The 71584-nt window shown below is 45.6% G+C and overlaps 2 protein-coding genes across 6 annotated transcripts; both read right to left on the bottom strand.

The window, feature by feature from the left end:
* Positions 1-34422: 34422 nt before the first annotated feature.
* PRELID2 (PRELI domain containing 2) lies at positions 34423-62893 on the bottom strand. Of its 5 annotated transcripts, XR_012675970.1 has the most exons (9): positions 62769-62893; positions 54749-54806; positions 52612-52685; positions 50908-51068; positions 46149-46254; positions 40538-40603; positions 39864-40089; positions 36428-36553; positions 34423-34677 (listed from the first exon to the last, which is right to left on the bottom strand). XR_012675970.1 is itself a non-coding variant. In XM_075164449.1 (7 exons), the coding sequence occupies exons 1-6, from the start codon at positions 62841-62843 to the stop codon at positions 40559-40561; spliced, it is 519 nt and encodes a 172-aa protein (XP_075020550.1). In that variant the 5' UTR covers positions 62844-62893; the 3' UTR covers positions 38713-40089; positions 40538-40558. The 5 variants fall into 5 exon arrangements, 4 of the variants coding, with proteins under 4 accessions (XP_075020550.1, XP_075020551.1, XP_075020552.1 ...); XM_075164449.1 differs by lacking the exons at positions 34423-34677; positions 36428-36553 and having other exon boundaries at positions 38713-40089; XM_075164450.1 differs by lacking the exons at positions 34423-34677; positions 36428-36553; positions 39864-40089; positions 40538-40603 and adding exons at positions 43857-44219; positions 55349-55642 and having other exon boundaries at positions 62769-62856.
* Positions 62894-65439: 2546 nt separating this feature from the next.
* Positions 65440-70658, bottom strand: GRXCR2 (glutaredoxin and cysteine rich domain containing 2). Its single transcript, XM_075163913.1, has 3 exons — positions 70322-70658; positions 67455-67672; positions 65440-65619 (listed from the first exon to the last, which is right to left on the bottom strand). Exons 1-3 carry the CDS (start codon positions 70656-70658, stop codon positions 65440-65442), a joined length of 735 nt encoding a protein of 244 aa, XP_075020014.1.
* Between the last annotated feature and the right edge of the window lie 926 nt (positions 70659-71584).

Genomic DNA, 71584 nt, shown 5'->3' with positions numbered 1-71584 from the left:
CAGTTGAAAAAAAACTTTACATTGATCTTAAGCTGCTTTTTGCCATGCTTTAAGCTATCTAATATACTAGACCTTATACATTTCTGCCCATTTTTAATAAGAAGAGCTCAGCACAAACTGTAGTACCTGGAGCAGGTAGAATATATTTACCATATGTAAATACATTTGTATGGGCTTTTAATAAAATTCACTGCCATGCTATTCTGACTCTTTTTCTACTACAAAAAAGCCTTTGGCTTTAGCCTCAGAAAAGATGAAAAAGCACCTCTCTCCTTACCAAGTAGAGAGAGTACTGCATAATGACCTGAGAAGAAAAAGTATTAGGATTAATCTATTTTTTAACCTCTCAGAATAATAAAGTTGAAGATCTGACTTGCAACCTCAACTAAAAAGCTTCTTTGAAGCTCTCGATAAAGAAAACATTTCATAAAGGCCATTTCTTCCTCAAGATGGCTCAGCATCACTTAAGCAACCTAAGGCACAATTCAGGTTGTGCCAGAACATCACTGAACATTATCCTGGACCACTCAACTTGAGCGGAGGCTAGGTATTTTAATCTACGCACAGACGCCTGTACTGCTGCATTATCGCATAGAAAAGGGAGCAGAGAAAAAAGAAATCAAGAGGCAGGTATCCAGTGAAAGAAATGCAATAAAGCAATTAGGCTGTCTGAAGTTAAAAGCTATAGAAATATTGTTATGGCAAACGCTGATAAACCATAAAACAAGATCAAAGGATGTGCCCATCATGTTGAAAGCAGTCAAAAGGAAGAATAAAAACTGCTGTAAGAGCAGGTGCCTTCGTGCTGCTTTTGGAGTACATCACTGACGACTAACCAACTTGTTCTAGGACATGTTGTTGAATCCTGGTTTAAAAGGACCTGGCCTTGCCTAGCCATTGCTTTTTGAAACACAACTCATGTAGCTGAAGGCAGTTATTTTCCTAGAAGTTTTCATTGAGAGAAATCTTGCCAAGAGGTCTTACTTGGATATCAACAGGTCCCCACGCTGCTTGGAGGCAGCTCCGCCACGGGCAGGCACCAAAGTCCATAGCGGGGATTTCGGCAGCCGGGAAACGGGCCCCTGAGAACCAGGGGGGGACCTTGGGCATCTTCCAGCTGTATCCGCTCAGAGGTACCTCAGCAGCTAATTAAGCTATCAACTTTTCAGCATTTGAGTGAGCTCATACATCTCTGTACCACATCACCATATGTTGTTTAGACAGACCATTACTGTTACTTCATTCAGGGCCAAAAAGCTGAAATTAAAAGATATCCCTCTGGAAACACTAAGCAATTTGGTTCCCTTGAAAATGTGGGCAGGTTGTCTCAAGGCCATCAAGCTTCAGGAACTTTCCATTCCCCCTGAAAAGCAACTCTCCCCTTGGCTGCCTCCTGCCGTTCTCAGTGCTGTGCCCATCCCTGCTTCCCAAGCGAGCGGTGCTCAGCACCCAGCCAGAAAACAGCCAACGTTTGACCCTGCACGGCTCGGACCACTGCAGCGGACATTGGTCCCACCCTCATGATGAATCTGAAGAATGTCAGACAACTTCCAAAACACCTGTTAACTGAGGTTTTCCTTCCTCCACCCTGACGCCAGCACAGGTGCTCCCAAATCACTATTCGTCAAACATCTTATTCCTGCCTTGTCCTTTCCCTAACTTTGTGTGATCACCTCATATCTGCATTCCAAACCAAGGAATCCTTTATCCTCCACACATCCGTGTTTACCAAAGATCACTTCAAAGTCTTATTCATTTAGTTCAAATTTTATATTCCCTCATTGCCCTTTCCCGATTCAGACCACAACAGCGTTGCAAAACCTCCTAAAGCCTAAAAGGGTGTCCATGTTCAACTGACACCCAAAGCTCATGGAAACTTCTGCTGGTGGCAGCCCAGTGGTGACAATGAGGAGGGGCATGCTCAGCCCTGCCTGGGAGAAGGGACCGGCTCTGTTCCCTCGCCCGACAGCTGCCAAAGGTCCCTTCAGAGGAGTGCAGTGATTTACCGAATAACCCCTTTCCCGTGATGGATGTTGACAGAGCAAACAGCCACGGACCATGGAAAGGGGCAGAAAGCGCACCCGCCATCGGCTGCCTGAGGCTCTCCTGCCGTGTCCCGGCTCACCTGGCCAGCTCATGAGAGGTGGAGAAAATCTATCCTGGAATTGGATGAAAACAAAAACCTATTCTTTTCTCTCCAGCAGCACCTTTTTGCTGCAGTTTCTCCTTCAAAGCATTAAGTGCACTTTCCATATCAAAGGCAAGAGGCTGATGTGGCTGCATTTGACACACGAAAGGCTTTTTTCTTTTAACAGGCGGTGCGAGAGGGTTCAGAGGAGAGTGTAATCAAGGAAACACCAACACAACACCCCTCGGTGAAAGCCGCCTGTGTGTAGTGATACTTCGTGGTGTCTACAAAGTAATAAGCAATGGAAAAAATTGTTCAAGCTAAGAGAAATGTAAATTGCTGAATTTGGAATTATTGTGCAATAAAGAAACCTCAGCACAGTAGACAAGCAGGGAAGAAAAAGCCATATCAAAAGTTACAAGACACGCAAGAGTAAGCCGTGCTATTTCTTGCTCCTGAAGGCTGACACGTTTACCAGCCAGCAGTAGCTTTTCGCTCTATGCTTAGATATGAATGCGTGCAATATTTTTCTGTCACTTGAGCACCTTAAAACACCTCTTGGCAATTATAAGCAAGAAAAAGTCTCATGCAAGGAAAACATCCAGCTTTTCTAGAGGATTCCAACACTCCCTTTGCGCAAACACGGTCCGAGCAGCCTTTCAAAGCCTCGGGTACTGGCACCAGGGTGAAAGAGAAACCTGCGCCAGTGATGGGACAGCACCTCTGCCTGCGCTCAGCAGTGCCCTGCTCCAACCTCGTACCTCTGCAGCATGCAGTAATCTCAGTCCTGTAAGCACTAAGATCGTTCCCATTCTCCTTCCCAAGCCCTGGCCACAAGCAGTCCCGCAGGGATATAACCCCTGTGGGCACGACATGAGCCAGTGCCCGGTGACCTGGGTTAAGCCCTCGGCTGGGAAGGCGACAACAAGAGGGTGGAGGTGACACAGGGTGAGAGAAGCGGGAGCATGCGGAAGAGCAGTTCCTTCTCCAGATTCACTTTGTCAAGATGAATTAGACAAAACACATCAATACACATCAAAAGAAACAAACCGTTTCACGGGTGTTTGGTAATCCTATTTACACGGCTCGCTAACTGAAGACAATGTGAATTAAGAGGGCCATGCAGAGGGCAGGGGAACGTGCCCCACCCCTGGTTCCATGTCATTGCATCACGTTGGATTGTTCATTCAAATTCCCCTCTCAAAAAAACCATATTCATAAGGCCCTTTAAACAGTAACTTCCAAAAACCTGGGCTTCACAGCCACTCTCCCAAACAACTGCAGTGTGATGCAAAAAACAGCTAAGATTTTACCTGCCAGTGATGTTAAAGATGAATTATGAGATTCACGTCAGTTAGGAGTTGTTTGGTTTGGAAGCAAAAAGCTAAGGAAATAACAGCAGAAAAAAATCTAGTGACTTTTAGCTACCCTAAAACTACCCGTATAATTCAGCTAATGCTCTGAGGAAGCCAATACCAAGTGTGCCACCAAAAAGGTTAGACAGGGGCACCGAGGTTGAAAGGAAAGGAACCAGAGCTTGGTTTTCTGGCTGGGAAAAGGGAAACATTTAAGGAATAACTATCAGAACCATTAAAGAGTTACAAGAAAAAACAATTTTTAGAAGGTGTCAGTGTAATAACTCCCTAGCACAACTCAAGTGGCACCAGGGCTTCTCACAAGGCGACATTTAGGGGAAAAAAAGGAAAGGGTTAGTGCTAAGGATGGGAGCCAGAATTCTGCAAAACAGACAAAACAATCTCTTGGGAAGTGCTGCCATCCCTTGAGGAACTGAATTCCTCCCAATTTTCATAATGCAGATGCAAAGTAAAAACAATGAAATGTGGGTAAAGAGTATGATTTATCAAGGGTCTAAGAAGCGGGGAATAACAGTGAATCAGAGACATCATAAATCAGCTGTCACAAACCTGGCTTAAACCATCTATGAGAAATTCCAGTTTGCTGATACCATTATTAAGTAGTTTGGCAACACGATGTTACAGGGATCGAAAACGCGTTGTGTAATTGATGATTTTACACCAACAATACATCAAAGCAGCAGGGACGGGGAATGCTTCGCAGCAGGGTTTGCCCCTTCACTTTGCAAACACGCAGGGATCCACGCCAGCAATGAGTGCCAATGATAGCACTGGAAAGCATCTTCTTAAAACTGTTTGATCAAAAGGAAGCAGTACGACTTTTATACAAATACAATTGCAGTAGTAAGAAACCAAAAGCACATCCACCAACCTGATGGCTTCATTAAAGGTTGTGTATCTATTCCCTATTGATACAGCTGTGCATAAGAAAGTCTTAAATTTTACTGGTGTTTCATTGCATACATCCCATTACAGGTTATATTTTGCATTTATTCAATTACACATCTAGCTGAAAGGAGAAGGTTTAGGATTTTCTAATTTTATTTTGGGAAAGGATCCAGCTATAGTGCTTTGTTTCTCCATTTTGTGCTCATTCCGTCACACACATGAATCATTTCCCAGGAATGCCGTCACTTTCAGCAAAATCCATGGACAAAGCCACATCGAGATAACAATCTGGGATAGCAAATGCTTTTTGAGTGCTCCAGTGATTGGGACGTGTTTTGTTTGAGCCACACAGGCTTCGTTATTCCAGCATAACCAGCAGGGTGGATGATATCATTTCGATATCAAACAGTCTGTCAGCAAGGAAAGAAAGGTTGTTGGGTCTCCATGAAAAATGCCTTGTACTCTCAGCATCTCTAAACCTGGCATAAGTAAAAGCTGTCCTGTACCACGGGTGGGGACTAGGATATTTTTCCATTCTCTTCAAAATTTTTCCTGCCTGTGTAGCAAGATTAGGACAGATCACATGTTTAGAAGGATTTTTCACATGTGGGCAGAGAGGGTCAGTTATTCCTTGAGGTGGCCCCATGCCTTGGACACACTTCTCAACCAGGTTCATCAAGCCAAGTACCAGTGATGAAACAGAACTGGTTTTCAATGCAACGAGGAAAGTTTTATTAATTACTGATGAAGGCACGGTTTGAATTGCTCACACAGGACTTTCCCACTGCGCTACCAGCACCTGCCCTCGCTGCACTGACCCCAGGGCTCTCTGCCCACCACAGGACAATGAAAGTCTGCTCCTGGGAAAGCCCCGTTCCCTTTGAGTGTCACAGGGGACAAACTGGAGCAGCTCTACTCATCAACTGGTGCCATTTACCCTGGGCTTTCTGCAACAGGAAATTTCCAGTTTAAGAGATTAAGAAGAATTGGGCTGTGAGGAGATCTGCCTAAAAGGCTTTTTTCTGTGACTCACTCATTCCATTTCCTGACAAGATCACTAAAGGCTGGGAGATGTCAAGAATTCAAAACAATATTGAAAATGGCTCAAAATTGGGGGTAGCGAAAGCAAGAGTATGGGCAGGAATTCTGCAATTTCAGCATGTTGGTATTTAACTAAAATTATTCACAGGTAATTTTAGAAGCCAAAAATATTATCCTGGCACTGCAGTTCCACATTTTCGTTCTCTCCCAAAGACACAGAGAGAAAGAGAAAACGCACATCACGGAGGAAAGTTTTGCAGCACAAACCACCCACTGGTGCTTTAGACAGTCCATTAAAGGCAAGCCTTGCTGAACGGTGTCAGCAGTTCATACATAATGTTAATAGCTATATGAAAAAACGTGCTGTCAGTTGTATGTTCTACACTCAAACGGTTGGCCCATATTAAGAGTTTTGGAATCTGATTAAATGTCCATACATAGAAAATGAATACATGATTTCATGTCACACTGTAAAGTCACTTGCAATGTTTTCTGTTAAAAAAGTGTGTGCTTTCAAAATCCTTATCTAGACTGTTTTCAAGTTTTAGTATATACTACGTTCAAGAGACTTCTGTCATACAATTAATTGCAACTAATTTGATTTAATTTTCTGTATGCTGCAGTCCTTAAGAGGTGCAACATCTTTGGTTTAAAAAAATCATTAAATGCTATTGTGTATGATTATAGGCTAACAAACATGGTGACCAGTTGCCTATCAATATCCTGCAGTTATATATAATATGTAAACAGGAATATGCTCAAGTTAAACTCAAAATTATTATTACATTATTATGGCATAGAAATAATGCAGATGATATCATGCTGCATTAAGCAGTTAAGGTCATACTAATGGCAACAGTTTCTTTCATAGGAGCCATGGAATACTTGACACGAAACAGAATGATTCAGTGAGAGAAGAAATTGTGCCTTATGGATGTGGGAAATTGCATGCTCCATCTATTTTTTTTTTTTATTATTTGTTCTCTTTTATGGGAGGATTTTGTAGACTACTGTTCACTTGACTGACAAGTATATATGCACAGTTAACCTTCTTATTAGTTAAACACCTCCTTGGGGAAGTCTAAAATCCTTCAGTAATGACCAGTATGTATACTTTCTAATGCAGTTGATGGGTTTTGCCTTAAGAAAGGTTCAGGGCTAAGATGAGCTCAAGTAGTATATTACTTCGAAATCCTCCTTTGTTTTACAAGCACAGGCTTAAAAAAAGGTTTTAGTGAGCTCAGACTTAACCATCTTATTGCTAACAATGGGCACATTCACTGCGACGTCCTCAATGGCAAACAGGTGAATGTTGCATATTAAAAATACCAATATAGCTATTTATGTAGGTGTCTAAATTTGTACTCTGAGCTAATTTGGCTTCCTAAGCCACAAATGTACCATTAAGTGAAAGCTGTTTGATAACATATGTTTCAACATTCAGGATACAGTTTCCAGATCTCCTTTTTCAAACAAATGAAGAAAACACGAGGCAATGAAGTTTGAAGACTTCACGCACCTTGAATTGCTATGGGAAATAAGGCCGTTCTTTCAGAGAGCTGCAAGAAGACTCTTGGGAAAACTTCAAAATAGAGTTTATTTAGAAAATAGACTCTAGCATACATCTTTTGTATTTGGTTTTCATTGCTTTTCATTATAATTATTACTTTGACTGAAAACAGAGGATCAGACCAGCCTTCAGATTCAGCATCAAGAAATAGGTGTATGATGTGTGTATATTTAAGTATCTGTGAGAACCAAGTGAAGACAAAATATGAAAGATATAGAAACTGGTCCTGGTTTAGATCCTAACTGGAAGGTTGTTATATGAGAGGTGAAGGTAGGTTTTAGGTTTTAATTTTGTTTTCTGGGAAATCCATTCATACTATTTCAGACAAAAAAGGATGAAATTTTTATATGTGAAGAAGTGAGAATCCCTCTAGTTAGTGACTGTGGAAAGCAAAGAGATACCACAAGCAAAGGTCCTGTTTCAGATAAGGAACCAGCACAAGATGAAGATTTCAGGAAGAAAAAAAAAATTATCAGTGATTTATCAAATGTAGACAAGGTCAAGACTTTATAGCACTTGCCCTCAATATAAACAGGGAGTTGTTTTCTCTGCTTGACACATGCAGCGATTCCCTCACTTGATCTTAATTTGTACATACTCAAATTTAAGAGTTCTGTTTAATCTAAGGATTGTTTACGTGCATCACATATGAAAGAATAAAAGCTAGTTATATCAAGAAAGGAACAGGAAGATGACAGATGGTTCAGGTGATTTCCAACTTTGCCATATAGCATTGGGAATAGAAGATAGACGAATTACTGACAGGTCTGTACACCATGGGAACAAAGGGTTTCTTCCAGTCTGACTACCTAAGAAACATTGGGGTTTTGTGCATGTTGCAGAATATACAACAGAGGGGAAAAAAGTGGAGGTTACACAATTAGGGTCAAGCACACAAAAAACTATTTTAATTTTGGTATCTCTTATGTAGATCAATTCAAGGTCCAAGATATGGTAGGAAGATGACACTAGCAAATACAGTGCCCCATATAATCAAAAGAACCCACTCTTCATCCTTTTAAGAGGCCATAAGAATTCGTTTTCTTCACAATTAATTGCACTGGTCTGTGCTTATATTTACAACCCAGTTGGGAGGAAAAATGTTGTGAAGAATGAAGGTGTCTTTGACCTTCATCTTCTCAGAAGGATGGAGATGGCTCAGCTGTCTATTTCCTGTTCCATCCTAATTTCCATGGCATTGCACTGCTCATTTGGGAAACATGAAAAATACGATTGAGTCAATCCCTTTGAGTTATTCTGGAGGAGTCAGGCTCTTGGTAAGATGGAAGGTGATTGAAATTCTATGGCTCCACTGTTTAACTTATTGAAAACAGAAAACTGTCAGCTGCATAGTACTGAAAACAGTACAGTATCTTGGCAGAATATATTAGACCCCATTATTTTGCTGATATTATTTATTACACATTTTTAACCCTTCATATTCACGCAGGAGATGGTTCCACAGTCAGAGCTCATGTGAGCGCACATGCACAAAGCCATCCCTCCCCTCCAACGGCACCGACCTCACTGCATTTCACTTCACCTTGGTGTTTCTCAAAATCAAAACTACAGAGGGGAAACTATGAAAGTTTGGGGCATTCAGGCCCTACAGATGCTATCATATTTGCCAAGCTGCCTGGCTTCACAGCCTGAGATGATTTCAGGTTATTTCATATCCTACACAGCTCATATCTAGGGGGAAAAGCCAGCAAGGGGAAGGGTTCAGTACTCCATGTTTGGAAAAAGGTTTCAAAACACACATATCCTGGAGGGTGGTAACAAGACAGCAGCGCAGGCTGAGATCAGAGGCCTGGGACAGGTCTACCATGCAGGGTCGTCTCTGGATGATGTTATTACACCTGAATGTCACCTTGCCCAAGGACACTCAGGTTCCTGGTTTCACACTCCCAGTCCAGCTCACCATCCCCACACAGGATGATGCATTTGGTGCCTCAGCTTGTTCAAGCCTACCTTGGATTGAATCTTTTGGCCATAAAACATACCAAAGGAAGCCTCCCCCAGCTCCAGCGAAACCGAGCTCAGACCCATGTTGCACGTGCGCACATATCCAGCCCCATGGAGAGAGCACCAGCGCCCAGTCTCCCTGCATTACTGAGCGATTGCACCACGTCTGGTGCAGTGCCTCATCCTCTTAAGTATTCATTCACTTTCAGGAATCAAAATACCACCCTGATTATTTCCAGAGCTCTGAGTCATCTGGGGTTGGCTTACTCTTTATACACGAGGGCTATAAAATCCTGACAGGCATTGTCATCCATCTCTACTCACTGCCCCTCTTGTTACCCTCAAAGCTCCATCCCCTGCCCGCTCCAAGCCATACATCATTAGTAACTAAGAGCCAACACTTTAAAACTTCAGTTAAAAGATTTTGTTTTCCTATGAAGTTTTTCTGTTCTTACAGCCAGGATTGCAAACTTCAATATGTAGTTTTGCGTGTAGTTGAAGATGCCTCATTGCTTATTAACTTCATTTTAATATACTTTCAATACAAACCTTGCCTTGTTCCTGAGGACTAACCAGAGAACCCGAGATGCTATAGCTGAAAGTATGTAAATAAAAGTACTTCAGATTTCAGCTGCAGCATGGATTTGTGTTCCTCCAACTAACTTCAATTAGGAAATCAGTAGTCATGATGTAGTGAAAAAAAAAACCCAATATTTTATAACAAAGTCCAAAAGAGATTATGTTCAGGCATCAACCTAGGATCTGGGAAAGCTGTGGTCAAGTTTTCACTCTCCCACAGTCTTTCATAAGCCTGTGCAAGTCACTTTGCCTCTCCATGCCTCAGTTTTCCATCCGTAAGATGGAGATAACAGATCCACCCTCCTTGGGCATGTTGTGGGAGCCTCCAGGAAGGCCAAAGCAAGGAGCTACAGAAACAGCAAATTAAGTACAGAAAGCTAGAGCTTTCATTTGCTATGTTATTTAGATTAAAAGTGGTTTACAAGTTTTCATCTGAGAGATGAAAAGAAGTCAATCAGCAGCAATTTGACTACTTTATTAAATTTCATCTCATGTTCCATTTCTGTGGCTCTTTTTCCTCTCCCTCCAAGACTGGCAGTACACTCAAAATATTAATCCATACTATATGAAGTATTTACAGCTATCCAGTCAACTATAACAGAATAAAATTATCTGTCAGGAAGTAGAGGTGGCAGCAATATATTTTGTCAAGTTTCCAAGCTATTTGAAGTTCACAGAGATTTAAAACATATGGTATTTGTTCTCCTTAAATGAACGTGAACATGGAGACCTGATCCTGCCTCTGATCGCGACTCTCACATTGAGTCATTTCAGGACTAGGGCCCTGCTGCTCCTGAAGGCAAAGAGCAGCTCTGGTGACGGGGACCTCACTTTGTAAGGGAAGATGTTTTGCAAGCTCCCTATCCAGAGAAAGCAAGATTTCACTATTGGAAATAACTCACATTCCATCTATCACACTCTTCCTTTAGGGCTGACAGGTGGGAGACAGACTCATCGTCGTCTTCCCTCAAGCTAGGCAGTCAATCAACTTCCAGCGAGCTGGCCAAGTAGCCGTACAGCTGGAAAAATAAAGTGATGTTGTCAGATATATGAACTCTCATACACCTTTTAAATACCCACTGCCAATTATAACTAATACGAAAAGCTCTTCCCCCGCGCCTGGGAAAGCCTCGATGTGCCGCGGTCTGAGAGCTCTGCAGGACGACATCTCCCCCAGTGTTCACCACCAAGACCCCTCTGGTGCAGGAGGCGGCCAGGAGAACCAAAGGTCCTGCTACAGCTGTATTTACCAGCACGTTTTGAAATGATTACCTATTTTTAGGGGTACATTCACTTACATTTGCAGTCTGGGTTGAGCCCGGTCTACAGCCCCGCTTGCCCAAGCCAGCTTTCCACCCTGTCCCAATTTATGACCCAGCACCAAAACTGCCCATTTTGTGCTTCCCATCTCTTAAGTCTGGTACAGTATCCTGTGCTGTGATGGTTGGAAACCACCTCAAAAGTGTTCCGAGTAACCTGGCCTTCTCTGACTTTGACTAGTTTTGGGAAGACCCTGTGCAGGAGGTAAAGGGACAGGGCCACTAAGTCCTGAATGAGAAACACGGGGGATGGTGTTGGAGCTCTGGTGTCCAAAGCCTTCAGTGCCACAGCAACTTTCAAACATTGCAGGAATTAGCTGGAAAACAGGGACAGATTTGATCCATCCTGAAGTTCAGCAAAGTGTCAGGCAGAACTCATGGAAGATGACTGATAAATTCAAACCACCCCAGTTTTATAATTAAATGTTGTCAAGGCAAATAACCCACAACACAGGTTTCATTCATTTCCCTGTATTTAAAGGAAAGTGATTGTCCTGTCCATGACACCAGTGAGCAGATAAAACAGTGAAAGACGCATTTACATAAAAAAAGCACTCTGACCAAAAGAGACAAATCAATTAAATACATCTCGGAATTAAGACAAACTTTTTAGCATTTTTTTCGTGAGCAAAAAACCCAGCTCTGAAGTAATCCTCGCAAAACACGCAAGGCATACAACTACTGCAACCCATTTTAGCAACCAGCTTTTTGAGATATTCACATTATCCCATGCACACATTCTCTGCCTGTAGCTCTCCTATTCCCCAAGCAGGCACTTACTGTTTGTTCAAGTAAAACCTGAATCTGACCTTGAAAACTGCAGGCAAAAGTGAAACGTTATGTAACTAGTGACAGCTAAAATTAAACAAATATTACAGAAGTAGAAGTAAGACATGCATCACAGAAAGAAAGAAAAGGTCTTCCACTAAACACGAATTTGAAGCAGCAGCACTCCCCAGGTACGGTCTGCTGTTGACTGTACATATTTGCAATTACAAATACCAATGATATTAACAGTGACAGAATTAAAAAAACTAAATTAAAAAAACTATTTACTCCATTATTGGGCTACCCAAACCTCATTCAAACAAACACAAGTTAATGTTAAAATACCAGGAACCAAACTTAGGCAGACAGGATAATTAAAATTGCTAGATTGTGATGAGTACAATTGTTTGAATCTGATTTTGCAAGGGCTGAACTATGCCATGATTTATCATCTGTAACCATATAAAGACAACAATGTGAAAATAAACATATTAGCGATGCTCTTTTGGGGAGGCGGAGGTGTTGCATTTTGTAAGTCAGCAGTTTTCACAGAGACTGTAAGATCCTGTTTACTACCACTCTGCTTCGACAGCACTTGCCTCACTGGTCTGACTCATAAATAATTATGAAGCCTTGGAAATACCAACTTTTGTTGCAGCCAGCTGGTTTTATTTATGAGCAATTCAGGCACCAGCCACTGTGTGCACACTGAAACGAGCTTATCGCTACCAGGAGGCACCAGGGTCCCTGGGAAAGCAGAGGGGCAATGTCTTATACCACCCAGGTTCTTACCAGCTCACCTGGCACATGTTTTACCCTCACTGCCAGAAAGACACACGGCATTTTGCGTCCCCGTGGCATGTTGCGATGACATCTTTCAGTACTTCTGTTTGCAGACACGCACGCGCCCCGGCGATGACGGGGGAGGGAGGAAGCTCTCTCCGGGGATGGCAAGCTGCACTGCTGGGCTGGCATCAAACAGCGTCGCTCCCTGTCATGTCCCATGCCGTGAATCACAGCACGGATGAATAAGAGGGGGAGAGGAGGGGAAAGCAACAGCAAAAAAAGCAGCTGCCGATGAGGAGTAGCAGCCCCTATTCAAAGCATTGTGCTGCAAACAAGGCAGGCTTTCTGAAGTGGCCATAAGACAGGTTCGTAGATGAAGCAGAGTTTGTTAATAAAAGAAATTACTTTTTATCTTTTGGAAACACTCTTGTGCAGTTTGGGTTTGATTTTTTGTTTATTGGTTGATTTTTAAATACTTAAGGTTTCTGCTCTATGAGGAGAAGCAGGCCTGGGTTGCACAGCCTCGCCCACCCACGTCCAAACGCCTTCAGACCAGGGCTGCGATCCAGTTCACGTACCTGCACACGCCTGTGTTAAGTCCTGAAAATGAAACTCCTGTGGGAGTTTAAGCAACCCACACGTCATATCCTGGGACTCATCTCCTGACAAAGCATTCACAAGGTAGGAGAAAAAGCCACCCAGAGTAACCAGCAGTTTGTTTCCAGGCCTGGAGCAGTCCATGGGCTGAGATCTCAAGACCATGACCAGGCACAGTGACTGGGTGGTGCCATCCAAGAGGGATCGGGAACCATGGGCTGGGCAACTGGGGCACGGGGAAGTTCTCAAACTGACACTGCTCCAGCATCGCAGGAGCTCGGCAATGGAGAAATCCCTCCTGCCTCAGTTCACCTCTAAAACTCTCAGCTATGGTAGCAACCATCCGAAGAATTACAGCCATACGAATAAAAGATGCACACAATCTTTAATCAATCTTCTGTCTTTTATAAGCTTGTAACTCTCCTGAACCGATGCCTGCAAACCAGCCCGCTCACCCAGAAGAGGAACGCGCAGACGCTCGCACGGTTAAAAGTAAGGTGCCAAAACCTGAACATTACAGCCAAAGTGGCTTGTTTTTCTGTTACAAGGTCTCACATTTGTCTGGGTTTTACCATCCCTCTAATAACCAACATTTGATATTCACAGAGCTTTTGCTAGGTCTCTGAAGTGTGATTATATATGACAAAGTGCATTGAGATTCTTGTTTAACTTGGTTAATTCGCCATTTCAGACCTTACAGGGGAGGCTGCACGGAGGCAGACAGTGAATAGCCAGCGATAAGGAACTAATTACACCAGAAAGAAAAACTGTACCCTAGGGAAGCTCTACCGACCATTAGGGGAAATACCCATGCAGCTGAATGGGCTTCCTTTTCTCTTTTTTAAACCTGGAAGAGAGATGCATACATCACACTAACATGTTTTCCACCTTCGCACACCCATATCTCTAGAAATATGGACAGGTCCAAGGAAGGGCTTCCATTTTAATAGCTATATCAAGTTTTCCTTCTTTCAGAAGGCTGTATATAAAGAGAGATCATTGTACACTGAAGTACAAAATGAAGAGCCTGCTGCTGCAACAGAAAGGCCAGATTCATTTGTTCGCTCGCTGCCAAGCATGCAGAAGTGCGTAAGGGCACTGCAGTACTTGCAAAGCCTTGGCAGCACACAAACTGCGTAAAGTTTTACAACTCTTTCCATTACCCAAATGGAAATACTCCACAAGCAGCACAGGTGCAGAAGACGTTTGGGGTTTGTGCGGTTTTTTGACAAGCCAATACCATCATTGCAGTCCCTTGGGTGAGCATATCCCTTTCCGACATTACTGGCTGATAAGGGTTGCTAGCTTCCCATTAACGTTGTTCCTAGAATCCTTCAAAACCTACACGCTATAGGGAGCTGTAGTACCTTAGGACTGATTGCCTTCACTTCCAAATGACTGGTTTGGGGTCTCTAGCAGTATTCATTAATGAGTTTAGGAGCTTTCAGTCTTCTGAGCACACAGTTTGATTCCCTTTAAAATCTTAGTCTTCAGTGGCTTCCAGTTTACAATTCCGTTCGTGTCCAAGGGAAGAAACCTTCCAGCTTGTCCATACACAGCCTGATAGTCCACTCCCAACACGTGCTTAGCATTTTCGGCACTGAAGGGATGCTAACCATCTCCACGAGTAGAGGATGGAGCACTCACAGCAAGGGCTGGGTCCTGCGGTCCTGTACAGGGTGGTGCATCAAGTGGTGGACTACCTGGATTTCACCATGTGCATCTCACGCTTGTAGCTTACCTGTGTGACCGGGTCTACATTGCCACTTTCCAAAAAAAAAAAAAAAAAACCTGAAAGCTGTAAGGAACTGTGTAAGAATAGCAGCCTTATTCCAGAGCCTGCAAACTCTGAGGTCCACACCACAGGTTTTTTTTCCTCTGGAAGTCACTACATTGCCCATCGCTATATAGCCACAGCACAATGTTCTGCCTAGGAAAGTTACAATATCTTCAGCAAAACTTTGGGTAGTTCCCTGTCTCACAGCCTTTGCACTGTTATCTCTAGAGTGGCTCTTTTCCCTCCTCGTGACATTGCATGGCTTTCTGCTGCATGCATCCCAGCCATAGTTGTCACCTCGTTCAGTTCTGACCTGCTTTGTGGACAAAGCTAGATGGGAATCAATCTTCCTGTCCTACCACCTGAGGGCTTCAACCTGCATTCACAATATCCCAGCTGATTCTCATTAATGCCATGCTATTTACTCCCAGAGTTTCCAGGCTGCTTTTTGCATCTGTTCTCTTGCTGAGACCAGTAAGCAGCCTACATTACATTGCTGCAGAAAAGCTAGTACTGAAGGGCGATCGTACTGAAAAGCACAAAACATGCTCTTAAACTGAAAGATTGATCATAACTTTATTCAGCTGCTTTGTTTGAAGGCAGAGTGTTATCCTGATATTTCAAAATGACTGAAAAAAAATGTCCAGACATATTCACAAACCCAGACAAATTCATCCAAAATGAAAGAACAGAAACTGCAGCTCTTCAAGTCAAAGCAGTCTTTTTCGTAATACTCTGAATAGTGGCATACGTGTATGGTAGATGAAATAACAGACTCCAGCAGAAGTTGTTTTATACCTCTGGTTTGTGGATGATGGCATAAATATTCATGAAGCATTCAATGAACTGTACAATGTACCATGAACATCAGCAGAACTAATTGTGTCAGTAATTAAAGGTGTGTTTTATTGCACCTACATCAGAGACTGCTGCTGATCATGCTGTGATAGGACACCGCTGCCCACAGAAGATGCAGCAACCCCACTGCAGCAAGAAACATCACAGATTTTTATATTCATCATCATTGCTGCACATTAAAGCTGTCAGGCCCAATACTTTTAAAATTAGTAAAGCTCTAAAAGATACTCTTGAAATGTCCATGCTGCCACATCATTTGAAAATCACCTACATTGGATGTTGCATTTCAGAACATAAAATAGACCTGAAATCCTTCAAGTACGTTACCAGGTATTCAGGTCCCCTCTCCAGCAAGAAAGGCCATCCATAGGGAAGCATTATTTTACACCTACTCAGACGTGTAATTTACTTCAAGCCAGGCAGCCGGATGATAGGTAAGCCTTATACCAGGAGCTGCCTTAATAATATTAGTGTTCAAATTCCCAAGGAAGAGAAATACTTCCAAGAAAAATGCTGATAGGAACTTGTGACCCACCAGCTACTCAAAAATTAAAGAGATTTTGTAAATGCAGCTACTTGAAAAATAATTTTTAGAAAGAATCAGTTCTCTTAAGTCCTTTGCATTCTTTCACTCAAGAAAAAAACCAAAACTGTCCCTGGGTCATGACACTTGCAGAAGAACGCCAAACAGAGCAAAACCACAAGTTTAAGCCTTATTTCAAGCGTGCAGTTCTGATTTTAGATGCGACTGACTGATTGCAAAGCAAACCAGCAGCCTGCAGAAAGACCAGGGAAGTCAGTTCAGAAATACCCGGGGTCACTCAACCAAACTCAACAGCCCTTTCTGGAATGGAGTAGCTGATCAAATTGGCCACCAGTAGCTCAAGAGTGCAGTGGCAGGGCTCTATCACGTTAAAAGAGTTCAGTCCACAATAAAGTAATCAACTGATAGCCACAAAGCATAACCAGCTTTATACATAAGAAAAAAAAGTACGTATGTAGCAGAAGCAATTTAAAGAAACTCAGATAAGTAATAGTTTTGGGGGCCTTTCCTAAAGGCTAAGATAATCTTTCAGTGCCTGTTTAAATATTGTGAGTACTTTTGTACCATAACTGCACTGGTTCATGTTTAGCAATAACTGGTTCATTCTCAAACGCAGCATTTACTCAATGAATGCAGTCCCCACGACTTTCAGTTTTCTGCGCCCAGGAGATCTGAGGAAATCCGTATCTGTACCAGGTTCTGAAGACATGAATAAATGCACATCTAAACCAGTAAACAATAACAAAAGGAACCAAGATTGGCTTCCGAGGAGGAAACGAGCCCGATTTCTACTGGGAAAATGTTAATGTGCAGGCTGCTTAATTGAAATGAAGAGATAGCTTCCTGATTTTCTCCATCTAAATAACTGGCATTTTGCCTCAAAAGCACACATTCTGGAAAGCTGCTGACATACTCTTAGAGGCGTATCAATTTTTGCGGTGCGGATGGCATTCAGAGACAAGCAACATACCAAAGACCCCAACAGAGCGAAGCTCACATGAAACCTATTTGGAGAACATGGTTTGTACTACACACGGCAAAGAGAACGATGATAACGCCAAAGTCTGTGGCGGTGGTGTACACCGTATACACAAAGGCTGTGTTGTATACCATATAGGAAAATATAAGCTCTGGTTTCTTGATTTAAGTGAAAAGAAAAATACCACCCACACAGATATGGCATGTTTCCACATTATAATTCAAGAGACATTTTTTACTTCTCTACACCAGGTCCCATCATTTGAAAAACGGGAGCAAGAATAAAGCAGAGCGCAGGAAGGTGGGAGCAGAGCCAGCATTGGAGCCGGTCCCGTTGGCCAGCCTCGTGCTCCAGGAGGCTCCGCTGCCGCTCCTGCCTCTTCGCCAGCACGTCATGTGCTCGTAAAGGCCGAGTTAAGCTAAACCCACTATCATGTGCTGTTGATTTTAAAAGACACACACAAACCTGGAAGTACGCTGCCGAGAGACCAGACTATGGGCTCCGAGGCAGGATAAAAGTCTCACCCTGCAAAGAGTTCTGTTTCTAAATCTACATTATACAGAAGCTCCTTTAAAAAAAAAAATCCCAGAACGTAAGAGGCCAAAAGTAGCATCTTGACCACCTGCAGCTCTCCAGCGATTATGACAATTTGCAAACAAAGATACCTCCTCTCTCGCCATATGGATCCCAGGCACGGCTCCTTCCCCCGCACTCCCCAAGCCCCAGCCCCACGCCTTGGCAGGAGACGCGATGCAATTAGAGAGCCGCTGCACCCAGCAGCTGCTGTTGTGTACGCTGCCCAGCACCCTGCCCATCACGAACGGGCAGGAGATTAGAGCTCGAGAAACACTAACTTGTCAGTGGGATGAAGCTTGGATTAAGCTGTCCAACAAGAAAGCGCCTGGCTTGCTTGAGCAATCTTCCCTCCCCGCTCAGTGTAACTACGTACCACTGCACACCAGGGGATTATGAACTCAGCTAAAGCCTGTGCATGCCGTAATCTGTACATAAATCAAAATCATGCAACTACCATTTGCATACTACGGGATAAAATAACCAGCCCATGCCCCACTTCTAAAGTGTCAGGTATGGACCACAGAGAAAAATAAATAAAATAAAAAATAAAAATAAAATAAAAGAAACCCACACCGCAACAACCATGTTCCTGTATGTGTTCCTGTGTGAATGCTAGTACTTAAGGGGAAGAAAAAAAAAAAAAAGATTAATTCATCCTGTTAACAGCTGGGCTTGGTGGTTTGGGTTTTTTTGGCTGCTGTTTCTGAATAAAGTTCTAGTGGGATCTGAAGAGATGCAGACAGGGATGACAAGCATGAGCACAGCAGCAGCAGAGCACCAGCGAGAGCTTAATGAAGCCCAGAATCCCCTGGCTTACAGGGAACTGCAGGACAGATATGATGCAGCTACATCAAATCACAAGCGTCAGAGGAAGTAAATAGGGAATTCATCGATTGTTGTTTCTTATAATACAATAAGGAGGCATGAAATGAAGTGACAAGTAGGAAGTTAAACTAACAGATGGAGATCCTTTTAAGACTGCACATAGATAAACTGCACAGAAGGGATAAAATAAATTTATGGAAACAATGGCCATCAAAGGCTAATCAACACAAAAACTCAGAGAGGAGTTCCAGCTCAGGAGCTCCTGAAACCACAGATTTCCCATGCCAGAAGGCGATACCGAAAGCATCACTCTGCCCTCGCCTTGCCCAGCCGTCCCCGAGACGTCCCCTGCGGCACGGCAGGGCGCAGCTCCAGCACCATTGACCAGCAGGTGAGAGCACCTCCACTGCGGGTGCAGAAACCCCGGCTTGTGCCTCATCTGCTCGGTCCTGGTCCACCCCGAGGGCCAGGAGAGAGACTTTATGTCAGCAGTGTGGCATTTAGAGATATGCCACAAATATTAGGATCCGAGCAGAAAACCAAGATTTTAAAAATGGAATTATTCTTCTATTCCTTACTCTTGCATTATAAGGAAGAGCAATCAATGAACTCCCTATTTGCTGACCCTGTGGCAGGAGATGTGGATGGAGGTTTATTTGTTTCTAGAAGAACAGGAGACAGTCTGGAGATGGGACTGAAGTGGGAAGAAGCTGCCCAGGGACACGAGAGCTCCTCAGAAATAGGGGCAGGAGGAGCAAAGGGACAGACCAGATCACAGAAGCAGACAGCCAAAGATTTCATTTGTATAGATATATTCTAATTAGTACTTTGCATTCCCTTACTGGGCATAAAAGAAGGCACCGACCGGTTTTGTTTCATCTCCATAGGAAACAAATGTTCCCTCTTTGCTCAGGCAGGGCCGATGCAGACACGGCTGCGGGGACCCACAGCATCCCCCGCGCCCGCGCAGGAAAAGACGCTCCCTGCCCGTGTGCCAGCCTGGCTAAGGGAAAACCTTTACAGAAAGTTTACACCAAACCTATTTTCCCAATGGAAAATGTTACTGCATTAAAACCGCTTTTGAATAACCAATTGACAACATTTCATTAAACACTGTCAAAAGTGTCAAAACAAGGCATTTTAGTATTAGTTTTCAATTTCCGCATTTGTTGTTATTTTTAATACATGACAGATTAAGCACAGAAAGAAAACATTTTGGTTGATCTTAGATTTTCAAAATTTCACTTAAATTCAGCACTTAAATTTAATGCCAAAATATCAAGTTTCTGACCCTGTTTGAGACCCTTTCTGGAAGCACACATGAGCTAGAAGTAACCAGAAACAGGACTTTTAAGAACACCCTCCCCACTTCCCTGCTCAGTACCACCTGTCCTTGCCACGACCTGCCCCACGCAGCAAATCCTTGCCTTGTGCAGAGTCCAGACTGCCTTTAGACTGTTCTACAGCAGCTGAGACATGAAGGTAGGGATTATTCCCATTTTTAAAACAAACCTGGACCTGTAAGGTTAGATTTTGAACAACCATAAAACCAAGAACGAAAAAGAAAAAAAACCACTATACTGCCAACAGCTATCCTGATCCTGCTCACAGAGAGCCCATGCAGATTTAATTCAAGCTTATTCTGTAATGAAGATTAATGGCTTCTTTAGTTATAGCTCGGCATTTAAAAAAAAAAAAAAAAATTCAAAGTCTTACTTTGAGAATGACCTCAAGAATTGTGCTCTTCCAGCCTGCCCTAAATTAAAGGGTCTTTTCCAAGAGACTACTTGCACGAATTAAAAGATCATTTGAAATATAAACCTTTCTTCCACATCACAAAAGCAAGGCAAAAAGAAATCATATTCTGTTCTTTCCCGGTAATTGCACAAGGGCTCAATATTAACCTGGTCAATGAAATTCAATCAGCTGATCATCACAGGTAACGCTGAACAGACCAGGTCGTTCTTTCTTGGGGACATTCTCCTGCAAGTGAAACAAAGGAGCATTTATCCCATGTACATTCCCTGCTCACACACTTGGAGCTCTCTCCGAGATTGCATGTTTAATGGGATTTTGAACGATCACCTGCTACTGCTGGAAATAACCCCCAGCTCACAGCCTTGCTTTTACAAAGCCTCTTCTTATAGGGTAAGTTGTGATCACTGGTCATTAACAAAGGATTTTATGGAAGGAAAATGGAAAACTGAAGATAGAAGAATTGCTATTTAATTCATGATCTTCTGGGCCCTCAGTTACAGTGATATTAAAAAGCAGAATAAGCTTCCAATAAAGAAAAAAACGTCGTCATTTCAGTGATGGGAATTCTTCCTAAAAGAACAAAATAAGGAGTTCATTACAGTCTAAAGCAGCTACAAGTGCAGAAGAATCATAAGATGAAATAGCAAAAAAAAAAAAAAGTCCTACTCAGAATGGCAGAATTTTCTCCTGCCTCCGGAGGTAAAAGTTCATGAATTTCAGAGGACACCCCCGCTGCGTGGCCAGCACAGCATCCTCCCAGCAGAGCAGGCATCACCTGGAACCGGCTCCTCTCGAAGTGAGAGAGCAAACAGGAGTAACGCCGTGGTGCAAAGGTGCTTCTCCAAGCAAGAGCGCAGGATGACCGCCCTGGGAGAAATCCTCTTGTTGTCAATCTGCCTTCAGCCGTATTATCCTGTTCTCTGTCTCTGCCACCTCTGTTTGTCACCTGTTAACTGTTATCCTCTATTTGTCTCTGCCTGCATCCAAGAGAAAAGGAGAAGGACCTGTTCTCGGTGACAATGTCTGTTTAAGCGGAGGTCTGCCGCCTTCTCAATACAGCTCACTGCAGGCAGCACCGTACCAACAGCTACCAACAAAGTAGACAATCCCCACTGCAGGGACCAAAAATAACTATTCAAGTTATTTGCACTCCTTAAGCACAAAGGAGCTGGTTTTCACTGGGGTCTCAATTTATCTTTCATCATTCACATACACAAAGAGCAGAAAAGCTGCTCTGGTCTGCAAATCCTGCACCCTGGCTCGGCGACACGTTCGGATGTTCTACACGAAGCTGGAGGCCAGAGGATGGAGGGGGCTGGGGGGAGAACCCAAAAAAAGAAGTCCACATGAAGCTCATGGACCCAGGCCATGCAGCAATAGGACTAGAAGCGAAAACAGGATTCAGAAGCTATAATTACTCCCATTGCAGTCAACAACACAGCTCGTGTCTTCTTGGGTGTTGTTTTGAATTTTATTCTGATCAGAAAACATAGCAGCAAATAACTTAAGAAATTTGCATATTTTATTTTTTTAACCAAAGGAAAGAATCCACTTGCTAAGGAAACAGCGGCATTTTCCTTCTCACTAGTGGTACAAAATACCAACAATTTATTATACGTTTATGTGACCACCATACAAAAAAAAATGAATGAATTTACTCACACTGCATGAGAGGTTTGTTGTTGTTGTTTTCAGGTTGGGGGGGGAGGTGGTTTAAAAATAAGCTATTTTGTCCTGGCTTGCTTTTAAGGTGCAATTCACCACCAATTTAACAGCTTAGAGACTTGCTCTCAGAAAGATAATTATGGCTGTAGGTTTCATATTTACTGGTTTGCCAGCTGGGTGTTAGATACCGTGCTGGGAGGCAGCAAAAGGTAAAGCTGGTTTTGGCCTTTTTCAAATCCTTCCTTTTTTCAACCTTTCGTTTATCTACAGTTCCAGCAAAACTGAAATACCAAACAACACTGCAAAAGTGATTATTTTGGTGACATCTGAAAAAGGCATTTCAAATCATCCAGCAAACCCCGCAGCCTTCCCCAGCTAACGAAGGCCATAGCCCCCACGCAGCTGGGGAGCTGCCATCAATAACATCGGAGACCTGCGCTGCTCCTGCTCCTCATCTCTCCAGTGAAAAAAAATCCTGCACAAGTGCTCTCCATTGCCATCAAATCAAGACTTAGCCCAATCTCCAAGCAACTAATGTCATTGGGTTTGGCCTCATTTCATCAAGCAAGAAGTGCTCCTTCTTCCTATCGATGTGATCAGAGGAGGAAGTTCTCAAACTCTTTTCTCTGGAAAAGAAAAAGCACTAAACAGCAACTGCTGCATTCATAGCACTGTCACGGTGTTAACTGATTATTTCTCACAGCAAGCTGCGAAGGGGGTAAATAATTACCTCTTGTACAACTGGAAGAAACTGATGCTAAGTTTCAACCGGCGTCAAACCGGTTGTACCAATTGGTACAACCAAGCCCACCACTCACATTTACTCACAACCCTTATTTCTGCTCATTTTTCCAGACTACATCCCCCATGGCTGAGTCCTCAGCCCAGGACGGCTATCCCGCTTCCCGAGGTCAATCCAGTGTTTGCCCATCCTTGCTCAAGAAGAAAGAGTGTGGCTTTAAGTAACCTTTTTTCCTTCTTCTTCTTTCCCTGACCACTCCTGTAATTTGCTTTGCTTCTGCGTTGGGTCAGACGGATCCCCCAGCTCTCCTGGCTCAGCATCCAACAGCGGAGACAGCCCCTGCCACCAGCGCCAAGCAGCCAGCAGATATAAATACTTGTTCTACCGAGAGGTCCGGATCTTCTCCCATTAAAAATCACCAACAAAACTCCCACGTCTCAGTATCAGTAGTACCAGACTACTCCGAGATTGAATATAAAGCTCCTCAGTGCTCAACATCACACACAGCTTTTCTGTGAAGTCATTTTTGACCCAGAAGGCGCTTCTTTATTTTTAACAGCTTAGAGGGTACGACCCACGCACAGTCCTGCAAGAACCCATTCTGAAAGCAAGGTGTCAGCACCTCGGGGATCAGCCATGAGCCACCTGCCCAGAGCTAGTGACAGCTCCCTCTGCCTTAAATTTCATAAAAACAAACGTGGGTCACCATCTTATTGATATTATATATTAAAAATATCAGCCACGCAACTTTATATCCCCTGTATCTGTCAGTATGGAATATCAGTTTAGTATCCCGCTGCGTTACCCCCATGTTGCAGATTTACATCCTTCCCGCAGTTTGAGCTGGACACTGCTCTCCTCTACTTGCTGAAACCTTGCCCTGCCTTCTGCAGCCGGACAGCCGCAGCTCCGTGGCAGGTGAAGGGGTCCCTCTACTTCAACCACCACCGTAAATGAAGCAGAATTTCATTACCAGGCAACTACATTCTGGTTTTTTCTGTTTGTGGGGTTTTAAAATCCAAGAAGAGAACCTCACTCAGTAATACAACAAAAATGATAAACCCTCTTTTGATCTTTCGGGACATGAGGCTATCACTACTGCATTGACACCAGCACAAACTATATGATCATACCTTTCTCCAGGGTCAGAAGGCACCCAGGACACGTGAAATACTACTGCTTTAATTAACATGGTATTTTGCTTATGCTTTTTATCGTTAGGAAGTTAATGAACCTTGGATTATGAATGAAACACTGATGAGAATATGGAGATGCAACAGCCTTGAGTTACAGTAGATACCTGCCTGGCGAAGCCTTTGTCTGACCCATACTTCCTTCACCAATACGTAACATATATGACCAATATATAACATATAAAATAGCAATGTAGCAGGTGAGACCTAGGGTTTTGCTTTTTCCTTCTTCCAGTCTTAGCTTAGATGGGAATACAGCCCCAGATTTCACAGCATTTCCAAAGTGCCAACCAGCAACGTGCAGCTGAAGCTTCGGTCCAGCCCAAGAGCGAGTCGAGCAGACCCCAAGCGCCCGTGAGACCCCACGAGACCTGCGGCCTTTCGCCCAGAGACCGCCCGAGCAATTCCGATTACGGTAGGGCAGCGGAACCATTTAGGACATGAAAGAGCATTCCTTGTTACAGTCCGCCAGGCTAAAGCCTCATCCAGGAGGTTGATTCCCAATAAAGCACCAGTAGGACAGACCCCTCAACATGAACCAAGGAGGGGTGGTGGCAACACTTCGGCCCCCGGAGCGCGTCCCCGGGCAGCCCCGTGCCGGGGGTCCCGTGCACGGCCGCGGGAGGTGTGGCGGTGCTGGTGGGTGCCACCCTGCGGAGCTGCTGCTGCAAGCATGAGCTGAATGGATGGGGGAATTGTTCCAGTTTCAGTGGCGACGCGTGCCTACAGCTTGTTGCTACGTGAATCTGGTACAATCATTATAAAAACAGAAGTAAATCACCAAATTCTTTTCCTTCAACCACTTGGGAGGTGTCAGATGAAGCTTGCAGGGATGGGGCCATATGTCCTGTCTCGTGAATATAAGGAGACATACAGCAGCAAGCCATCAACACCTGTAATCTCTCCACAAGGGATGGCTCTAAGTCTGGCTCAAACTCCAGATTTAATGTTGGAACAGAAAGGAGGTGGCCAGCCACCACACTTGCAAGAAGCGTTTCTCCCCTATGCATGGGCATACGAGAGTTTTTAGGTCACACGCAGCTCCAGGACCTCACTTCGCTGGCTAAGGAACTGCCACCCGGGCTGGGAAACACGCCCGCGAGCACAAGGAGTGTGAGCACGAGCAAAGCAGCTGCAGGGAGAGAGCGTAGCTCACCCCTCCCCAGCCGAGGGCATCACCCGCTCCCTGCACATCCGTCCTGAGATAAAGATTGCAGCTCTTGTGCCCGTGCCAGAGTGCGTTATCTGGATCCATAATCTGAAAATGGCAAAGCAATAGAAGCTGCATCCACCGACGCTATCGAGGTGGGTAGAGCTACTGAACCTCATGGAAATACATTATTGATTTTTTTCTTCCTCCAGATGGTGCAATTCAGAAAAATTGTTTTTAAATTATGCCTTGCAGAAACACTGAGAAGTGCAGCTAATAACAGGCGTATTTCAGGTGAACACTGACCTCCTTTTCTTCCCCATCAAGCTAAAGCATCCAAAGCACTGCAAGCACTTTGTATAAATTACCTGCAGCCTATGAACTTGAACAGAAGGCACTCTAATTGGAACTACAGCACCGCAACCTCTTACCTACTGCTCATTTATGTTTCCAGCAGGATCCAAAGACAGCTACAGAAAACAACGCAGATTAACTGCAATGTTCAGTATAATTCTTTTCCTTCCTTTTAAAGCCAAATAACGAAGTGCACCTAGGAAAAATTAATTTGACTGATGAGCCCAACTTATTTCTACTTCAAAATGGTCAGAGAGACTTCAGCAAACAATGGGGAAAACCAGCCAGGAGCTGACAGCCAGCTCCTGCTGGCTGCAGGCACCCAGCGCACAGCGGAACCCACGAGGCTCTGCTGCAGCATCGTCTCCAGCCAGAGGGTTGCTGGCACCAATGTGCAAACAATGATTTTAATGAGCCATTAGTTAAGAGTTTGGACTTTTGTTTCCAGAAGTTGGTTTAAAACCAACAGGTGGAAAACCTGGCAAGGCTCCGTGGAGCCAAGGCTGCTGTGGTCTGTGAGGGTGCAGGGGATGGATGGTCTCTGCCAGAACTGGAAATCTAAAAAAAATATAGTTGTATCGGTATTTCCACGTTGTGAAGCACTGGAGCATCTCCTCTGGCCATTTCCACCAAAACTGATGGAAAGATCCCAACCCCCCCAACAGACGCTGGATTACAATTTTCCACAGCAAAACACAGGTGACAGTGAAAATGCACAAACTTCTTTCCCCCAGCCATCTCTTGCCCACTTGTGAATTAATGTCAGACCAACCAGTGTAACCAGTACCGCTGTTTCACTACTAAAAGCCACTTGCAGGATGCTTGACTCCCTGAGGACACTGAAGTAGATCATAACAGAGTTTGTGCCCAGTTTGCTCCTAATTTTTTATGTACCAGCAAGAAATTTTCATTTTTGGGCAACAGAAATTTTTCCAAAGTGCATCGCTTGTATCAAAAATGTTGACGTTCAGCCAGCAAATAGGGACTCAAACCCTCTTTTTTTATCTTTACAACTGAAGTTTTCCTGAAAGACAAGTGCCAGCGGGGATACAGCAAACCTCAGCATCCCAGTGAGTCTGAGAACGTTACAAGCAGACAGTGACAGCTGGGCAGAGAGGGGGAAAAATAAATACATTTTTTATATATATATATACACACGCACACGTATATATACACATACACACACATATATATAAAAAAGAGATCTCATCTTCATTAAAGTAGTTCCCACATTTCAAGAGTGACCACCTGAGTCACAGAGAAGTCCATCTCCGTTCAGGCTCACACTCCCATGACCACCATAACCGAGGCCATTGCAGGTGAAACAGGGCTGAGCTTTTCCCCGAAAGGTTTTGCTCCTCTGCTGTCCCTGTCTCAAAGCTCTCCACCAGACCTATTCACAACGAAGCAACAGACTCTGTAGCTACAATCATTGTCCACTATGCGAATATATTCCTTCCAGAGATGCCTAGAGCTGATCTTACAGCGCAAAACAAGTGGATTTCATGTACGCTCCTGGGTATTTGTTAGCCGATTCAAACCCAGGATTCTTTACATATAAAAGTGTGACCCTGTAAATCATCTCCTCTCAGAAAAACTGACCTAATATTCTCCTAGCCAGCTCTCAGTAAGTCCAGGCTGGACCAGTTCAGGAAGGAGGGATGAATTTTAAAATTGCAGCTCCTTAATCAAAACATCCTCCACAAACATCTCTGCTACTGTGAGCCAGCGCGGGTCTGAACTCACCTGGGGAAGCAAAGCTTCGGCTGCAAACTCCCCACCCGCTTTCTTGTGAAGACAGACAGAAGCTAACGGGCCAGCCTCAGAAAAATTAAGACTTAACTTTTTGGCAGTTTTCCCAGTACTTTAAAAAAATGGTGTAAAGTAGGTCACTGTGCAATATGGAATTTCCCAGGAATTTGCACCTTCTGGTAGAAAACTAAACACAAATTTACGCTGTGGGTGAAAAATGGGCTCAGGGCTGTCTTAAAACATGAAATACAGCTTCTGGCTGCCGGCGTGCTCGGGGAGCCCTTCCCGGTCCTGGAGCATCCCACCACACCCGACACACCACGTCCTGGGAGGCTTAACCCCCCCCGTAACGCTCCCAGACATAACCACCCCTTCCCATCTAACAAGGGACGGCACTTGCTGATCATTTGGGTAAGGAGCTGGCACCCCGCTGTCCCAGCAGAGCTGGTGGGCGCATGGCTCGCCCCGGGCAACCCAAGGGGCAGGTACCCGCTGTCGGTCCCGGGCTGCTGCTCCGCACAGCGCTTCTCCTGCAGCAGCACGGCTCCCGGGAACCCTCTGCTCGGGATGAAGGTGCCGCGCTCGCGGCTGTACACCCACTCACCCACGCAGCGAGGGCCAATCTGCGGGCGTATCGATGGCGGGCACTGCCCGCAGCACCAAAAGACTTTAAAACCCCGTAAAGACAGCTTAAGCTGTCTTACCAGAACGGGCCGACCCTCCGCCCACGCAGCAGGACACCGGGCGCCAGCAAAACGACCGGGCTGGTGCACAGCAAGCCACGCGTCTGGCTTCGGTATCGGCAGCTTTTTCTCTGTTGTTGGGGCACATTGGGTCGGAAGGAGGGTGGCAAGGCAGGGAATAAACACACGGCATTGAACAACGACTCTCGTGTCTGGTTCTGCCCCCGACCTGCGCTCTGCCCCGCTGAGTGCCCTCGCCGTGAGCCACCGTCTGCCCTCCCCGGCCCCTCAGAGAAGATTCACTGCCCTTTATCTGAGCACTGAGGCGAGAGATGGCAACACCAGCCTTGCCGCTAAAAGAACAGTCACGCACTGGGTGCCACTGGGTCACGCACTGGAGCAGGACGGGGCTGCCTGGTCTGGCACCCTGAGCAAGGACATCGGGGGGGAAGGTCTTTGGGCTGGAGGACCAAGCGCTCTCGGGCACTTGGTGCAATACGGGCACTAACAGTTGGTGGTTATAGCCTTAAATAATCCCCCACCAAACATCCCCAAACCTCTTCTCGGAGAGCTCTTGATGTCTGTATTTATGACCCTGCTTCCTTTGCTGTATAAAGTAAGGGAAACCGCTGGCAGGGTTTTTTTGTAACATAACAAAGAGAAAAATACTACATTAAGTCAAAGACTAAAGAAAAAATTAAATAAAACCCACAATTCTTTTTTTAAATAGCAATTGTTAGTAATTTGCTGCTGTGCTTCTGAATACAATCACGCTACTCTCTCCCAGTGGTTCAAACTCAGTTGATGCAGTAAGGAAGAACTTAACTGTATTTAAATGCACTTCTCCGCCTGGTAGAAGAGTTTTAGTCCTGCTGGGTTATTATTAATTACTACCCTGGTTTACTTTACATTTCCTCAGCGAAGGGCAACTTGCAGGTCTCTGCATTGCCTGCAGAGAAAAGTGGTTGTAGCCTCACTCTTGACAGATAGAGGGGAATTTATGGGGCTTTCAGATTAAAATATATTATGTTTACTTGTTAACGAGATTTATTCTAGCATTCGGTTTTATTTATAGCGCACTGACTCAGAGCCTTGACAGCCTTTATGCAACAGTTTTTATCTGACCAGTTTTAAATATTTAAAAACTCTTTTCAAAAGTGTTTGGAAGGCAAAAACTAAGTAGGGGGAAAGAAAGAAAAGTTTGCTTGTAAACCTCATACAGAAAGTTGGTTTAAATCAACTTTATTTTAAAGAGGAATTAGGCCATTTGGGTTTTCCCTCATCTCCAGAGTAACACTTTCCTTTACAATATGTATTAGCGAATACGTGCTGGAGGCACATATGTATTTTTGCTAAAGTCAGTCATGAGATGATTCATAACAGCTATAAATCACCCCCCTAAATAAAGGGCTTTAAAAGCTTGAGTCCAACTAACTCCCAGTTTGGAGGGCTGGCAGCCGTCCTCACAGGTTGGTGGGAAACATCTCCTCTTACAACAACCTTTTACCAGGGTCAGAGCTGTAACACCACTTGTTTCTTCCATTCCTTTCCCCTTCTCCAGGACGGGGAGGGGGTGCAGCCCTGCAGCAACACGCGAGCAGGGAGCTGCACGGGGGCGGCTGCACGGGTACCTAACCTCCATCTCCATCATCCCTCCAGGGTCTGGTGAAGACCACTCACAAGCATAGCCCACCACAAAATTTGGCCACCCCCTTCATTATGAAAAATCTAAAAGCAGAGACTCCTACCTGGGATGGTGCTGGGAGCCCCCAGAGCACACGGGGAGGATGGGCGAGTGGAGCCCCACCAACAGCACCCTCCTGCTGGGGCAGGATCAGGTCCCAGGGAGGGGCACAAGGCACCTGCTCCCCATTAGGCAGCAGCAGCCCACCAGTTAATTTAGAGGATTAAATAAAATCAGGGTGATGCTCCCAGGTGCCTCTATTGCAGCCGACAGCATCACCCTAAGCCTACGCACCCACCCAGCACCAAGTGCTTCCCCGGGGAGCCCCAGGGCTGCGTACCGGGGGGGGGATGGCACAAAAACCTCTCCCCTCTCCCGTTGTCTTGAGACAAGCATGTCAGTGAGTAACCCCGAAACCAACTCTATCTGCGACAAACAGCTGCCCCTTCTTGAACCAGCTGCAGGAGCTACAACCACACGAATACATGTAATTCTTTTGTAAATGAGATTCATTACTGTTTGATCAATTTTCTGTGCATAAGTATTTGCGGAATCTCCTTATCTTCTTTCCTCAGAGCTGCATCTTTCTCCCCAAACGCTCAGCCAGCTTGCTTTTTTTCATATTAACCAGGAAGAAAATGCTGTAGGCTTAAAAAATAAAAAACAACAAAGTGTAACAACGTGAGAAGCGTTATTAGCACAACAGACGCACCTGGAAATGCCTCATTACGGGCACTCTGTGCTCTACCGGGCTAGGAAGGAAAAGTTTCACATGAGATACCGTGTCACAGCTCCATTTGGCCAAAGAAATGAGCAGTTGGGTCATTAAACCGTTCGTTTGTGTCAGGGCTTGGGCTCACAGCGAACATAAGACTTCAAAGCTGCGACACGCAGCCACATTGCTGGGAATAACGTTGGGAATAGGCAGGATTTCTGGAGGAGTGCCATTTTCGAGGGCAAAAAATAAGGAATATGTAGACTTCCCCCCCACCAGCTTGTCTGATACTCTGCTTGCCTAAGGATGAAGCGGAGCTGTTACTGAAAAGCTTCACCAGCATCACCCCGTGTGCGTTACAGGTGTTTGGGGTGTCTGAGGCTGGAGCAGGGCTGCACACCGACCTCCACGACTGCCTGTCCCCAACCTCAAAGACCTTTTCTGTTGGCAAACAGCAAGAAAAGAAGAGTTAGCGTTTGGTCAGATGATCAAAATTGGCTTTTTGCCCCCTGTGACGTACAAGGATAGTAGGGAGTTGATTGCGTGGTAAAGAGTAATAAAGGATAATGTTACTTTTAACCATGGAAGAGCTTAATGCCGTGTATCTGCAAAGGGATGCTCCTGGTGACAGCCAAAACAGCCCCAGGGCGGGACCCTGCTGCACGGCCAGAGACCCGTGCTCCGGCACACCGGTACCCGCGGGCACCCTGCCGATCACGATCATTGCGGATAGCGTAAAGAGCCCAAATAAATAAAAACAATGTTACATAAAGATACAAATCAGGAGGAGTGTTTGTTCAGTTTTTAAAAAGAAGTAACAACATGAAAAAACCCTTTTCTATAAAAGTACATTTTGTTCAATGCCCTGGTTTTGTAAGACTACACCACAATAGAACTGAGTCATCTCATGGCATTATACCACCATTTGATCTAATTTTCCTAATATTCCCCCCCATCTGTTCCATCCCTGCAGGACAAATTACCACCCTGAGAGTGAAGGACAGAAAGAAATACAATAGGTACAGATTATTATAATTTAAACTTAAATCTTGTTATTAAAATGCATCAGCCAGCAAAAGGATGTAATTGTACGATGGCTGAGCTCAGGGAGGAATCAGTTCTGTGGCCCTGGAAGCCCTGTTGGTGAGGAACCCCCAGGGCAGCCCCGGGCAGGGGCAGGGGACGCCCAGGGAGCTCGGCCACCCCCGGCGCGGGGGTCCTGCCCTGGGACCTGGCTCCACCGCAGCCACGGCCGCTCCAGATCAGTCCTGTCCCTGGAGAAAATCAGGCAGCAGGATTGCTCCAGAAGTGTTTTTGCAGCTGGGAGGTGAACTGCTGCCGCGTTACTGACTGTTGACTTGCTGGTTCGGTGCGGAGGGGGGACGTGAGCCGGGCGGCTGCGGTCCCTGCGGGGACGTGTCCCCAAGCAGGCTGGTGTCGGCACATCGCGGGGGGCTGCAGACCAGGGACAGCTTGGGGACAGGCTGGCAGGGTTCAGAAGGACAGACCGAACCTGATGGCGAAGAGCCCTCCAGGCCGGGTCCAAAGGTCTGACAGGCGCAGAGATCGGAAAGTGAAGGTGAAGCGCTTACAGCAGCGAGGGGACTCGGTGCCGGAGCAGCAGGGTGAGCGGGGTGCTTTCCTCATCTCCGGACTCTTTAAATCACATATTTTTTCTAAAACATATTCTCCAGCCCAGCCTGGCCTTGCAGCAGACGCTCGCCCGGGGAGGTGCCCAGCCCGTGGTACCGGGGGGTCCAACCCGACGTCCCCGCATGCTCTGCTCCTCGGCCATGGCGGCTGCAAAGCTGACCTGGGGACAAGTGAAATCCATTTTTCAGGGCTTTGAAAATGAGATCTTTGGCTATTTTTTTTTCCCCCTAAATATATATATATCATGGGCCTGGCAACCTGGCAGTGCTAGGTTAACCATTGGACTCAATGATCTTAAAGGTCTTTTCCAACCTAAATGATTCTATGATTCTATGATTCTTTGCACTCGCACTGCTCTGCCTACTCTACCTTCAATACACTGGTTTGGTTTTTCTCCTCCTGCTAACGAAGCCAGCGCTCCCCAGATCCCCAGGTCCCTCCTCAGCCCCTGCCATCGGTAAAGCCGCGGCCACGCGGCGCAGAGAGCTGCCGAGGCGGACGGATGGACGGTGTGACACTGCGCTGGGGGTACCAGCCCGGATCGATTCATTTTCCTCACACCTACGGTGATATTTACTCCTGTGTCCTGGGAATCCATTTGTTTTTCATCTTGTCATGGAGCACAACCAGCACCATCCTTCCAGCTGTCCGGGCTCCTGGAAACCCATCGATGAAGCCAGGACACGTGGGTTAAGTGTCCCTGCCGCCGAAGCAGGGGAATAGATTTGTCCTTTCTAGTCTCTTTAATTTCTGAAGCAAACAATTTATCCCCGCTGCTGTGCCAGTCACCTTGGGCTGCCTATTAAATTTCCCGGTAACCTGAGGGAGGGCTGCAAATGCGGCAGCGGGGTTTTCTGCAGCCCGCGGCATTAGTCAGCTCCACGAGTCACACGCTCACCCGAACGGACAAGGATCAGCCTCCGCTTCGGGAGGTTAAAAGCTTTTCCATTAGCAACTTCGTTGGATGCATTTTGTAAAAAGATAAAGCACTATGAGAAAATAAAGCCTTGTCATTTACCTCTGCAAATAATTCAGGGCTGATAATGAGAACGAATCAATCAAGGCAGAGCAATTGGATTGCAAGGTCTTTCCGAGCGGTATCAATGGGAGAAGCATATAAAACCCTGGCACTTTAACGGCCTCTCTGCATCGTTTGCAAAAGACCGAGGCTGCCAAAGGGTCTGGCTGGAGACTCGCTGATGTTTAAAACAAATGAGAATTGAAGCAAAAGTAAGTGCAAAATAGGTGTGAGGGAATTCTACAGAGAAATCGGAGAATACGCCACCGAAATAGAAAGTTTGTGGATCACGGGCGCGCCACCTCCTCACGTGTGAGAGCAGCTGCCCGGCTCCGGTCTGAGCAAAGGACTGGGGCAGAAGCTGTGAAAGGGGCTAATACAGAACCTCAGAAAGCTTTTGTGGGGACGGGAGCCTGAAAGCAGGAGGGCAGCTTCGCTGCGTCGAGTGGGTGGCAAGGGGCGAGGGGCTGCCGCGGCTGCGCGTCCTCCAGCCCCAGCAGCGGGCAGAGGGCCAGGCCCGGCTGCGGAGCACGGTCCGGAGGTGAGCGTGGGCCAGGGATGGCCGGTTCGCCGGCCGGGGCGAAGGGGGAGTGACGCCGAGCCCTTCCGTCCCAGGGCTTGGTTGGTAATAGAACCCCAAAACTAAACCTCTGCAGCTTTACGGATGCTCTTGAGCATCTGCTTCCCAGGGAGAAGGAGGAAGAGGAGGAGGAGGAGGAGAAAGAGGAAAAGGAGAAGGTAGAGATGCTCCACAGGCTCCCAGTGCCCTGGGACCCGGCAGCCCAGGGCACCCAGCAGGTTCCCACGTGCCGCCCTCCCGCACTGAATGTCAACCCATGTTCCTAGAAATCCCGCTGTAGCCTTCGGGTCCATAAACCCTCGTTCAAACCTGTCTTTACGTAGCAGCAGCGCGTGGACAGATACCGAAGCCATAGGGAGGCGATTCCTCCTGGCTCCCCGTGCAGGTCACCCCGGAGCACCCTGGCTCGAGGCAGCGGGCGTGCGGGGCCGATCCTCGGTGAGAGCCGGCAGTTCTGCGCCTGGAAACGTGCCCATGCCTTTGAAGAACAAAACATTCCTGCACAAAGCAGAGCCGGTTCCTGACATTTGGAACAATTTATATTTCACACAACTGGCGCCTGGCAGTTAACAAGAAAAATCAGTGGAAATGTACTGTCTCTTCCCCCAAAGACAGTGTTAGTGACCTAAGATTACAGCGATGTCCCTTCAAATCTCAGAAACATTTACAACACTTTCTGTTTACAAGGCAACAGCAAATGTGACAGTTTTTTCAATGCTCTGCTCTGAACCGCATCCTGCCTCCCGCTGGCAACGTCCCTTTTCACAAGCCTTTCCTAACTGATCATGGGAGCAAATGAAATTATTTTCTCTTTGAAAGGATCCAGTCCTGGGTATTCTTTATTTCATTTGAAAATATAATGGGGACTTTTTATTTTAGAGGGAAAATACTGTTCACCACGTCTTCAGTACTTTTAAAACTTGATATCTAAAGAGTACAAAAGATCAGCGCCAGTCCACCAAGCCTGTTTATCTGGGCACTTTATTTCTTCAGCTAATGCAAACTAAAGTATAATGGCATCAGATGGATTTAGTGTGTTCTGCATTCAGTTGGCTTCTTGTCTGCACCTGGCTTTTGCCTGCCGGTGTCGGCTGGTTTAGGTTCTCAGCCAACCCAGGTTTCCAGCTGGTTAGATAAGGTGAGCGGTTTATTCACTGAAAAAAAAAACAACAAAGCTTCAGTCAAATTCAGCAAAAAGATTTTGACTGCATAAACAACCACAAGGCCAGATACCGAGCAACAGCAAATGAGCATAAAAGTTGTTTTTAAAAAACCCAGGAGCGTGACCGCAGGTGACGGCCGCCCGCGCAGCTGCCCCGGAGCAGAGGGACCGAGCGGAGCGGCCGGGAGATGCACCGGGCCCCTGCAGCCCCGTCCTCGGGGGCACAGGAGGGTCTTCTCACACATTTTGCCTCTTCTCCTAAGCAGGATTCCCTAAAAGAGCTTTAACGACCTGCCGTATTCAAAACCTTTGCACGGTTTAAGGCGCTGTTCAGCTGCAAAGCAGGAGAGCAGTCGACCTTCAGCTCGCACTGAGAGTTTGCCCAAGATGTCCCTCATGCCGCAGGTCACCCGCCACGCCGTGCCCGGCGCGAGCAGAGCGGGGGCTGCAGCAGGACGTCAGGGGCTCCTCCATCTCTGCCCTTAAGAAAAGGGACTGTGCAATGCAGAAAGGGAAGCGCAAAGCGCCGGCCTGGGCTCTGCCCGTCTCTGCGCCCCGGGGACGGACCCTGCCAGCGTCCCAACTGGGTGCTCAGTACCCAGCTGGGGGAGGCTGCGGGTTTTACACCGGGCTCCGCTCCCTGGAGGGAAAGAGTGCTTCCAGCTGCAAAGGTAACTGGAAATGCAGTTTTCCCCGAGGCCCCGTTATCCCTCCAAATAAGGCAACTGATTAATATTAAAGCAGATAAGTGCTCTAAATCTTGCCACTCTTACTGAAATGTTTGTCCCATTAGTGAGACAAACATGAAACAGCATTCACAGCAAAAAATAACAGGCCTGAAAGCTGGGAACAGAGGGTTTTAAAACGATGGGTTTAGATCACAGCAAAACTATCATGAATTTAATTAATTTGTGTACTCAGAGCTGTCAGCTTGTCAGGATGGAAACAAGCAACAGGTCTGGGGAGGGCAGACTTCCAGATGTGTTTTAAACAGAACCACCGCAGCATTGCCGAGGCAGGGCTGCCAGCAGCGCGGCAGCAGCACCCAGCCCACAGACAGCGCGTTTTGTGACCACCGTGCTGAAGAACGCTGTGGCCACACCGATTCCTTGCCCCGTGCTGGTTCCTCCCTCCTGGTCCGGGTTTACTCCCCGCTACTTGGTCCGACGCATGATCCAGCCTCATTTCTCAGGGGGTGGTTTTGTGTAGTTCTGCTTTCGCACCTTCCGTTCCTCTCTGCTCCCGATTCCCAGAGCTCCCTGTCCGCCGCCACCTCCGGGCTCGGCCTCGGACCCCCACCCGTCCCACCCCACCCCTCCCCAGGGAGCTCCCGGTCCTGATGCTTCATCCGGCTGCTCCTCTCAGCTCCCTGCGCTCCAGCCCTTTACAGCCCAGCACCCACCAGCTGCGTTAGCCCACAGCACACCCCAGCCTGAATTTTTTCCAGACTTTACCAGCTGGATTTTTCCCTTTACTTTTCATTTACAAAGTTTCTCTAAAAACAGGTCTCACAGTGTTATTACTTTATGGCTCACCACATGATGTTTTTGCTTTTTGGCCAAATATTGTGAGGTCTTTGTTGAGGAATTTTGGTTTTTTTATTGGGGGGGGAACAAACTCCCTTCTATCAAAAAAAAGTCACTTCTTAGAAATGCATGGGTAAAGGTGTTCAATCACACTTAGCATGCCATGCTCTTAAAAAAATACAGCAAGCCAGCTTCCCACTCTGACACTTCGTTTACCCATCCGCTGCCTTGCCGGGCGTTCGAGGCATTTGCTCCTGCTTGCTGCCGTGCCAGGGGAGGTGGGAAGGCTGCTGGCTGACCACCCCCACGGCATCACTGCACGCAATTCCCTTGAGCTCACATCTGCAATGCAAAGGCAGCTTTCAATGCAGGACAGCTCAGCCCCGAGAACGCGCCCCGGCACCTCGAACAGAGGGGACTTTTAGGTGACTTCAAGGTTGCTCGTGTGCCGCTGCGTCAGGAGCACGGGCACCGTCTCGCTCAGCCCTGCTACCCTTGGGAGTTTGCTCCTTTTATCTGTTATCTCCTCAGATGCCCTGCTGCCTTCTAAAGCCAGCGCCAGGTTCTCGGTCCCCCTCCTCTCCCTTCAGCTCCCACACACCGTACTTGCGGGGCTTTGCCATTTGCTTTCGCAGACGCAGCCGTGCCCAGCACCCGAGGGGTGACCAAGCCCCCGTGTCCCCTCTTCAGCATCTCCCCGTGCCCGGCCGGGCGGCTGGAGGCTCTCCCCAGGCGCCGGGGACTCGGCCGCCCAGGCACCAGCAGCCTATCTCCAGGGGTCCGAAGCTTGCTGAAAGGCAGCCAGGTTTAGGCTCTCGAGGCACTTGAGAGGCTTCGAAAAATTTACTCCATTAGACTGATCACAGCAGGAAAAACCTGAAAAGGCAACTGTCAATAAATGCAGCACATGAAGAGGAATTAACTTCCTGCGAATAACAAAGTGTTTTCATAAGGTTTTTCTAACAGAGCCACAGAAAGTTCAGCATTGGGGCAGAATGAAACCCAGCAAGATGACAAACATCTCGAGACAAATGGGATGGACACGCTGACTGTTTTTATCCGTATTCTGTAAACAGGGAAATGAATTCCGGCTGAGATCTGGCAGACAACATTCTTCTATCAGAGATAAGAGCTAGACACTCGACAAAGAAGATGACCCTTTAATGGAAATGTTCATAGATGAGCTTTAATGGGACGCTACAATACAACAATTAAGAGAATTAAATACCGGTATTCTTAAATTTAACTTTGCTACAATTAAACGAGTGTGTATTAACTAGTTTCATAAAACAATCTGAAAAACAGTATTTCCTTTTTGTTCACCATCCCGTTATTTAGAAAAAGATGCTGGCAGGACTGCTGAGAACACTGATGTCTAAAGGCCAACGTTGTCAAAGCTCCCGCTGTCCAGGTCCCAGGAAAAATACTCTAAGCAAGTCTAATCATCATTTAAACCATCATGATTGCAGTCAGTGAAAGTTTTAAACAATTTGAACAATTACATAAAACTTATAAAGAGAGAGCTTTCTCATTTTTTTGAGCCATTAGGGGATTCTCTTTATGCCCAGAGATCAGCGTAACAAGACACACTGTGTTACAGGTGGTCTGAGAGGGCACATCAGATCCGGTCAGTTTATCTTCTGTACCTGAAAATGTTTAGCTTTATCTTGCTATGACAATATACATCAGGAAGAAACATACAGACACACGGAGTGAAAAAAAAAGGCAAGTTATTTCCGAAAAAAAATCAGATGGGTGAAGTTAATTGCCCCCTGGGATTGACCTGTATGTTCGACACCGTGACACTGCACATGCTCCCCGGGGAACATGCCCATCGCGTCCCCGTGTCCTGATCACTCGTTTCGCGGCATCCTGAGGGACTCGTCCGCCCTGCCGACAGGAGCCCCTCAGACCTCCCTGTGACCGGTGACTGCTCCCAGGGGAAAGGCAGGGACACCTTTTAAAGTGGGATGACTTAAGCTCCAACACAGGACACAGCACTTGAAGATCTTCAAAACAAAAGCTACTTGCAGGTGCTGGTTTGCAGTTTGGAGCAGGGTCGCTCCCCGGCCCAGCGGGGCTGTTCTCCAGCAGGCCAGGGGCAGACCTGAGCCCCGGGGATGAGCCGAGATGGTCCTGCCACCTCCAGCGAGGGCCAGGCAATTCCACCACCCTGACCGTATTCCCCAGCCTCACAAAAAGCACCTTGCTCCCAGAAGTCCCAACCCTTCTCTTTCTGGCACCTAGCAGTAAGCAGATGGGCAACTCAGGCTTTGAAGAAGAGAGTGGATTTTGGACTTCCATTATTCAAAGACTACTTCTACTTTGGGGGTGAGGGAGGATGCAAATGCTTCCTATCCTAATTCCAAAAGTCGGAGTGATGCGAGAATAAAAATGCTAGTCCTAAAATTGTACGCAGCAGTTCAAATAGAAGTAATTTGATAATTTGCTCAGGCACACAAAGAAACAACTCAATAAAAATAAATATGCTAATGAATGTATTTAGTCTTGGCCATTACATTTCATAAATATTTACTGTTCAGCATTCAGAGTCCAAATTCACAAGAATCAGTTAACAACCAAAATAAGAAAGATGAAGGAAAGTATTTTGTTCTGCTGTGCCAATACAAAATATGGTCATTTCCTAAGGACCGTGTCATGGCTCTTTCATCACAAGGTATGGGCTAGCATTTCCCATAGCGTAAACCTATAGCACCAGCCACATAAGCAGAGGATTTACACTACCGGAGAGCTGGCGCGTGGCCACAGTCCGTGGCTCAGCTCTTTAGTACCACACCCATTTAGCTCAGAATAGGACAGTTGAGACCATTAAATATTGAAATAAGCAGGCTCACAGCACTCAGGCATAGCGTAAGGAAGAGTCCACCAAGAGTTTACATCACATTGGAGAGAATAAAACACAACCCACCCTGAAAAATGCGAAGCTGATCATTTTGCTTTGTGGCAATCAAATAAGCGGTTCAAATCTCCACAAAGAACAAACACTGATTTTAATGGGGCTATTTGTAAAGTGTGGTATTACCCTAACTCAGGAAGTGTATCCAAGCCGGCTTGTGCTTACCTGAATTTTAAAAAAAAGTTTAAAATAAAACTATCCTGATGCGGTGTGTGGAACAAAAGGAGGAGAAGCATATGAGACACCCTTCGTCAGGAACTTTACTTGCACTTGACCAACTCCCCTCCAAGTTTCTTCTTCTATTCAGAAACAATACAAGATAAATACGTTCTGAAAGAATTCAAATATATGCAAAACTTGTACTGAGGCATGTCTTTACAGCTGAAAATAATCGTGCTGGCAGGGGTATAATAACCAAATATTTCCAACACAGCAATCAGAACTGAAATAGAGTGACTCAAGTGGGGAACAGTAACTCTACTCAGCTGCTACAGCTGAGCTTCATTTCTGTAGAACGAAGCCTCTACCCCACAGAATTAAGCTGTGAGATAAACAGCACAGGAGGTGTGCCTCCACCTCCCTTAATAAGACACAAAGCAACTGGTTGACTAGGCAAGGGTGTCCTCAAAGCAACAAGCGCTATTTTTGTTTTGTTGCTCTATGTTCCCTTACTGAATTCTTAGTCTCTAGAGATTATAGCACCAATTCACATGAAGATGCTGTTTCCAAGCTTACACTTGTTCCTCTGTGATTTTCATGATCAACATTCCCTTAAGTAGTACGATTCCTTAATCTTTTGTAAAAGCTTTGCAGTCTATGGTCTTCTTTTCTTCCAGCTGTGCATAGTAAACACTCTTTCCTCAATAAAATGGTACCAGTAAGTTTCAGACTACCGCCATGGAATTCCAATGGCAATGAAGATATGCAGTTCCAAGGAAACTCTACACAAACACATTTTCTCCTGCAAAAGCAGAGAAAATAGGTTTTAGAAGAACATTTATTAGGAGGTAATCAATAGCCATTTGCTCTTGTTCTGAAGCTAATTTAAGAGTTGACCAAATCTTCCCTCCACAGATAACCCCTGAAGATACTACTTTTGAGTAAAAATCCTTAGATAGAACCAATGTCTTATTTTACTAGGACTATCACACTCATGATATATTAACAGAGCATGAAATAGAGGACACAGAAGTCGTCTTAATCAACACACTATTCAGAAACTCTGCAATAGTATTAAGCCTAACGCTGCAGTACATCATTAGTTTTCTTGAAAATTCCACAAAAGTTGCATGCTATTTATAATGTACAAAAATCCACATTTATTTGTAGAACTACAAGGAGCACAATGTGCAGTAGGTATCACAAACTCTGAACAATTTTTCTTAACTGTAGATGGATGTTGCACTTACAACTGCTCATTAAGATCACGATCACCCACACTGCTCCTGAAGAAGTGTCTCCATTATTTTAATACCCTGGGAAAAAAGCACAAATAAATGCCAGTTTTACACACAACTTAAGTATTTCATACATTAGAAAGGGTACCCAAAAACATCCCAGTAAAGCCTTAAAAAAAATAAATTGCATTTTACGATCCCGCACTAACTCAGTGCGGTTCTCCCCACTGCCTGGGAGGCACAAGGAGCGCTGCGGCACAGGCTGCTCACGGGGAACCTGGAGGGGACAAAGGACCCCGAACAGCCTGCAAGCTCTTCCAAGTCTCGGCTGCACGAAACCAGGGCACTTGATCAGGTCACACATTTGATTCCAGTTCTGCCACCGCTTTGCTTGGACCAAGCCTCTTCTCATCCCCGCACCTTGGTATACCCCTCTTTAAAAAGGAAATACTATCATTCATATTCTTTGCAAGCAATTGGGTGTGCGAGGATGAAAGCTCCCCAGAAAGCCAGTATGATTATTTCTATAATGAAGGAAAGCAATACTGAAATTAAGTAAAAAATGCCATCAGAGGACCATGAAGGTGAGTATTTCTTCCTGCAGGACTGAAGGAAGGAGGAACTACCAAACAATGAACTGTTATTAAAGTAAAATGTAGTTGAATCTAGCGGAGCTGTTTGTTTGGGGGGCTCACTGCAGAGGAGCCCGAGGCGCTCACCAACCAGCCACAGCTGCGCGGGTGCAAACCACTGAACGACTTGCAGCAGGGCAGCCATCTGAAAACTGGGGGGAAGCTTTCGATCAAGCGCTCTTCCCACATCAGGGCTACAGACTGCTTCACAGCTAGATGCTGCTCTATTTTGAAATGAATTTAAATTTAAGGCTCAGTACAAAGCGAGAGAGAAGAAGCTTCATATTTGGTGAAAAGCAAAAAACACTCACTTTAGATAAGAAAATCCACAACATCCCTCTTCCCCTCACTTTTTGGCTGTGTGTACTGAAATTGTAGTAATTTGCCAACCCTACCTCTGATGTTTGGTCAGATCTTGTGGACTGACGCAAGCTTGGAGCTTAGCTATAACCTGTGTGGGGCTAAGGCTTACTCTAGTGTGCTCTCTGTTTGTCAAGATAAAAGAAAAAGGATTTCTCAGTTTGAGTCACCATGAGAGGAGGAAAAAAAAGACAATTAATTTTAACAAATAGGTCAAGAGAATTTCTTTTCACATCTCCCCAGAAAAATCGGACAAGATATTTTATATCTATGAAAAACAGTTCAACTTTCATGCCTATTCTTTGAGAAGGCAATAAGCTGACTACCTTAGTCTATCAGTCTAAATTGGACATGCCACTGTTTACAGAATGAAGCACTAATTGACATAAGGGAAGACTCAGAGGTTTGCCTAGGGAATTTAAAAATGTTACTTATTGAATCAATTATGTTCACAGCATGACAACTGCTTTTTCTTTTATTTCTCCTCGTAGCACTGCAGACTTTTAGGCAAAATGGTGTTGAGGAAGAAAAGGGAATGAGAGGGGACTCCATTAAATGAATAAAATATGAAAGGGCAGGTACAAGTCATTACCCACTATCTTTTCAGCAAGGAACAACTAAATCAAAGCCTAATCAATATATTCCTTTCAACTAAAGTTCAAACACTTAAATCTCAGCCCCAGGAGATCAGGCTTAAAGGAGCTAAATTTACACTGCTTAGAGTGCAATGATGCACTTGAAATGCAGAACAAACATTGCCTGCCCATTAAACCCTGCACCTCTATAGCTGCAGCTTAAAAGCTTCTCTGACGGACAAGCCGTGGAACAGTTTTACTTTTCAAAGGCGGAGGTACTCTGCTACTGTAAGAAGCTACCCTGCCGTAAGTGTCTACATGCTCCTACCCTTATCGGTGCAATACCCCAAAGCACTCAAAGGGATGGGAGCCCAGCTGATTCCCAGTTCAGGAACGGCCACGGGTGACTGCTCCGGCGAGCGCCACTCTGTCACCACAGCCGGCACGCTGAAACCACAGAAGGCACACTGACCCAGCAGCGGGGTGACAGGGTAACAAGGGAAACGTGAAATGGCAGTCTAAGGAGTTTCCAGCACCACAGACTTGTTGAGCAGCCTGCGCCTATATCTGGAATATCTGCCAGGAGCCAGACTGGACTCCGGCTGATAGGGCCAGAGAGAATATATCACGTCTGTAACATCCTCCACATTCTTACCGAACACTCTAAGTTTTAAGTAAGAGGTTAGGTGATGTACAAGAAAAGTATAAATGGCCTGTTTGAAGGTGATGAAGGCAATGCATATTACAGTGCCTACCTCATTTCCACTGCCAGTACAAAAGCAAGTTAGCATTTCAACAGACTAGCAGAAAATTTTACGCTGTCTCTGAAAAGCGCATCTAATACCTTCCATTTTTTTGAAACCATGACAAAACATTTCTCAGTTAAATATTTCTTATTTGAGCTCAGCTCCATCATTTAACAAACACTGTATCACAGCCTTTAATTTCCATCTCCTTATATATTCAAGTCAAGCAAAAGGAATCTAAAAAAGAAACCAAGAAGTGAAAATGACAGAAATGTTGCAACATTTAAGAGGCAACAGATAAAACATCTACTAATGTAACAAAAGTTTCTTGCTACAAATGCTCCTTTATTGAGTGGCCTTAAAATCACTCGTAACTTTGTCATCTGTACTCCTTCACACTGGCAGGGATCATCATAACTCAGACACATACCAACTAATTAGGCCACTTTTTAAACAAATTTTAAAAACACACACACACAAAGGCTGACTTTAGGGCCACTACTACCCCTCCTGGGCTGGAAACTTCTCCCAGACTTTGCTTGCAGACTACGGAGCATCCTTTCCCCTCTCCGAAGGAAGCCAGGCTCTCGGCAATAGACCCAGAACGGGCTGTGCTGGTAGCTGGGATTTACTGGCATATCTGCTCAGACTTTTGAATTATTCAGGAGGAAAGTTTTATTGGCAATAATGTGGGTGCATATCATTCATTAATACCTTTTCTGAACAGGTAAGAAAAAAAAAAAGCATAAATGCTGTAATTTCCACCCAAATGCACTATGACTTCTACAAACAAAAGCAGGGCAGGAGAACTTTATCTCTTACATTTTTGTTCAGAGTTGGAATAAAATAAGAGAAATGTGACAAATATGAGGAGCCATAAAATGTCACTGTCGTTCTCTTAGGCATTTAAAAAACCCCTACCCACAGAATAGGCTCGTATCTCAGTTACAAAAATAATGATTAAAAAGATCAGTGCCTTTGGCGTCCATGAATAGTTTAATGAATAGTAACTTTTCTCTCTCTTTCTATAAAATAAAGATATTTAATATTGATTGTGTGAATACATGAGCTTTATTGTAGTCATGCACAAAATTTAATATACATACAGTATTTTCTCCTGCTCTTCATGTAGCTCATCCCCTACTCCATTTCCTCTGCCCCCACATTGCTGCCTCCCACTGTTTCCTTACTCCCTTATCTCATCTGAGCCCCTCCAAACAGATGGATGGAGAAGTGCACTGCTGTCGGGACCGAGGTGATAAAGCAGGAATCATGGTTTGGCTTTGAAAGTAACATCCTTACGTATTCCAACCAATTATACCAGGTGCAAGAAAAGCAATGCCCTTTTGGTCAGGCCATTAGGAAGGATGCAGATCAGGTACTGGAAGATAAGAAGTAAACGGAAGCTTGGAGAACATTTATCAAGCATTGTCATTTACGCAACATATATTTTAAAACTTTAAAGAACATCTTTGTATTGCCATTTATTACATTTGGGTAAAATATGCCTCAAAACTACTCTATGGCCAAGCCACAAAAGGAACCCTATCTAACAGCTTAGAAGAAATGAAATGCATAGATACAGCTGCTGCCTGAGGGAGACGGACGTTTTGGAGGTGGGGGGAAAAAACAGGCAAGACTGTACATTTATACCAGATCTGATGCGCTTGTATTTTTCTGAAAAATCACAGATCTGCAGACATAGCCAAAATTGCTAAAGGATTTCTAATGCAACATTGTAGAGATATTGTGAACTAGTTTCTTTTATCCGCTAGCTCTACGCTGTCATAAGCCAGCGAGACGCGTTTCACTGCTCACGGTCATTGCCTACACTAGCATAGCTGTCTACTTCTGTCTTTTTTTTCTTTTAAAGCCACAACAAAAAGATCTTATAGTTATCAAGAATAAGCAAATGAATAAATGGCCATGCCGTTTGAAATACATTTCTGTCTCCAGCTCTTGGGGCACAGATTCCAAAATCGGCTTCTGCAGCACGAACAAGAGGTTGGGGGGGTCGGCCCCTCCACCACCGGAGAGGAGAGCGTCCGAAGGGACAGGCTCCACACTCCAACACCCACTGACTTCAGTGGGAGAAAAAACAGGACACTGCTAAGGCCACTTAAAAACAAAACCAAACCAAGCCAAAACAAAAAAAACCAAAACAAAAAAAAACCTTCATCAGTATTAACCACTTGGTCCCCATGAATAATTAAAGAATAGCATAAGGCATGATCTGAACTGTGGACATCTAAGTTCATCTGAAAAACAAATTTCTCCATTAGATAATTAAAGAGTGATAAATAATGGTAAATATAGGTTCATTATAGTCTTGCAGTACGTAAGATTCATGAGCTAGCCATGAAAATGCCATGTTTTCAGGCATATACATATGCTTTCATTCATCTGAAACAAGATACAAACTGGAGGGGGGAAAAAAGAAAAAAAAAAAAGGAAAAAAAAAAAAGAAAAAACCCCTCTTTCTCATTAAAAAGGTTTAATTAAATACTCCCTCCTTCTCTTCTTGCTCCTTTTTCAGCAGGTATAAATTTTAAACAGTTTGCACAGCACAACCCGAACCCCCAAATCTCTTCAAGGCACAAACTTCCAGAGAACAAGACTTCCACGAAACTTCATTTCCCAACGAATGCTTCAGGAGACGTTGCTGTTAAACCTAGTTTATCAATATGACACGACTCCCAGAAACGAAAGGCCTTTGAACACTAACTCCCTTGGGATGCTCTGCTGGATAGCTGGATAGCTTTTATCCTCTTTCATAATTCTTACTGAAAGACAGAACTATTGAAGTATACAGAACTGCTACAGGGAGATTGACTGTGGCTATTGTAAATACATCAAGCTGCCAAAAAAAATCTAACATTACTGGAGAAAAATGCGTGACATGATACAAATTCATGTTGACTACTTTTGACTATTTCAGTGTAAAGGTGCTATAGAATTGCAAATTATTATTACAGTATTAGCTGGTACAATGAGGCATTAGGAAGAAGAACTGTTTCAATGCCTGGGGGAAATCAGGAATAAGAATGAATTACAGAAACTGATACAGTCATACATGCCATGTTTTAAAATGTATTTGAAATAAAACTATTACCATAATAAAACTAAATCCATTTTTGTTCTGCTTATTCTCTGTAGACAAAAGAAAAGGTCAAATTTTTTTTCAACAATTAAAAGATGTAAAGAATCCGGACTTAAAACACCAATTTAATTTTGAGCTCAGATGATCTGGTGCTTGGAAAAAAATTTAGAATATAATTCGGGGAAGAAATTCAAGCAATAAATGACTTACCTTCTTCACACCTTGTTTTAAAAACGATTGAGCAAAAGCTTCCAACACACAGTTGAGCAGACCTGCCCCCGTAACTGATATTCTGCCTTTTTGTGTGAAGTCTGTCCTAAGAAACAGGAACATAACACCCTTTTATTCTTCTGTCTACTTAGTAAACACTAAGTGTAAACTTTACGTTAGAAAGTTAGTGTTTGATACCCGAGTAAGGGATTCATCTCTTACATTCACATATTTTGTATGACAATCTCAAAGGCAAACGTAACGAGATGCAGGAACGTCAGGGTAACCTCCCGCGGTCAGCGCTGCTGAAGGTCCGGCTGGACTCTGCTTCAGGAAAGACATGCGCTTACTGGAGAAGCCCAAAGAGCAGCAACAGAGAGGTCTGGAGAGGACACAACAGCCATCTCCAGAATCAGGAAAGCCAACTGCAGACACAGTGAAATACACTTGTACGATTTTATAGAGTCCTCAGGACATCACCCCACCCAAGCTAGACAGAGGCAGTGGTAACAGTGAGGAGAAGACCCCCCACTCCCATCCCCGCAGCATGCACGTGAACCCGGCACCACCGATGCCCTCGGCGAGACACGACCATTTATTATTTCTGTCAATGCAATTCGGTGAGAAGACAAACAAGTGGACTTCAAGTGAAGGAGCTGGAGAACATGAGAAGTTCACCTCAACCACAGGATGGATGTCAGCAGTAAAAATCCACGATTGAACACAGCTGCAGTGGGATTTATTTACTCATTTTGCAGTTTCACCATTGTAGGGAACAAAAAAGGGAGGCTCAAGGAAAATATTGATCTCTGATTGATTTCCGTAGCACACAGCTGGCAATGCCGCATCATTACAACACAGTCACAGGGAGAAGTCTATTAATGAGATCCAACTACTAAATTATTGACTAGTTAAGTACAGCAAATTTGGTCTAATTGTTTTCATGATGGGAGTTTAATTAAAGTGTCTTTAGTATAAAAAGTCTAGCAATATTCTTGTTCAGATAGTGTCAGGGAGAGTTTCCAAAGCCTGCATGGCTTTCAAAACAAAATTAAAAGTTACATCTAGTGCAAGGCTCTTCAAAAGAGGGAGATCTTTTTAATTCCCATCTCCAACTGACAAGCACTGCTCATGCATCACATGCATCCCTCCGTATCGGGGAGACACCTTCTCACCCTGCGCCCACCGTGCTGTGAGAGACTTCAGCTCCCTCGGGCAGTAAGAAATGAGGGAAAGTGCTGGGTAATAAAAGGAATCTGATGGCAATTGAGGGATACAAAATGAAAAAGCAAAGAAATGCTCCTGGCAGGGAGGGGGAAAGCAGTCAAACCAAAACACAGAGGGACGGCAAATGACACCAGAGATAAAACTCAAGCTATACAGGGACTCTCCACTGCGGAAAGACAGGTATAACCTGCCCAGACACATGGAAATTTGCCAGTACAGAACTTCAACATAAATCCAGGCAGTTATAGGGGAATTTTGGCACTGTGCCTTTCGGTTTGGCACTGTGCACAGGCAACTCTTCCCAGAGCCCTCCCCGTCAACACGGACGCTGCCCAGCTCAGCTGGGTGGAAAGCAAGCTCAAACCTAACGTACATAACACACGCTTTTAGGGTAAGCGCAAGTGAATTACTCTAGAAATTGTCCCTAACCCAAACACGTACGCACGCAAGCGGAGGGGAGCAGCTGACAGGATTCAGATGGGTTTGATATACCAGCAGTGAAAGCTGCGAGCCCCAGAGCCCTCCAGAGCTGCATCCCGCGGCGGTGCCAGCAAACGCCCGGGCAGTGCCGGCGAACACCCGGGCAGCGCTGACACGCTCGGGTCTGGATCCGCCCTGCCTGCGGCTCTGCCTGTAGCCAGGCCTTGCCCGCAGGGACTAACTGGCTTTCTTTGGAATTTAGTCAAGATGAGATGCTTGTCTATAACAGCAATTAAACCATCGAAATCGAATAAAAAGTGTCGTGAAGGAGTTCAGCCAAGTTCAGGTGCTTTCTGGCCTCTAAATATACAGATATGCTTCATGATGCCTTTTTCAATGGTTTGTAAGTGGTTTATGGTAATGTTTGTTTGCTACTAGATCTTTTCAGACATTTATACGCTCTGCTTGGAAGCACCCACAATAATTCACTTTGCAAAAATATGCAGCAGTTGGCATGACTGCATTCACATTTATTTAGGACAAAATAACCACCTGACATTAAGAGGAAGAACTACACTGTGGTTAAATTGACTGTTGGGACTAAGCAAGCATCACTTCAATTGCCCCAGTTCCATTAGGGACATCAGGAAGGTCGCAGTCTCCCTTCCCCGACTTGTGGTTCTCTAGCTGAAAATAATGAAGGATGTAACTGTCAATCTCAAACTGGGTAAACTAATCCATGTCCTATGGATGAGGTTCTGCTAAACGTCTAAGCCACTGGTCCCTGCAGGAACTGGATTCGTGGTTTGATTTTCTACAGCATATTGGTCTACAACTGGGCTGAAGTCAGCACAGACAGTTGTAACTTCATCGGACAGGGGTAGAAATATTCTGGATTCCCATCAGCACCATCCCACCACGCGTGCCTGGAACCAGGCTGCAGCTCTCCAAAGCAGCAGCTCTGTCGCTAACCCCACTGGCAAGCGATCTCCGTGCAGAGGCACAGAGCAGGGCTGCGGGTGCCGCGGCTGTAACGCACCCCAGGGAACGCCTGCAGGGCAGCCTGCAGCCACCACCCCGACACCTCCCGAGCCACCAGCTCCCTGCTGAGTTGGGAGCGGGCAGTGCCCGCACGGAGCCCACCACTCACCCGGGAGGTGCGGGGAGAGGCGACGGCAGTCAACCTGCTCAGGCGGCTGATCGAGATGCAAGCCAGCAAAACGGCGCTCTGCTTTCATTTATCAGTATCCTTAACAATGTCATGTTAAAGCTGATTAAACAAACAAACAGCCCGCTACAACACACGCACGGCGCCTGACTGAGGTGCAGAATTTTCTCATTCTCTTCACGCTTTTAGTGCCCTGAAGAGTTTCAGGAGGTTGCTATTGAAATCTGCCCAGCAGTGCTTAGTAGGGGAGAAAGACAAGTCTGTACTCAGGTTACCATCACTCTTGTAACATTTTTCTCTCTTTAAGGGCATAATGTACAATTTTCCCACTAATCAGGATCACTTGAATCTCCTCATTGTGTGTTTTCTTATTTCTCTCCAGTGCAATAGTATGCTGTTAATGTTATGCCCTTTGCATAATTCCTTCATCTATTCAAATGTAAATGTCACCATACGTATACCACATGCAGCTGAAATTTCACACCTGTTTTGCCAGACAGCATTTGTTAGATCCGATTACCTCCATAAGACTCCTGAAGAGGTGACAGTGGTGTGCACAGGCACACCCAGGTATCCTTGAACCTACCTGGCCAGGGCAGCACAGCTGAGATCCGCGGGCTCCTGCAGCTACGTATTGCAGCTGCTGACCTGCATCGGCGCCCACGGTACCTCCAGAGGCACCGTCGCCCCGGCAGGCATTGAAAGCCTGTGTAAGTGAACCTGCCGAGGCTGCAATCACACTCTGGCAGCCCACCTGCGCCTCTGCCTTCCCAACTGCCGCAGTATTCCCACTGCTTTAAGGAAAAAGTGAGCGGTGGTAACACCAAGCTCGAACAACTCCCCTGCACAAGCCTGCAGGAGCAGAAGCAGCATGCTGAGGACAGTGTCTTTCCTAAACTGGAACTGAAAAGCCTTGAAAACAGGGCGTGAGTGAGGGACCAGTTGCAGTAGTTAGTGTTTCTACACCAACAGGACCAACATCTACAGTTGCAATGCAACTCTGATGCGGAGGAAGCCTCAGTAAGGACAGGGTCCCAGCAAACTTTTGAAACAAAACAGTTTAAAAAGCCAGAGGAACATGTCCTCAAACAGTAAAGTCCCAGCATAGGGATTTCAAAAATGCCTGAGCCACAAAGAATTTAATTTCATCTAAAGTTGGTGGTTTTTTTCTTAAACGTGCTTAGAGCTTTCCAAAGTCACATGGACCTTGCTGGACCTTGCCACGCTTCCCAAGGAACATCACAAGGCAAAAGTAACAACTAATTACAAGAGACATCAGAACAACGTAAGAATTAATGGGGTTGACATCAGCTGGAAACAAATCTTTTTTTAAAGACAGTCAGATGTATCACATACCTGCCCACTTCAATGCTACAGAAACTAGAAATTCCACTCTGATCCTGCCGTAAACATGCATAAAGACATTTCTAGGCTCCACTCTGCACAAACACAAGTCCCACGGCAGCTTACACCTTTGGGGCACACAAGGCCAGACACCGGAGAAAGAAAATTGTTTGGGAACAAGTATGCTCCATGCCAATGGCTGGCAAGCAGGCGGGAGTTGATAATTTTTAAACTGCTGTCCAAGCATCTGTTGGTAAACAGGAGAGCAAAACGAACACTCTGGCTATGCCTGCTGTGCGGGAACAGCAGGGCAGCCTTCTATGACTGCAGAGCAGCACACAGAAAATTAATTTCCAGCAATTATTTGTGCTCTGGCCAGAGAACCTAACCTCGCATCCGAACAAGCCAGAGGAAAGCTACAGGACATCTACAGTTGCTGCTTCAAATGCATTCAAGACATACCAAAGAAATGATTATTCAGACCCTTCTCATTCCAAGCATTCAAAGGGCAACAGAAAATCCCTTTTCAGGGCCATGGGCCTGCAGCAGCAGCCCTGAGCCCGCACAGGGGCATTGGTACATCCAGAGGCCAGCACTCACCAGTTTGGATTCTCCAAGCTCTCTCTGAAGACAGACTCCTCGCTCAGGGATGCATACTGTGTCCACGTAAGACAATGAGTTTTCATAGCCATGTTTCTTTTTCGCATATTAAGCCAAGATTCCTCTTCCAAGTAGATGTCGGGCACTTTTAAGACACTGACCTGGGAAATAGAAGAATCATAGCTTTTAATAAAAAAAAAAAAAAGGTAGAATCACTCCTCAGTATTTTCTAAGTATCACTAGCCTCAGAGGATAAGACTGAGGATTCAGGAGGAGGGCACATCAGCTGTGTTTAGCCCTGATGAGAACAATCAACTTCCTCAGCAGCTACTAAAGGCCACGCAAACACTCCAAGATTTAGGGAAGCTGCTCGGTCCACAGCCGGATTTCCAAGACCACCACAGGCCAACTTACCTCCATCACTTCATGCTTTCTCTCTTGCTGCTGACGGCTAATTTACGAAGGATAACAGAAGCCACTTCCAAACAGTTACATGCAAGGCAGCCAAACCCGCCAGCTAAACCCTGAGAGCAGGAGAAAGGCTTGCACTTCTGCAGGCTCCTGCTGCCAGGCACAGCGGCTGACACCCTGCTCCAGCTCCTCTCTCCCAGGAGGCCTCCTCCTCCTCCTCCGAGAGCCCACTTGTCAACCTGAGTGACCTCGATCTAGCAAGCGTGGGCCAAAGAAGGGATGAAAATCTCACCATTGGTTTATTTATATTCTGCATGTATAGGGCAATGATATGTTCTCCTTGGCAGGTGAGGCTTGGAAGAGACAAACACATGTTTAGAGGCAAAAACATACAGAGTCGTCAGCACAAAGAAAAGAGTACATGCATACTTTTAAGCATGCAGGCTGTGAAATAGTACAGTTATTTAACCGAGCATGAATGTAAATGTACTTTTCTGTATACAGACTATCTGCTGCAAGATACTCTGCAAAAAAACAAATAATAAATTAAGGCTAATTCTTCTCCCATAACAAACTGTGAAGAAAGGACTGTCACTAAAAGAGACACAAGAGAGAGACACTAAGGGACTGCACAACCCAGGTCCTTATATTTTCTGCAGCCTTTAAGGAATCACATTTTACCTTCTTTATAGGGACCCTACGATGCATATTTAACTTGCAACATGCTATAGGAACATCAAGTACTATTTTAATTCCCTCTGGATTCACTTACAGAATGGTTTTGTGAGAGATTACAACCCAATGTGTTCAGGAGCCATGGATCAGACATCCAAAATACACAAGCTCAGCTTAGAAATAATTACCCAGTGTTTATTACCAGCTGCCACCTTCTTGCTGAGTTCCACAAGACTGGGCTTTTATAAAAATACCATCTACCACACAAGAATTGTAAGCACTGACAGCAATAAGATTATTATATTGGGGTGGGGGGAATGACTGTACTTTCACTGTGGCCCAGATAACATTTTAAAACAGCTTTATTTTTTCAAGGTACAAAAGTTAAAAGCCCATCACTGCCTGTAAAGCAACCACCACCACCAGTTACATGTTTTGTCCATTCAAGTTAAATATAAAATCAGTTCCTAGAGAATTTTTTTCTCTTAACTTCTCTCTAAAAGTAACTTTTCTAATTTTAAAAAAAATCATTAGGAAATGTGATCCTTTTAAAGAAGATAAACCACAGTGAAGCATTAAGGTTTTATAACTTGACTAAATTTTTCTGAAAGTAGTTACCTTTCTTAAAATCTCAGGAATTACATTCTGGCACGTTGCAATTCTCCTCCGGTAAATAATCCCCGTAGACAAATCTGATGATAAAAGACAATCAGAAGCGAAGAGTTACAGCAGCAAATATTACCACTTTTTTAATAAAAACAAAGTAGTCGGAAGACTTCACAGCACAGCAAATATGCAAGGAGAAATGCTGGCAAACTAACAGAGCATTGCGGGAGGGTGGTTTTGGTTCGGTGTGGTTTTTTTTTTTTAAGTATAACCCAGTATCTCTGCTGCTTTGCCAGACAGAAGGCTGTAAATAAGACTGCTACGGGCATTTTGTGCTCTGCCTCAGGAGGAGGGCATCTGCACCCATCGCTGTGATCCAGAACCCCCTTATCCAGTGTGTGGCACAAACACTTTACTCGCATTTACAGTGGTGCTCCTGGGTAGCAAAGCACTGCAGGCAGTGCCGGTGCCAGGCTACATGGGTGCACACAGGACTCCCTCCCGCAGCCACGCAGGGTCTGGCAGGACCCCCTGGAGAACCCTGCTCCTGATGGCACCGGGTGGATGATGACTGGAGTGAGGGAAAAGCTCAGGCGACTGAACTACCAGACCAACATACAGACCTAAGTTTTAGTTTATTCCTATGCCCACCCCAATTTATATTCTCAGGCTCATTCTCTGGGCAAATACACTCTGTGCGAGATTTACAGAACAGTCCTGTCTCATCACACATTTATTTTTGTATTGAGTTGGACCCAGTGACAAGGACAAAACTATCTATTAGGAAACAAATTACAGTTATTTAGTATCTCCAAAAAATGGTTGGCTTTTAGAATCATTTTGCCTTTTAATATTTAATGACCCAGATCAAGAACAGAATGCTACCAAACGAGAAGCCAGCTGGCAGATAGCCCAGGTTAAAGACTTCTCCAGGATAAAAGAGTACGTTCTCGAACAGTTGCATTTGATGGGATCTATGCAAAAAAAACTTCATGGGGTTTGGTTTCCAGAACTCTAACAAACATATCACATTAATAATATGGAGCACCTATCTCCATGCAACGTAGAGCAGAAAAGCATTCTGCAGGAAGAGTGGTTTACTGCATTTGAAGAAAATGGCAGTGGCAGCACTAATGCTCAGCCTTCTTGAATCTCAGGGCAACCTCACTAACCTCGCTTAAAAAGAGAGCATAAGCCTGGAATTAAGAACCACCATTAAACTTGAGCTGCAAGACAGAAGACATCTCCAAATGTATGATAAAGAGCATCCACAAGCATTTGGGAATAAAACTCTGAAGTCGACAAGTTCTTATCTCATCCCAAATGAGTATTTGATCGCAGTTCCCATATTAGGAAGAAACGTGGTTATTTCCATGCAAAGTTCTATGGTACTTGTTTCCCACGTGGTGGCATAACTGTTTAATACATCCTCTGCACAGGCATGTTACCATAAGTGCCTAATTGCAAAGCAACTGGAAAACAAAAATCCACGTGTATCAGCAGACCTGATCTGACAACTGCACTCTGACCCAAGCAGATTTATTTTCCCATCAATATGACTCGAAATGGTAACATCTGATTTTCAGTATTTCAGGACTTCTGATTGATAAAGCGGAAGACTGAGGACCTGTGGTCGCTTTCAACATCCTACAAGGCCACTGCGCAAGTCTCTGATTCCTGGAACTACCTCCTCACATGGGAAGTGAAACACCAAGTGATCCCTCCGAAGGCAGGGATCATGAAAGCCAAGTAGTGCGATGCCTGTGGAGCGCCTGAGGCTTCATCCACACAGCTCACTGTGCTTCCTTCCAGGGGCTTTACGACTGATCTGTAGAGCGCTGCAAATGGAAATCATCACAGAAACGCCAAGGAACCGTACAACAAAAGAACACACTACAGAGAAACCAGGTCTAACGTGTCTAACGGCCTTGGAATAAGCTGAAAATTCAAATACTTAACGCAGTTAAAACACACGCTTTGGGGGGGGCGGTAATATTTTCTTGGTCTTGTTTACACAATGTCCAGCACGCAGGAATCCCAGGCGTGTCTGCAGTGCCCAGCTTCTATTGAAATACAACTATTACATAATTAATTTTAAAGGTTATGAAAAATTTTAATTAGCTCTGTTAAGAAAAGTCAGGCAGCTTACCTGTTTTCTCTTCCACTGTTTCTACAGCCGTGACGTGTTTCTCCATGGGACTGGGATACTGAGATAAAAATGCATAGGGTAAAGATTACCACTTCTCACATGGGTAAAAGAAAATTACTAGGCGTCACTTGTCAAGTCAGCAGCAGTTTCATAGTTTCTCTCAACAAGTACGAGCTGCCTGATATTAACAATCTGCAGTCTCCATTCAAGTTAGCGGAAAGGAAGAATTTAGTAAGATTAGCTTAGTAAGTAAGATTAGAAAACAATCAGAAAACCCACAATACTGCTATGAGAAAAATCGCTTGAAGGGGAGATGCTAGCTTTTGCTGCAGCATACAGACATCTTCCACACACCCTCGTACCACAGAAACGAAGATGCGAGCTCTTGACCCACACCACGTTTTTCACATGAGGGCTAAGCAGAGCTTTCAGCAGCATGGCAGCTCCACGGGCCAAAGCCCCCGGCACTGCACTCCTCAGAGAACAACAGCGTCCCGAGTTTCTGCAGCAAGCAAGCTCCTTGTCACTGCTGCTAAGCACGTTCAGCCACACAACCTATTTCCTCAAACAAAGAGCTGGAAAGGTACAGTGCAACGTCACCTGAATGCAGACTCTGGTACGTAACATTTCACTATCCTGTAAAAGCTGCTAGAAGAGTGTGACAGCGGGACGTCACTTCAGATTGCAGTGTGGGTCCACCCTGGCAAGAGGGCATGCTCTTCTGCTCAGGGGCTGGCGTGCAGCAAGGACAAAGGATTGCTACTGCCTGTTCCTGCCCAAGGTAACCTCATTTACCTTAGGCTGTACAGACGAGTCATTTCAAGGCTGGAAGAAAGAGATTCTCGCTCCAAGACCTCCACTGCACAGGAATTATGCCAAAATTGTACAGGTTGCCTGTAGGGCAAGAAATGTATGCACAAGAACAGGACTTCTAAGGATGCATAGTCTATTTTGGAACTTACAAAACTCCTTTGGCTAGAAGTGAGACAGAGAAGGCTACAAGGACCTTACTCTCCATTGCAAAAAGCAATCAACATTCATGTGAATAATGAACTCTAAAATTTAAAGTGCAAGATAATTTATTGAACTCAAATAATACCCAAAAGTTATTGTAACCTCCACGCTAATACAAATGCCAAACTGAAGAAATACTGACCACCAGATAAAGATTAACATTAAACAAAATACAAACTTTAGGAAAGGTGAGGAAATTGCATTTTAAGGCTAACTCACTTTAAGTAATGCCATTATGATGTGCAATAATGGGTGCTCCAAAATTCTGATATAAATCTTGGGTTCTAAACTAAAAAGGTCGATAACTCCAGAACAGGCTGTTCTATAATCCAGCATTACTATTTTCTCCTGCTGCAGAATAAAAGTTGATTTTAAAAGTGCAAGGTTTTCAAGTCCTATTCTATACAGAAATTGGAGGCTTCTCCACAACATCCTGCTTTGAAATGGCAGTAGTGGCATAATTACATTACCGATGTAACTTACACTCTGTAAGGCCCAATCGTGTGAAACAAAGATCCATTTACATAAATCTTTCACTAAATAGCAGGCTCTATTACCCCAGTATTTAAACAGAAACAGACTCAATTTCCAACACAGCACAGTAAAAGAAAGAACATTACAAGTCTACAAGCGATGTAATGGCTAGGAGAGTCTAACAGCCACAAAAACAGTGTTTCCATCCAGCCACAGTCTCCCTGCAAGGTTTCCATTCCCCGGGGAAGCCAAAGCTAACAGCAGCAGAGAACAAAGAGATCTCAGCCTGACTGCTATTTCAGCCCTGCAGTAACTCAACCCCCGAACCCTCCTCCCCAGCACCAGAGGCACAGGAGTCCCATCCCCTTCTGAAGGGCTCCCACTAGCCCAAGGACTTCAGCCCTGCCCTGCGGTCTCCTTGCCCAGGAGCACAAACACAAACTGCCCTGCGTCACCTCTGCTGCTCAGCAAAGGCACCGGGCATCCCTTCCAGAAGTCACACGTGACACTGGCTCCAGCATCCTCACCCCCAACTCCTTGTGTCGGGCCACATGACAGAGCAAGGACTTCCAAAATTGCCTGAAAAGAGGCGGCTACTACTGTGCTGCTAACCTGTGGTTGTGCCCAAATGTCACAGCTCCCACCACGCCCCGTTCACTGAGAACACAACTGCTGGCCACGCCGCAAAGGGCACCCCCGCACCAGGAGAGGACTCGGGGTGCTGAGACAGGGATGGGCTGCCGACCTGCTCTCGCCTTGCATCCCTGGGAGCTCCTAAGGCACAGCTACTGTCCTCTCAGCCTGCACCTGCAAACCAGCACCGGAGAGGGTGCTGGGGCTGGCCAGGAGCACAAGGCTGCAAGCGGAGAGGATGGGCAGCAACTGCTGGGCAGGATGCGGCTGGGGCGTCGAAGGGCAGCTTTCCTGCCTGCTGTTAGGGCAGGAGGACAGGCAGGCCAAAGAGCCTGAATCTCAGAGCTGCGGGGCAGAAGCGACATCCCCCAAGCACCCAAGGCCGCTCCCGCAGTGCCGGAGGCACCTGGCGAGGAGGGAATGCCATCTTGTGGTCCAGCCTGCAAACGCATGGCACCTGCCTCTGCGGGCAGCGGGGTGGGCAGCGGAGCGGGCACAGCCGGGGTGCTCTGCCTGTCCCCCGGCTGAGGCAGAGCAGAGCACGGGCACCGCTCCTCAGCCACGGCCCCTAACCTGGCGTGTGCCAAGCTGCCGAAGGGTCCCACCAGGAGGGGACCCCCTCGTTATTCTGGAAATGCCTGAGCAGAGGAGACCCCCGAGGCCTGTCCACTTACTTGACGCAGGAGCAAATCTCATCCCTCTCCCTCCTTAGGTACAATCTTCACGCCTTGCCCTCCTTAAACCCTTCCCAGACCGCAGCCGACAGGTTTCCGACATCTCAGACTGCACCTGGGGAAGTACAACTCCGAACACTGTAACTCAAAATGCTATACTTTTATGAAAAAGAAACACTTATCCAGATGAAATGTGCATACTTTTTTTTAAAAATCAAAGAGTTCCAATGAGTTCCTGTAGTAAATTTCTTTCCAGATTGATTTTCTTATTTTAAAGACATTTCTTCTCCAGCCACACTACAAGGACCCCAAAGAAATCGGCGACAGCAGAAGCCACGAAGCTGACTTTGCCTTTAAGCTATCCATAGCTTCGGAATGACTTTTTTCTACCCTGGCTGCCGGTCATGAGTGTTTCCCGAAGACGTCAGAGCCCGTTTTACAGATGCGGAGCTGCAAGCGCAGTACCAGCAAACAGCAGTTCGGAAGCACTGAGACTCACATACCAGAAACCCCTCGGCACCCCAGCACGGGGGGTACCCGAGCGGTTATGGGGTTACCTCTCATTTCACGCCTACTGGAATTGAAGCGCTCCATTCTCCGCTTGCAAAAACCTGACAATTAAAATTAGGTAAAGAATTCCTGTGCTCTCACTCGGTCTTCCTGCAAATGTATTGATTGTTTTCTACATAAAACAACGAGCAGAATTGATCGCATTAGTCATTATTCTGAATCCAGGGAATTAAGACCCCACATACCTTTCCTAACTGGAATGTGTATAATCATTTATCAAAAGCAGCAGTTTCTAACCACAGCTATGTTTCTTAGAAGTTATTTGAGGGAAATAGCAGGCCTCTAAAAGTGGCACTGTGTTTAGCAGCAGAGAGAAATCACTGCAGGTTACACATAATGATTTGTATAAAAATGAAATATTTCAAAGCAATGAAGGGCTGGTTTTACATGCAAGATCAAATGGAGCCCACATAAATCAAAATGACAGCTTCAAAGACTTGCAAAAAATAATAGTATTTAAATTCATAAATATTCTGATTCTTTCTTTTTTAACTGCAAGGAAAGGAAGCAGTGACACCACAAAATCAGCTAAACCTTTCCAGATTCCTCCACTTTGTTATTGGTTTGGAAAGGTGGTGGTTGTGAATAAATGTAAATTAAAAAATAAAAAAGTCTAGCAAACCCACTGCACAGATTACTTGCTGTGATGAAGATCGATAAATACAAAAGCCTTTCACATACAGATACACTTATTTCCAATACAAATCAATTTATCATACTTGAACTAAATGTTTGATTTACAGTTCACGGGCTCACTTTAAAACACCACCAGCACTAACCTAAAGGCCACCCCAGCAGAAACTGCTGTCCGCTCTAGCAGGCTCAGGCCCCCGGGCACGGGGCAAGACTCCCCTCGGCTCCGCGCCCCACAAAGGCCTAACAAGCATGGCTCTCCTACAGCCTCAGGAACGCAGCGGCGCTGGTGGGGACCGGCCACGCAAGCCCAGCACATCAGATGGGTACGACAGAAGTTAATGCCCCTACTTCCAGCAGGATTCTTCCTCACCTACATCGCAGCTGTCCAAAAGGTGTACTCGACGGAAAGACAACGGCCCTTGCAGACCACCATCCATCCAACCCACCCAACACGTCCCTCAAGATCGTGCTCCGCCAGCGCCTTCCTCCCACACCGGCCATGGAGGGGCCATTTTCTCTAGCAACACATGGCGAAGGCAGAGTATTTTCTAGCGTATTTCTGAACCAACATAGAAGAATATATACCCCAATATCTGAAGTAGCAGGCTGTCCATCTGATTACCACCTATTTCTTATTTACTCTATGTAATGAAAGCAGAGGACGCATCTCTGTGGTAAAAGCACGTTTCTAGAGAAGCTGGGTGTCATTCTGCTGCAGAGTGCAGCGATGTTTGAAACGTAACCTGAGATGCACAAGAGGGAGGGAATCCAAAAAAAAAAAAAAAAGCCCACAGTGATGCTTTCCACAGTCCAAGTGGCTTCTGTGCTCCATCCTCAGAGATCATAAATCACAGCCGATAGGCAAAACACCCCAGTCGAGGCAATACGTGGGATTTCTGTGGGCCAGGAGATGTCTTGGCGCAAACATGCCCTTGAAGAACCCCGACTGCTTTGGCTTTGGTCTCCTCTGAGAGCACGTCTGGTTGCACCTTCCCACCCTATTTTGCAACATAACAACATTCAAAGGTTCAACTTGCAGAGTCGCAACAGAAAGAACAAGAGCAGGAGCCCCGAAGTCAACTTTAACTATGGCATTTATGAGTAACTATGGCAATTATTTTTTGAATCATATCAAATTCCTGGTTAAAAGCATGTGATGCACTTTGCTGCCACATACAAATGAGGATCATTTTAACCTTTCTGCTCTGCGCTTCTGGCTGTCATAATTAGTTCAAATCTTTCACAATGAAAAGCACTAACTCTGCTTCCCCTCTCACCTCTAACCGCCAAACACTCAAAAAAATCAGCAAAAGGCAGCCCTGCCTTCTCTTTTCCAAATTTGTTCAGTTTTCAAATGAGTATTTCAGAGCACATCCATTGGTTAGCCATAGTGTGGCAGTCTAAACTACATGGTTAGCAAATCTGACTGCCCAAGCTTGCCAGAAATACAGCTCAGGATTTCTGCAGCAGGGCGAGAGAAAAAAATGTTTGCTTGTTTGCCTTTTTTTTTTTTTACAGAAAACCTTAAATGCATCTTTGCACAGTCCTATTCTAGGGCAAAAAAAGAACAGCTGTAGACGGTTAACAGAAATAGAAGAGAAACAGAAAGACTCCAGACTAAGCATCTTTGCCTGTATTTACTGTTCAGAGTTCTGGCACTTCGACTTGTGAGGATATTTTGGGTTTTTCCTTTGTAAAAGAATTTCACGTACATGACAGTCTGGTTTTCAGTACAGGGCATGACACCACTACAGGCATCCAAATCCATTTTGTACCGAGCCATCAAACATCAGAAAAAAAATAGGCGGTCCATTAAAACAAAAACACACCACCGCATCTTTTAGAGATTCACGTATCTCATCAGTCATTTCCTCATGAGATGGACATTGAAGACAAGAAGCTGACCCCACCGAGATCGCGTGCAGAAGCCTAGTGACTTCAGCAAGCCCAACGTCGTCTTTACAGGCTTCCAGCAAACAGGAAAAACTTGTTATTTCTTGGTAGAAGTGCAACATATCACCTTCCACTCCTACCCTAACCATCCAGTTTTTAAGGATCTGACAATCTTTAACAAAAGGTTACTTAGCAAGAGGCATTCTCTGCCTCCCAGCGCCTGGGACGGCAGCAGCAGGAGCAAGCCTGCACACCGCAGGTCAGGTCGTCATGCCACCGCTGATGAATTAGAGTCCTTGGGACCGCCTCGGCTGTAAGCGAGCGTGCGGGGCTCTGCTCTGGGCATCCGCACCACAACAGAACACCGGGCAGGTTCAGCCACAGGAGACAACCCCGCACGTTCAGCCCAGTTCTGCTGTGCATCAGTCGCACAGCTGCCCGGGGGCCAGAGCTGGCTGTGTGTCTCGCAAGCGGGGACACTCTGGGTTCCTCTTGGCACTGCCTTTGTCAAAGCCAGACCTCTGCTAACAGGAGATGGAGAACTGGCAGCTGGCTGAGACAAAAAAATCCTTCCTTGTGTTTTAAGTTGGTTGCATCAAGGATGAATTTAGCCCAAAGTCAACATTCGTTTAAACATCTTGTCCTACTGAGAACATTCACAACCCATGAGGTTTTGTGCCAAGGAAATGCCCTGCGCTATACAGCTGCTCACTTCTATTGTTAATGTTTAAACACATGCGGCCAAAACAAATATCATGGAGCCTGCTCTGTTCTTCACCTTGGTGTTCACAAAAACCAGTCACAGCTAGAGGACAAAAGCCTGGCATCAGCTTGTAATAAAGATTAGAATTCATCCCTATTTCTGTGCTACTGTTCAAAGAAAAACACCAACAAAAAGGACAGTTTTGATGCACAGCTTGGAGCTTCGGTCTGAGAGACAACAGTGCTCAGAAGGAAAATTTAGCAGGATGCTGTTTTGCTAGGAGCAGATGCAACACAGAAACGCTGTTTACCTGCCATTAACACAGCCTTCTGCCACTGCAAAACATTTTCATTTTAAAACCTACTTAAAAGTCTAATGATTGTTGCACTACTAGGCCAAAAGCCATACTGCACCAAGCAGTGATGTAGGGTTTAGCATTCTGCAAGGACAGAAAACCAGAATTCATTTCTACTGATCTGATCTTTCTTTCAAACAGAGCCCAGCCACCACGGCAGAGCCCCTGGAAGGGCAGGTGCTGCCATCCCGGCTGTGCACACCCCATCCGTGCCATACCCCTGCCGAGTCCATCACGGCTCACAGACCAGCACGCAACGCCTGTGGAGCAGAGCCTGTGGCAGCAGGCAGGGTTTGGTGGCTTTGTTTACTGCATCAAAGTCCCTCTCGGGTGTTTCGACTACACCACGCTCTGCAAGCAGCACTTGGGTTGTTTCTGGTCAAGAAGAATGGCCGCTTTCCGCCATGGCCACGGCATTGCCCACCCTGTCCTCTGCACCGGGGCCAGCACCGTCCCTGCTGGAAGTCACCGCAGGCCAGGCTGCTGGACCCAGCCCGGGCACCCCGGGGTGCCAGGCAGCGCAAGGGAGACCACTTTGCTCCGGAGACTGGTACGCAACTGACACCTCGGGCATAGAAACACAAGTTTTCATGTAAGCTTGAAAAAAGTTCTAATAAAGAGGAAAACCAAGCTTCCAGCTGCAGGAAGGGCCCGCACACCCGCAAGGCCCCAGAGCGGGACCCGCACAGCAAGGGCACGGCGAGCCCCGCTCCTCCCGCACGCCCTGCTTGTGCCAGGCTGCCACCGCGGCGGTGGGACAAAGGCAGCAAGGCGGGTTTCTGCTCCCTGGCCCCCGCCCCGGCGCGCTACCCACGCCGGTTTTCTCTCCCGCAGGGATTTACGGTTTTGCACAGAGGCACCGCGCAAGCAGGAACACAGAAAGGCTGTTTAAGAGAGAACGGGGGCAGAGCCAGCGGCTAACGCAGGAACTAGTTAAGCGGAGCGGCTCCGGAGCGGGCACACCCCGCGGCCGGGCCCCACCGCCGCCGTGAGGCGCTCCTGCCCCGGCCGGCAGCGCGGCGGCAGCGCCCCGGGAGGGCGCGGGAAGGCGCGGGCCGGCCCGGTTACCTTGCGGAGGTAGCTGGCCACCACCTGCTCGAAGGGGTACCGGTACACGCGGTGCACCTCCACCGTCACCCCCATGGCGGGCTCCGGCCCGGGGCCCGGCCCGGCCCCGCTTCCTGCCCGCCCCGCCCCGCGGGCCCGCCGCGGGGCCGCCCCGCCCCGCCACCATCTTGTGTGCGGCCGGCGGGCCGCTGCCCCCCGCCCGCCCCGAGGTGGCCCGGAGAGCTGGGCTGGGCGGGGACCCGACCCGCTCGAGGAGGCCGCCGGGCTGGCGGGGTTCTGCGGGGCAGCAGCAGCCGCCAGGCCGGGCCCCTGCACAGGGCCGCGGGGCACAGGCTGCGGGTGGGTCTTGGGACCCCTGGGTTCGTGGGGGTGTCCCGCTGCGCAGCACCACCACAGATACAAAGGGAGGGAGCGCTTCAGCTGCAGCCCCCAGCCCTGGTCCTGCGGCGCTGGTGCCTCACAGCGGGCCTGGGCCCAGCCACAAGCGGCGGGCGATGGGCCCGGGCAGATTTGTTTCTCTTTAAGCTGATGACAGGACTGGACTGGACAAGGGCAGCGCTGGCTGCGGGGGCTGCAGCCGGGGTCACACCTCGCGCCTTCGCCCCGTGCCACGCACTGCCGGCTGAGCCCAGCGGGGTGGTCGGGAGCCTCTGGAATAGTAGGAATAAAAACAGCAACATGTTAAAAGTGCTGCCTCAACAGTAGCCTCACCGTGATGCTTTAGCAAAGCTCAGAAGTCTTTTTCATGTAAAATAGAGAGCATTTATTGGGTAAATCAAGTCAGCGTATTACCAAAAATAAAATGAGTGCACTTAAAGCAGGGGGGGAGCAAATCCACCCAGCTCTGAAGGTCGCTCACAGCCCGGCCCTAATGCTGCGCACAGACAAGTCCTGGGGTCCCCGGCCCACCGGGGGGGTGCCCGCCAGGGCCTGCGGGACTCCGGACTAAATAAGGGAAGAGCACGGCTCCTCGCTGCGAGCATCGCCCCAGTGACGTGTTGGGGTGAATGCTAATAGCTGACGCAGCCAGGAGGAGTAATAGTGGTTGAGAAACATCGTAATTACCGAATAGCAATAAATACTGATTTTATAAATGCATATTTGCATGTAGTTTTATTGTAAACATTAAACTATCAGGCAACAATTCAGCCTGGTTGCTTTTTTCTTATCTTAAGCCGGCAAACTTTTAAACAAGCCCACAAACTCTGAGATCAAACAGGTCAAATCTGAGGGAAGAGATCCGCTTGACAACAATTTCTGATTTGTGAGGTCTCATCTGCCCTCAGTGAATACCCCAAGGACTACATTTTTTCATATTGCAGATGCTGATACGATAAATGAAGCCAATCATTTGTATGTGCTATGGATTTATGCACTTTTTTTGAAAAACAAACCCTCAGTACCCACTGAACAACTTCAGTAGGAGGCATATGGAAGTCCAAGAGCTAAAACAGCATTATTTCTAATCATTTAAGTATTGCAGAGAAATCTTATAACCTACCATAGGAAAACAGAAACTTGGCCATAAATTACCCTGTCTAGGCTTGCAACCTCAGCATGAAGTACATGTGAGCAGTCTCTTAACTCATCAGAGTCTCAGAGGTAATATGCGAGTTAAGGCTGCATTAACATTACTCATGAATATAAAATGTAATAAGTTAATGCTTTGGGGAAAAAATACCGTTTCCCCTGTTTGCCTCAACCTCTTGAAGCCCCTGTGTTCTGTGCCACCAGTGGCAGCCTGCAAAGTATCCCACATCATTGCTTCACCTCAACTAATTAGAGTTTACCTTCTGCAGATTACAACATGGGATTAATATTAAGCAACAGAAATCCTGCTCACCACCAGCCTGATCCTGAAAAGTGCTGAGCATCATACAGGGGAATTTTAGTTCAGCACTTCTTCATAAGTAGGCTAAAAACTTAATAACTTCTATTTATAATAATAAATTATTGTACATTTTTTATAGCTCCAGGTTTGGGAAGGGTTTTCAATTTCTTCTCACAAATCGGACCCCAAAGGAATCATTGTGTCCGCTAAAGCAGATGTAAGAATCGGCAAAATGTTCAGGAAATGCTCGTGACACTGCAGGGCAAGTACAGAGTTAACTACAAAAGACAGGGTAATTTTAAAACGTTCAGCAAGTTAAAACCTCGGGGAGGCACCGCTCTGCTGTTTTCATACAAACAGACTTTACACCCTGACATGTTACCGACATGCCCAAACTGCACCTACTTCTGCTGCTTTTAATGAATTTACTGGAGTGCCCGGTGGGTCAGGACCTGGCTGTGCCAGGCACCAAATACCTACGGGGTTATTATATACTGAGGGACAGTGCCAGCAAATTCAGGCTGAGCTGCAGATGCCAGAGACATTTACGCAGGTGCTTAACTTCCGAATGCTGATAATTTCCTCTAGTGTCAGGGGATATGTTCACCCCTGCAGACACTGGGGTCTGGGCTGATTCAAAAGTTAGACGCAGCAGACAAGAGGGACAGTCGGTAACAGCGGTGCAGCATTCACATTTATGGTGCGATATATCTAACATGCCTTTCCCATCTTTTAAAAACAAGTCATTTTAGCGAGGCTGCTTGAAGGTTAAATAATTCAAAGTTTTCAACAAAATATTGCTGTGGTGCTTGTAGCCTGCTGCAGGGATGGCAGTCCTGATCAGGCAGCACAGATCTGGCAGGGCTGCAGGCCGCTTTCGTTGCAAGCTGGACATCGGAGAGCCCTGTAGGACTCTCTGAATCTGTTTGCCAGCATGGAAAACTTGCTTCCGTGGCACAGTGAGCAAGGAGCAGAGCCTGACCCTTTACACTGGGAACAACCGTGCTCAGCATCTCCTTCCTGAAAGAGACAGATCATGAAAAAAATCTGTTACTGGATATCAGACACCAAAGCCAGTAACATACTTGAAAGACGGAAATTCTGTCTTCTGGTCTTTTAAGTAATTGTTGCTCCTGACATGCCACTCTGCCAATAATATTCAGTTCTCTACAGCAAGATCTTCAAGAAAAAGGCTCCTGTATATTTGGGGACAATTTGTGCATACTTCTAGAAAATGAGAAGTTAATGTGGCTGGGCTTATAACACAATACTTTGAAATTCATCTTTCTTCTCCTGCAAGGGTCTGCATAGCTCCACCCATCTTCCTATCATTTCTTAACACATCCATCTTCTCAGCTCTGCATCCTCAGTTTTGAGCCATGCTTCATTTCTTCAGCATTTCTCCTCGCCCTCTCCCCCAGAATCCCTCATCACCGACAAGCACAGCTTCTTTCAAGCTGTCCCTTGTGCCTGCAACTCTCTCCCAGGGTGCCAGACAGCCTCTTTCAAATCCCATCTTAAAATTCAGTGCTTCCACAGAGCCCAGAAATTATTAAATATCTGCATCAGGAAGAATGTAGCACGGCGTAGGTTCATTCTTTTGATGCCAGGTTCAGAGTCCTGCATCATTCCTGTGCGGCGGTTCTACTTTACAGGGCACTAGAGAATGAGGTTTTAGCCAAGATATGGGGAGTTGGTGCCAAATATGCTTCATATTGGTGCCTGCTTATGAATTTGATAGTCCAAATTAACTGAATTCTCAGAAGAATAACCTTCCTGTGGTTTGGTCATCTTTAAATGAATGTTCATAATACAGTGTTCAGAAAATTATTCTAAAAAAATCATAGTTTTAGGACCTTCAAGTTTTACTTTTTGTTCCCAAACATCAAGGAGAACAGAAGTACTTCACTGAGTTTTTCCAAGGTTAACAAACTTCTGTGGAGCAATGCCTTACAGGAGCTGCTGTCCTTCTCCAAAGCGTGCTCTTCCAGTGAGGGCGACTGGAAGAAGGCAATCAATTACCTTTTGGAGGTCCTTTTCAACATATATTCCCCCAAAGGCCAGAAGTGATTTTTTGATGACTCAGATAGGTGTCTGCCAGTAGATGGGATGAATCTTGGCATTTATGTTAAAGATCTTGTTCTGAAAATCAAGTTTATTTCAAAACTGACAAAGGCCAAAATTCCTACTTAGTTTCTCAGGGCTGTTTTCAGTTTTCATGGGGTCTTTGTGCAAGTGAGCCATAAGCAAGGCTCGTGGTTGCAGAAGGACCAAGGTAACCTGCACTCAGCACAGGTCGGTCTCAGATCTGCAAAACTGTAATGCTTCGTATTTGCCCTGCACGAAAACATTGTGTTTTGTGGGATCAAATTATGGTCAGACTAATTGGGATTCTGACCAACAAAGATTAACCCATGAGAAAACAAGTGGAAGGCACAATCTTATTTCAGCTGATATTAAAATTTTAGCCTCTGGCAGTCTCAACCACAGAGCAGCTGTGTTTAGCCTTGCCAGGCTGGAGAAACTCCGGCCTGCTCCTATTCCACTGGGAGATGGTGACGAAGGATGGACTAAGCCAAGGTACATAAACATCAGTGATCTCCAGGGGAAGAATCAAGTGGGGCGACATGAGCATCTGGAAACAGAACATCTATCCCCAGAGCGCAAACTGCAGTGCAGCAGTTGATCGGTTATCTCCCAAGTGGAAAGAGGAAAAGTGATGCTTTTAATAAAAATTTAGTTAAGTGCCAGATACAGACATCGATGGGGCTTGGGTGGGAATACTCAGTGATCTGACCAGGGCTGTAAGACCCAAAAGCCTTAGGAGGAAAAAAGCACTTTCCATTTTCTCTTACCTGCACATACTGGTTGCAAGCAACCTTTTTTTCCACATCTTTTTTATGTCCGCCACCAAATCTTTCTTTCCTTTCCCGGTATATGAAGGCCCAATCATTTATTCCCTCCGTCTGGATGATTCTTCTCATAAGCTCTTTCTGGTCCATTGGTGCACGGATGATTTTCAGGTTATTAGTGTAGATTATGATCTTGCCAAAATCCAGAATTGGGGAAGCCTGTAGAAGGATTTTATCAGTGTCTCGCTTGTATAAATACACTCTACAAACACCGATGATCCCTGGGCTTCCAGAAGAACACTCCCTCTGCCTGGTCATCTGCTCAGCTGGCTTTGCAGCACAAGCCATCTCCTCACCACCACCCAGAGCACAGGGCAGAACAGCAGAGGAGAGATGGCCCTAACGGGCTATGGGACCAGACCAAGACTTTGGGTCAAATCTTAGGAGCCTCACTTTAATGTCATGGTTTGGATGTGGAAAGCTTTCTGGGATGTAAATTCTCATTCCAACCCATATGCAAGAAAAAAAGACGGCACAATTCTGAGAGCGGTGGGGATGGCATATATGGAAAAGCAACCTCTGCACTGGGGATTGACCTACATTTCTTTGAAGGTTGAGTAGTTGGGGAGTGGGGGAGTGGAGAGGGGTTTTCATGTTTTTGGCCAGAAGTAGAAGTTCCCCATGATTGTGACCTATTCTGCAGCCCTTGATGGGTTTTTTTTCACATTTAAAAGAAAGCTTTTCTTTGTAATGTATTAATGCTAACAAAAGGGTCAGATGATAAAAATTCTCATTATCTAATGCTAAATTGTGTTCCTAATAGCGAGGAGCCAGTCTAAATAACCATCTGTGGGGACACCTGAATTTGTATTCTTTTCTAATTATTTTAAAGCTAAACTTGGTATGGTCAAACATTTCTCTGAAAGCAGCATTTTGCTTACCTGGTCCCTTTTTCCCTTTGCACTGGGTATCATACGGCAGTTACCACAGTCTATTGTTTTACACATTCTTCATATTTTGCTCTGTTTAAACATCTGTATCAAGAAGTGATGCAAAAGGAGATGTTCTGCTAAGAAAATACCCTGCCAGAGTCGCATCAGCTGATGAGAGGTGGCTGATGGCTCTCCTGGCAATTGGGCACCTGCTTCTCCATGAGGAGAAGTGTGGAGGGGAGGCAGGAGAGCACAAATCCTTACCGTTTGCAGGAGGCTTTAAGTGCCTCATATTTGTTACACAGACATGGTGTCTCCAAATACCAAATGCATGTTGATACAAAACAGAACTGGTACTGGATAGCGTGATTACTCAAGGTATTTATGGCTAGGGAAACTAGGAATAGAGATGAGTGTTACCCAAGAACGCAGAACAAATTAATGGTATGGATAAGATCACATTAATGCCCTGTCTTTAGGCAGAAGAGATTCATCGTGGTTTGATATTTTCAGTTAAACTAGATGCCCAGTGTATCAACTTAATATAGTTCAAATATCAACCATTTGGGTTTCCTACATGCAACTTTGATTAGCACCAAGAACTAACAGATTTTTAATGTATTCAAACCAAGGCCATAAAAAGCATTTTATACTTTTTAAAGCACTTCAGTCTCTTTAGTTCTCTAAGTGCCAGAGTGACATTCCTTATTTATCCAAAGACCACAACAGATGACGACACAACTTTCTTTACATCACAGCGGTTGGCATACTTGAGTGACCTCACATTTCTCCCTGGAGCTACACTCAATTCTTGACTTTTCTGCAAGCAACTGGGGCACCACCACCAAGCAGGCGCTGCAGGACTGGGGTGGTGTGCGAGGGGGGACCGGACAACGGGCTGACTTGTTTGCTGACACTAACTGCTCGTTGTTCACTCTGAACTGGAGTTGAACGAGCTGTCTCCCAGGGAAAGGCCTGATACGGATTCAGCAAGCCAGCTTACCTCACACCGTCTTCCTTTTTATCATTTCTCTTAGCAGACTCACCTCGAGTTTTACAAGTCTGCTGATTATATCAATATAAAGTACTCCATTTAGAGATTGCATATCAGTGTGACATGGCTGCGTTATCAGTAGTGCCGATATGCCATCACTGTTGTATGAATTGCTTAGTTGGTACGTCTAGATTTGATAAAACCAAATAGCAGTAAAAGATATATAAATCTGATTCGACAGAGTAAGAAAATGAACATAATCCCTGTATATTAATCAATTTAACATATATTACACATGCACTGTTTTTTTTATTAGGACTAAAGAGGCACTTCTATATCAATGGCATTAATTATATGTTAACAAAATATCCAGTGAAACTAAGCTGGGATTTTCAAAGTAGCCAAAGGGTAATTCTGACTTGCCAGAGGATGCGGATGCCTCGCTCAGGGGCTCGCTGGCACACTGCCAGTGGCACCAACCTTTTTGCCAGCTCAAGTCATGCAACTTTAATGTTTAAAATATAACTAATTAAGATAATATCCACCTTACATTTGACTGCTTTAGATGCATTAGGATTACTATGTATAGATATTGATATATATGGAAATGTTCTATCTTATTCTACAGAATGGACAGATGCAAATCAGCCCAGTGAGAGAGGAGATGGAGCAGAGCTAGCAGATGCTGTTCACTTGCTGACTGCGCTGCTGCAAAACATGTGGCTCCTGCCATTTGCAGAGCAAGCAGAATACAGAATTTGTGGGATAAAGTCTGAAGATTTACAATCACCCTTTTAAAATCCTGAACTGACAAAACTGGGTTTTATCTGAATGTGGTTCCAGTTTGAGACTCCTGGTACCATATTACTCCAAAAATGGCTTAGTCTGAAGTGGGTTTCCAAACCGTTTGACAGCCCTAGGCTGGACGTTACTTACCCTGCAATGACTGTCGCTTGACTGGTAGTCACTGAGGAGAGGAGAGTTACTGGTGAGACTGTATTTCTTGTCCTCTTTGAATATGCTGATCCGCTGGGCAGTCAGCTTGGCTGGCGAGTAAAACCTGTTTTCTGGCATTTCCCCGGCCCCACAGAAATGGTCCCCTGGCTCAAAGCTGTGGCGGAGAAAACGCCGAGAGTGCTCTTTGGCTGGGGGCTCCAGTTCCTGCCCATCTTCAAAGACTTGTTTTAGCACGCGACCACTGTAAGCTGATGATATTTTGAACCTCACTTTGCGGGGCCTTCCCTCATGCCGCTGATTGAGTTTCTTCTGGTGCTCATCCATTATTAGGATTTCAAGCTGCAGGTCCTGGAGATCAACTCCAAGAGCTTTGGATCCAAAAGAAAACTCTCCCCAGCTTCCCCAGCCACACAATGTATAATTCAAGGTTTCTAGTAGTTCCTCTCATCTTACAGCAAAACCGATACCACTGTATTAAATATTGATAGATATTCACAAAGAGAAAATATCAATGGGAGTGAAATATAAGGCAGGTTGGTGAATGGTGGGCAGGCTGGCTTACCACAAGAGGAAAGGAGTTAACTTGGGGAGGATAGGATTAAATAGGAAGCTCTGCCCATGTTGTGAAACCATGGAAATGTTTCTGCTATGTGCTGTGATAAGAACTACCCCAAATACACCATCCCAGCAGCTTTTCACAATTTTCTGACAAGGTGAGAAGTTAAAAAGACAAGTTCACAGAAAAAGCAATCCAGCTTCACAAACAGCAAATGTGAATAATTCCTCTTCCATTCTTGCTCTGAAACCCTGAGAGTACAAAGCTCCATTTCATTTTAATCCAAAAGCCTTCCTCTACAGGTTGGTGGAGATCTAATTAAGATTTTCTCTATCTTTAGCTTTCAATCCCTATTTGTAATTCTTGCTGGTTTTCAGGGCCTTTTGACCATTCTGGGTTTGCTTTTCATTTTTAAAAGACAAGTCACTTCCTGAGAGCCACAGAGGCCCAATCCTCTGCTCATCTGCAGTCCCTTGCAAGTGCTCAAGGATTTGGCCATTTTCTTTCCCGGCAGACAAAGCAGAGGTTTGCAGAGGTGCAGAGCAGAAGGGAACGGGCCGCCGGGCAACCCTGGAAAAAGAAGAGATGTCAGCGTTAGGCAGGTCTCTGCATTGCACAGCAGCAGCTCTGCAAGGTGCTGGTTACAGCCAGCCTCGCTCAGCATCTAACCGAGGGGCTTTAATTCCTCGACGAA

This window comes from Calonectris borealis, chromosome 15 (assembly GCF_964195595.1).
Source record: "Calonectris borealis chromosome 15, bCalBor7.hap1.2, whole genome shotgun sequence".
Taxonomy (NCBI): domain Eukaryota; kingdom Metazoa; phylum Chordata; class Aves; order Procellariiformes; family Procellariidae; genus Calonectris; species Calonectris borealis.
The sequence above is the reverse complement of the archived record's forward strand: the minus strand, read 5'-3'. Positions and strand labels throughout refer to the sequence as shown.

Coding starts and splice junctions, on each gene's coding strand:
- GRXCR2 (XM_075163913.1), bottom strand. CDS start 70,658: ATGGATGAGCACCAGAAGAAACTCAATCAGCGGCATGAGGGAAGGCCC. Junction 67,673..70,321: donor CTACCAGTCAAGCGACAGTC/ATTGCAGGGTAA, acceptor AAATCCTTCTAC/AGGCTTCCCCAATTCTGGAT. Junction 65,620..67,454: donor CTTGCAACCAGTATGTGCAG/GTAAGAGAAAAT, acceptor TGTCTCTTTCAG/GAAGGAGATGCTGAGCACGG.
- PRELID2 (XM_075164448.1), bottom strand. CDS start 62,843: ATGGGGGTGACGGTGGAGGTGCACCGCGTGTACCGGTACCCCTTCGAG. Junction 54,807..62,768: donor TGGCCAGCTACCTCCGCAAG/GTAACCGGGCCG, acceptor TTTTTATCTCAG/TATCCCAGTCCCATGGAGAA. Junction 46,255..50,907: donor AGCTTGGAGAATCCAAACTG/GTGAGTGCTGGC, acceptor CCTGTTTCTTAG/GACAGACTTCACACAAAAAG.